The sequence below is a fragment of the Elephas maximus genome, chromosome 22, assembly GCF_024166365.1.
Source record: "Elephas maximus indicus isolate mEleMax1 chromosome 22, mEleMax1 primary haplotype, whole genome shotgun sequence".
NCBI lineage: Eukaryota > Metazoa > Chordata > Mammalia > Proboscidea > Elephantidae > Elephas > Elephas maximus.
The window spans coordinates 70,040,394-70,112,482 of NC_064840.1; the positions used below are offsets into that span (position 1 = coordinate 70,040,394).

Below are 72,089 nucleotides of genomic sequence, written 5' to 3' on the forward strand. Positions count from 1 at the left end.
ACTTAACAGAGTCTAATATAAAATCAGCCCTGGTGGCACCGTGGTTAAGAACTCAGCTGGTAATCAAAAAGTGGGCAGTTCAAATCTACCAGCTGCTCCTTGGAAACCCTACGGGGCAGTTCTACGCTGTCCTATAGGGTTGCTATGAGTAGGAATCGACTCAACGGCAACGAGTAATATAAAATAGCCCTGGTGGCACAGTGGTTAAGCACTCAGCTGCTAACCGAAATGTCAGTGATTCAAACCCACCAGCCACTCTGCGGAAGAAAGATGTGACAGTCTGCTTCTGTAAAGATTTATAGCTTTGGAAGCCCCAAGAGAAATTCTACTCTGTCCTACAGGGTTGCTGGGAGTTGGAATGGACAATGGCAGTGGGAATATAAAATCATTAATAGAAAAATATATCCAAGGAGTTTATCACTTACCAGGTGTGCTCTGGCAAAAACAATGGGAAGTCCAAAAGCTGAGACAACAATGCCTGTTGTAAGAAATATGGCAAGTTCCTTACAGGCATTACTCATAGCATCTGTGTCATCCACTAATCTTCTTGCTATGCAGTATGGGATAGGTGAAAGGATGTAAAAAAACAGAACGAAGAGGGGCCAGTATTGGCTAGAAACAGAAAAAGAAGTTATTGTAGTTTCTGCTATTCATGTCATTTTCCTATGTACAAAATATGCTTGTTTCTTTTTTTCTGGCTTTAACAAACAGAAGTTTATTTTCTCACGGTTCAGGAGGCTACAAGTCTGAATTCAGGGCATCGGCTCTAGGGGAAGGCTTTGTCCCTGTTGGCACTGGGGGAAGGGCCTTGTCTCGTCTCAGTTTCTGTTTCTTGGTTCCTTGGTGATCTTCACGTGCTGTGGCAGCCACCTTCTCCCATCTCTGCTTGTTTGTCCTAATCTGCTTTTTTTTTTTCCTTTTTTTTAAATTGTGCTTTAAGTGAAAGTTTACAGTTCAAGATAGTTTCTCATATAGAAATTTATATATACTTTGTTATGTGACCCCAGTTGCTCTCCTTATAATGTGACAGCACACTCCTCCTCTCCACCCTGGATTTCCTGTGCCCATTCAACCAGCTCCTGTCCCCCTCTGCCTTCTCATCTTGCCTCCGGATAGGAGCTGCCCATTTAGTCTCATGTATCTACTTTTTTTTTTTTTTTAATCTACTTGAGCTAAGAAGCACTCTCTTCAGGAGTATCATTTTATGTCCAGTCTATTCTTTGTCTGAAAAGGTGGCTTCAGGAATGGTTTCAGTTTTGAGCTAAGAGACAGTCTGGGGACCATGTCTTCCAGGGTCCCTCCAGTCTCAGACCATTAAGTCTGGTCTTTTTACTAGAATTTGAGTTCTGCACCCCGCTTTTCTCCTGCACCATCAGGGACTGTCTGTTGTGTTCCCTGTCAGGGTGGTCACTGGTGGTAGCCGGGCACCATCTGGTTCTTCTCGTCTCAGGGTGATGCAGTCTCTGGTTTACGTGGCCCTTTCTGTCTCTTGGGCTAACCAAAATATGCTTATTTTAAAACAAGACTGAAAGGACTATTGCAAGGTACAAAACATGATACAGTTTATAAACAAGCTATAACCTGAACACTGAAAAAGAAAATAAACGTTTTAAGTTATACCAAAAAGAAACCAAACCCAGTGCCGTCGAGTCGATTCCAACTCATAGCAACACAGTAGAATGGCCCCACAGAGTTTCCAAGGAGCGCCTAGAGGATTCAAACTGCCAGCCGCTAGGTTAGCAGCCACAGCACTTAACCACTATGCCACCTGAGTTTCCATTTTGAATTATAGTATCCTTAAAATCAATTAAAACATAATATAAATTTTCTTATAACATTAAAATGCTCTATAAGTTAGAACAGTAGGAATCAAGGCCCAAAACTGAAAATATTTTTTCATTTTAGGATATAAATAAAGAGGCATGTGGCGAATGGGAACATTAATATAGTAATTCTTAAAATTTAAGATTCATGCCCTTGACTTATAATGCTAATAAATAAATACCCTGTCTTAGCTGAACCGTCCCCCACACTTTCCTTAAGTCAGTAGCAATTCCCCAAATACTGAAAATATAGAAAACTAATTGAAAGTTATTTTGGAGATTTTCATTCAGAATACAGAACTTATCATAATAAAAATAGAGGGCTTTGGTCTGTAGCCTAGTTACCTGTGTTGTGCCAGTGTCATCTCCTGGTTCTGATAATACACTACAGTTACGTAAGATGTTACCACTGGGGGTAGCTGGGTGAAGGGTACAGGGGACTTCTATGTACTATTTTTGCAACCTCTTAGAGTTGAAATTATTTCAAAATAAAAAGGTAAAAGGAAATGAATGGCCTTTAAACCTGCTGTGAAATAAAATATACATCACAGTAGAGATTTGCTTATACTTAATGGCTTATGATAAGCAAATATCTATGCTTTTTCTAAATATTATAAAATTTAAAAAGTTCCAAATTCAATACATGCTCAATGAAAAAAAAAAGTCAAATACAAAAGCAAAAAAAGTGAAAACTAACAGTTCCCCACACGTTCCCTGCTTTCAGGAGGGACGAGAGTCCCTGGCGAAGGACATCATGCTTGCTAAAGTAGGGGGTCAGTGAAAGACAGGAAGACCCTCAACGAGACGCACCGCCACAGTGGGCTCAGAGATAGCAAAGACTGTGAGAATGGCGCAGGACCAGGCAGTGTTTCGTTCTGTTGTACACTGGGTCACTATGAGTTGGCACAAACTCCCCACACCTGACAACAACATGCCTATGGTTATGGTCCCATTTGGGAGTCAGCTGTCTACTTTGTTAGTGAGGCAGAATTAAAACCAAAAAAACCGACTGCACTGCAGCTGAGTCGATTCTGACTCATAATGACCCTGTAGGACAGAGTACAACTGCCCTGGAGGGTTTCCAAGGAGCAGCTGGTGGATCTGAACTGCTAACTTTTTGGTTAGCAGCCGATCTCTTAACCATTGGGCCACCAGGGCCCCATTAGAATTAGGCCATGTTAATAAGGATCGGGTTGTTTTTTATGTTAGTGAGGTGGGATTAGGCTGCATGTGTCTTGAGAGTCACCACCCTTCACCATCCTACAAGATATAAAAGCAGAGAGAAGTGAGCAGAGAGGGAGCTCCTAATGTGAAGCAAGAGTCGGGAGTGGAACACATTCTTTGGACCCAGGGTCCCTGCCCTGAGAACCTCCTAGACCCAGGGCAAGACTGATGCCAAGACACATGGAGATCTCCAACGGACGCCGGGCCCACAGACGCTGAAAAGAGACAAGGACATTCCCCGAGACTTGACACAGAGAGAAAGCCTTCCGCTAGAGCTGGTGCCCTGAATTCAGACTTCCAGCCTCCTAAACTGTGAGAACATTTCTGCTTGTTAAGGCCATCCGCCTGTGGTATTTGTGTTACAGCAGCACTAGGTAACTGAGACACATGTCGATACTAACAGGGCTTCCTCCTCCGTTTACAGACCGCCCAGTATGTCCACAGACGGATGTATCATAATTTAACCATGATTTTAATGGACACTTAGGATGCTTTCAGGTTTTTTGGTGGGGGAGGGGATATTATACACAAGGCTGCCATTAACACACTCTCTCCCCACAAACATATCTTTGCAAACATCTGCAAGCGTATTTTTACAAGAAATAATATATAAATTGAGCACCACAAGGACAATGGCCTTGAAAATATTTGCATCTATTTTTATACTCCGACCTACAATGCCTGTTCGCCTGTATTTTTTTACTCTGCCAACGGATCTCATTAATTTTGAGTGAGGTCAATAAATTGCAAACAAGCAATTTCTTATTGGCAATTTATAGTTCTTTTTTCATATTTGTTCATTTTATCTTTTTATTATTCATTCTTGAAAGTTATTTCTATTCTGTGGGGTTGACATTAACTTTATCCAAAGAATCTGGTCTTTTTTTTGCTCAGGTGCTAAGAGATAATCTCTTTAAAAAAAAAAAAAAAACTTGGAATTACACGTCTTTGATAAAGACTCCAGACCACACGTAACTAACAGGTTCAGTGAGGTGATGAGGTGACTCTGGGATGGGGGCTGGCCAGGCCTGAAAGACTCAACACCTTGTGATCACCTCGCGATACTCAACAACCTCAGGGGAGAAGGGCTGGAATTTGTGTTACATAATGGGATCCCTAATAAAACCTCTGGACGTGGAAGCTCCATGGGCTTCCTGGTTGGTGCAGGTCATCCGTGCATGCTGGAGAGCAGCGTGTCCCTCTCTGAGACATGGAAGCTCCATGTTGGAAACCCTCCAGGCCTTCCCCTATGTGGTCTCTTCATTTGTATCCTCTTTTGCTGTAGTAATGCTGTAATCGTAAGTACTACAATTTCTGTAAGTTGTTCCAGTGAATTATCGAACCCAGAAGAGTGGTGGGAGCCAACAGGTCAGAGATGAGGGTGGCTGGGAACCTCAGAGCTTATAGCTGGTATCCTGAAGGGGGTGGGGGGAGAGGAAACTCCTGAATTTGTTGCCTGCGTGTCAGAAGTGAGGGATCCTGGGGAGTCCCTGAGCCTATGGCTGGAATCTTAAAGGAGTAGTTGGAGTACCCTGAATTTGTAGCCAGCAGGTCTGAAGCAAGGGGAACTGTCGGGACTCCCAAGCTTGCAGCTGGTATATGAAGTATTAGGCTGACTTGGCTTCTGAAGGATGGTGTCTTTTTAACTTGTAAGGTCTGACCTAGCTCCAGGTGGCTGTGGTCAGAGGAGGAAGTGCTACACGGGCACATGGTGTTAGGACTGAACAGAGAAGTGAAAGAGTATTGGTTTTTTTTATTTTCCGTTGATTTGAGATTTCCACACAACACATATCCTAGGCAAAGTAACTGTTTATGTGATTTTTTTCTCTTAGTCAACTGATGTCTTATGGCTCTACTTATTTCATCTTCGGCTGAAAAGTTTCTAATTTTCATGTGCTTAAATTTATCAATAAAACCAGTTGCTGCTGAGTCGAGTCTGACTCATGGCAACCCTATGTGTGTCAGAGTAGAACTGTGCTCTATAGGGTTTTCAGTGGCTGATTTTTCGGAAGTAGATTGCCAGGCCTTTCTTCTGCAGGGTCTCTGGGTGGACTCGAGGCTCCAACATCTTGGTTAGGAGCTGAGCTTGTTAATCATTTGCCCCACCCAGGGACTTCCAGTTCCTCAAAACTGAGCAGAAGGGAGGGACTAAAGTGTTGCCACTACAGAACTAGCAGTAGTCCAGGAGCAGGTGAGAGTTCAAAGGTCTTTTCTGCACCATACCAAAACCAAACCCAGTGCCACTGAGTCGATTCCGACTCATAGCAACCCTATAGGACAGAGCAGAACTGCCCCACAGAGTTTCCAAGGAGCACCTGGCGGATTCGAACTGCCGACCCTTGGTTAGCAGCCGCAGCTCTTAACCACTTTGCCACCAGTGTTTCCTTCTGCACCATGGCGTCCTAAAATCTTTACAAACAAATTTTACATGACGAACTTTTAAAAGGGTGTATGTATGGCAAATGAACATTTTTCTGCAATAGTTCACAGTAGTAAAAAAATTTTTCAAAGCTTTAGAAGTAAAAAAATTTTCACCCTTAAACACCCAAAAAGACAACTATTTTACCTACTTGTATATTGGAAGGGCACATCCAAGCATCAAAAACATCAGCCCGACTGCTCCTCCAAAGGACAAACTAATCAGAGCTGCAAAGCCAACAAGAAAGTCAAATGGAAATATCAATTAGTTAAATCAGGTTGTAGTTAGCATACTAACAGCTTCAACATTACCTGTAATCCCAGAAGCAAAACAAAAAGCAATCCAAGTGTAGCAAAAGTGAGTTGTCTTCCAAAGCGTAAGTTATCTAGTTTTAGGGTAAGTCTTCTGTGGTGTCATCCAGGCACAATAAAGTGATATTTACTTTTAAAGCCCTGACCTAGCATACCACCACATTCCCCAATTACTGCCTCCCTTTCTAAGGCAGTATCACAACCCGTAAGATCAAGGCCCCTCTGGGCATCAGGCCTGTATTTACCGCACACATCGTTACCTTTTTGAAAAGCAGGTTCTCAGCTTTATTGGCATTTAGAGGCCTCACCAATGGGAAAACCTCTCCTCATTAGCCCTTGCTTCTGGCACATACACTCCAACGTGCACAAAATCGATAAGAAAAAAGTATCCAAGGATATTGGTAGCTAATAATTTTAAATCAACGAATTTGTTATAAATCTTAAAATAGTTTACAAAACTATAGCTGGATATTCTCCCTGAATCTTCTATGCATTAGAAAATTTGCAGGATTATGGGTACAATCCTTCCATGGTATCACTATTTTAAGGCATTATCATAAGCAACAAATGTGAAATACGGTTTCTAAAGGCGAAATACACAGTTTCTAAAGTTTTATAGATATATATACTTATAAAAAGCATTATATTTTATAAAGTGATTTCACATACATTAGTGAGTAGACACTACTTTCTAGAATAAGCATAGTTAATCAATCTCTAGAATTAAGCAAAGAAATACATGATCACTTATTCTGAGTCCTACATAACCTGTGCATTGCTGCAGCTCCAGTGACTGACAGAGTAATTTCTGGCTGTCTTAGAGTTACTAAGACAAAATCCAACACCTACAAACCAAAATTAACAGTAAGGGGGTTGAACGCTGCCAAATACCACTGACATATTTCTTAGATTTAAAACGGTTATAGTCAAGGACACCCACTGATGTCATAGCTTGGTAGATTGGGATTTCAGATCACTGATGTAGGTCATGTCAAACTTGAGCATATTTACTTAGTCCTTAATGTCATTATGGGGCCCTGGGGGCACAGTGGTTAAGCGTTTGGCTGCTTACCAAAAGTTCGGTAGTTCGAATCCACCAGCTGCTCCTTGGAAACCCTATGGGGCAGCTCTACTCTGTTTTATAAGATTGCTATGAGTCAGAACCAACTTGATGGCAGTGGGTTTGGTTTTTTTGTATTTTAATGCCATTGTATTTTCAAAGATAAAAGAAAGAAAGACAGTAGGAGGCACTTTAAGTTTACAAAGGGAATGCAATGTAAACTGTGAGGAAAACGCTGAATTTACCATTTGTTCTGCTCAGTTCGAGAGAGGTCTTCAGGATCAGGCCTCTGCCTACCTCTCTTGACACGTATTATCCTTGTTCTCTGCACTGTAGTTACACTGGTTTTCTTTCCTGGAAGCCAGCAGGGTCCCTCACCCACATGGCCTGTACATATCTTATTCCTTTTACCTCACACACTTTTTCATTCATTCAAGAAATAGTTACTGTGAGCCAAATACGAAACAGCCTCCGGGGATCTGGCGGGAAAGGAGACATGGCCCTTTCACGATCATGAAGTTCGTATTCTTGTCCCACTCCTCTTTCCTCCAGGTTAACTCCTCCTTTCCCTTCAGCTCTCAGCTCAGTCATCTCTTCCTCGGTGAGGTGTTTCCAAACCTCCTGACTAGACCAATGCCTCCTACGTGTATTTACTCATTCATTCAGCAACTGTCTGCTGAGCACCTAATGTGTGCCCATGTGCTACTCTGGATACTGGAGACAGAGCAACGAAAAATGATCGATGCTCTTGCTGTCATAGAGCTTGCATGCTAGTGGGAGAATAAAATGATTTAAAAAAAAAAAAAAGGCAAGCAAGTAAATGTCAGGTGTTATGAAAAAAGTCAGGCAGGGTAAGGGATGGGGTGCTCCTTCAGACAGCGTGGCCTGGGAAGGTGCTGGGAAGGTGTCTCTGTGGAGGTGACCTGTGGAGGAGGAGGGGGCGGTGGGGAAGAGGAGTAAATCATGGGGCTACCTGGGGACGAGTGTTGCAAGCAGAGGGGCATGCTGGGGCAGAGGTCCTCTGGGCTTGGTTATCACAGCTGTAATTTTACGTTGATTTGCAATTGCCTTTCCTTCCGAACTGTATGTGCCGCGAGAGCAGAGAGCAAGTTTTTCTGTTGTTGTTAATGCTTGTGTCCCAGGTCTTTACACTCAATAACACATGGTTGTGGAACGAATGAAAGAAAACCGGGGGAAAAAGAGCGAGAGCGATGTAGCAGAGTGGAAACGGCGCAGAACTTAGAGGCTCTGGATCCTAGTCCCTACTGGGCTGCTGTGTGCCGCCGAGTTGATTCTGACTCACAGCGACCCTATGTAACAGAGTAGAGCTGCCCCATGGGGTTACCAAGGCGGTAATCTTTATGGGAGTAGACTGCCACCTCTTTCACCCATGGAGCAGCTTGTGGGTGCCAGCTGCCAACCTTTCAATTAGCAGCTGAGCACTTAACCACTGCGCCACTACTAGCCAATAATAATTTGAGTCACAGTTCTTTCTTCTACAAAATTAAAGAATTGAACTACATCTAAAATGAAAATAATTCTCTGAACACTAAAGGTACTTGTTAAAAAACATGCTGAAGAAGTGAAAAACCATCCCCACTTTTTGAAGCGTAGTTGTCAAGCTGCTAAATTCACCACTACAAACACAATACAGTAACACCTCACTTACTCAGATGCCTTTTTCTGAAGATATAGCTTAGAATCCCGGAAAAAACAAAGGTTACTAAAGGGGCAAAAGAGATGTCACAAAGGCCACACACTATAACTTTATAAACAGACCTTTAGGCTCTATTCAGAAATTATTAGTTTTTGTAAGCAAAGTTTTTGTGAACTATCGTGTGTGAATTCAAACACCATAAAAAATTATTTGAAGAATCATCTATGCTTATTTGTATTTTTTAATAGGTAAATTTATGCACGTACCCAGAACAAAATGAAATGAAAAGCAAGTTCGCCTTCCCCTCAGTGATCACTGTTACCTGTTTCTTGTGACACAAAATTGTTTCCTAGATTGAAATAAGGTGCCCTGGTGGCACAACACCCTGGTGGCACAACAGTTAAGCACTCAGCTGCTAACTGAAAGGTTGGCAGTTCAAACCCACCCAATGGCTCCTCGGGAGAATACCAGGTAGACTACAAAAGATTAAAACCAAAAACCTACTGCTGTCGGGTCGATTCTGACTCACAGCGACCCTATATGAGATGAGGATGACAAAAGATTACAACCTAGAAAACCCTATGGGACAGTTCTACTCTGTCATAGAGGGTCACTATGAGTCAAAAATGGACTCAAGGGCAGCTAACGACAGTAACAACAGATTGGAACAAATGAGAAATAGGAGGAAGAGCTGCATACAAGCAAGAATAACCCTCTGACAGGAGGGAGGGGATGGAAAATTCTTGAACGTCAGGCAGAAAATTCGCAAAAAGCCTAGCAGTTTGCAATAATCTCAACAAGATGCAAATAGCTTTAGATAGGAATAAAAAAGCCTGGTAATATTTCATTGAGTTTTAACATGGGTCTATGACAGAGACAATCATTTAAAAAAGAAAGTGTAAATTCTTTTGAGTACACTCTTAAAAAGTTAAAGATGGTCTCTTAAAAAAAAAATCAAGAACTAAAAAGAGGTATCAGGTATCAAGACAATTTTACGTGGCAGTGAACCTCTCAGTAATACTGGGTAAGATAAAAGACAAGGAGATTAAATAAATTGCTCCAAAGTGTTCTCAACACTTGCAGTACTGCCCTGACAGGGAACACAACAGAGGACCCCTGAAGGAGCAGGAGAATAGTGGGATGCAGACCTCAAATTTTTGTAAAAAGACCAGACTTAATGGTCTGACTGAGACTGGACAGACCCCAGCGGTCACAGCCCCTGGACTCTCTGTTAGCCCAATACTGGAACCATTCCCAAAGCCAACTCTTCAGACAGGGATTGGACTGGACTATAAGACAGAAAAAGATATTGGAAAGAAGTGAGCTTCTTGGCTCAAGGAGACACTTGAGACTATGCAGGCAGCTCTTGTCTGGAGGTGAGATGAGAAGGCAGAGGGGGACAGGAGCTGGCTGAGTGGACACAGGGAATACAGGATGGAGAGGAGGAGTGTGCTGTCTCATTGAGAGGAGAGCAGCTAGGAGTACACAGCATTGTGTGTGTAAGTTTTTGTATGAGATACTAACTTAATAAGTTGTAGACTTTCACTTAAAGTACAATAAATTAAAAAAATAAATTAAAAAAAAACCGCAGTGTTTCTTAGGTCTTATGAAATTACCAACTAAGCTGATTTAAATATAAATTTCATCATTTGTATATAAATCGTCCTAAATGACACATCGACATGGCAAAAATTTCTACAGTAACCGAGTGATGCAACATTTGGAAGACAAAGCTTAAGATGAGTCTGGTTTCTCCTCCCAGAACCTCCAGGCTAGGGATGAACAGCACAATTATCTCTAGAAACAGGTGCTGGTTCGGTGATTACAAACGGAAACCACAGCAGATGAGTCAAGCAACAGAAAGTATAAATTAGAGCAGGAGAAAGGACCAGTTCTCTAACCTGGGAATAAACAGAAAAGCCCGATATATTACAAAATAATAGGGAAATGGCTCAAAAATAAAAAAATCTTTAAAAAGTTAGTCTCCAATTATAGCAACTCCTTCCTAATGTAAAGATGACAGGCCAACAGGGAGGGAGAAAATATTGGATTCCCGATAAGCAATCCTAACAACAGAAAATCCCATTTAAACCGAAAGTGTTAAGTACAACTCTGAGATACTTTCACCCGATTAATGTGTTTTAAGTTGGCAGTCCTACTCTGTCCTACAGGGTCACTATGAGTTGGAAATGATTCCACCGCAAGCAAAGGGTTTACGTTTGGAGAAAGAAATTACAAAGCTATTTTGCAGAGAGATGCCCACATTAGATGATACTGAAGAAATCGGAAAGAACAGGGAACAGGCAACATCCTAAAAACAACAGCGCTGACCCATAACTGCCTTTCACATAAGAATTTTAAAAGGCCTACGTAAAATATGACTCTGGAAAAGCAGCTCAAAAAAAAGTTGTCTTTAAGGGAAATGATATACACAGAAATGCTGTTATCAAAGCTGATTTCCAGCTTGCCTGGCCCTTCTACAAAGTAGCAGCTCAGGAAATCGACGTAATTTGTTGTTAACAAGCCCTGTAAATTGAAAACACTGTTAATGGTGTTTGCTCCTAGCACACAGACAACGAAATTTCCATACAGTGGGAAAGAATGCAACATGCCTTAGTTCTAAAGGGAAGATAGGAATAAAAAAGCCTGGTAAGATGTCTTCAAATTTTAACACGACTTTATCTACAGAAAACGAAACAAAACTTTGAAATCTTAAAAGGCTCAACGCACAACTGTGGACAGGAAAGCGAACCAGGAGCGCTCTGGGGCCACTTAGAGTCTACCCGATAGTGGTACCAACATGGCAAATCAAAAGGCACCGGTTTTAGGAACCCGCAAAGCTGGGAGAGCGTCCGCCTTGGGGGCAGATCTCCAAGGTTTCCGAAAGACCCAACCCTTGGAGCTCTGGGAGGGCGTTCGTGCGCCCTCAGGTCTATGGCACTCGCGCCTTTAAGTGGGACATGATACTGCTTTTCCGTAACTGGCACCTCCTGCGGCCTCAGCCCCTTCAGAGCCACCTCTCTCTCGGGTGCAAACTCCTGCAAGACGCGTCTGACGGTCCGAGTCCCAAGGCGACTCCGCACTGAGCGCGAGCCGCTTCACTGTCCGTGTGGGGGGCGACGGGTGGGCGACAGGCCACGGGAATCGGCAGAGGGAGGGCGCTGACGCAGGGAAGCCGCGGTCCCCGCCGCCTCCGGGGGCGCCGCGCCCACCTCTGCCCCGAGCTGCGCGGCCGAGCCGAGGGGCGGCCGGGGGTCGCCGGCGCAGGGACCCCGCGGCGCGTGCCCCGGCCGGGGAGCGGCGTGCCGGGCCGCGCGGACCCTCGCTCGCCCTCCGCCTCGGCGGACACCCAGCCCTCCTCCGCCCAGCGCCCAGGGCCCACCTTTGATGCCGGCCATGGCGGTGACGTTGCTCCTGGCTCCAGGACCCGAGGCGGCGGCGGCGGCGGCGGCGGCCGGGAAACCGGAGACGCCAGGCGGCGGCAGGAGACAACACCCGGAAGTGCGCGAGGCGGTACTTCCGCCCGGTGGCCGGGGCTCGCGCGGCGGAGGGGGCGCGGCGGGCTCAGAGGCGGCTGGGCTGGACCTTCTCGTCCTTTCCAGCGCGGCGCTTCGTGGGGTCGCGGCCTAGGGAGACTTTCCGCCCCTGCCCGGTTGGGCGGTACTTGCAGGCTCCGGTTCCATTTCCCTCTCAGAGTCGGGCAGAACCTCCATTCTGAAGCCACGGTCCCTGACCACGCAGTTCTCTGAGAAGAAGGGGACGCGGCTCGCCGCTGTCCCCTGAACACAAGAGTGATGTCTTTTTAGGATAAATTTACGTTCTTAAAAGCAGACCCATTTTCTCTCCTCCCCGGCCTTGTAATAAACGAGAAGGAAGACTAGATCTATAATCTGCACTTGGCTCTTTGGGTTTTCCACACAGGACTAGGGTTCTGGTGTGGACCCATCTCCAGAGATAGGAGAAGCAGGACCCAGGAAAGGGTGTCGCAGGTCTGGGTTTAATACAGATCCAATCTTCTGGGAGTCTGAGAGTTGATGGCTTCTTGGTAGTAACGGAGCTAGAAAAAAAAAAAAAAAAAAAGGCAGAAACACAGATCCATTTAGTCATCGTGCTGTTAGGTGCCATGGAGTTGGTTCCGACTCAGTGACCCTGCACAACAAAAGGAAACATTGCCCCGTCCTGCCCCATCCTCACAATTGTTGTTATGCTTGAGCCCATTGTTGCAGCCACTGTGTCAATCCATCTCATTAAGGGTCTTCCCCTTTTTGCTGACCCTCCAATTTACGAAGCATGATGTCCTTCTCCAGGGACTGGTCCCTCCTTATAACATGTCCAAAGTACCAGAAACGAAGTCTCGCCATCCTCGCTTCTAAGGAGCTTTCCGGCTGTACTTCTTCCAAGATAGGTTTTTCTGGCAGTCCATGGTATATTCAGTCTTCTTTGCCAACACCATAATTCAAAGGCATCAATTCTTTGGTCATCGTCCAGCTTTAGCATGCATATAAGGCGATTGAAAATACCATGGCTTAGGTCAGGCACACCTTAGTCTTCCAAGTCACATCTTTGTTATTTAACACTTTAAGGAGGTCTTTTGCAGCAGATTTGCCCAACACAATATGTCATTTGATTTCTTCACTGCTGCTTCCATCGGTGTTGATTGTGGGTCCAAGTAAAATGAAATCCTTGAAAATTTCAATCTTTTCTCCGTTTATCATGATATTGCTTATTGGTTCAATGGTGAGGATTTTTGTTTTATGTTGGGGTGTAACCCTTGGTGGAGGCTGTAAGCTTTGACCTTCATCAGTAAGTGCTTTAAGTCCTCTTCACTTTCAGCAAACAAGGTTGTGTCATCTGCATATCGCAGGTTGTTTACGAGTCTTTCTCCAATCCTGATGCTGATTCTTCTTCATATAGTCTAGCTGCTCAGATTATTTGAACAAGTATGGTGAAAGGCACACCTTTCCTGATTTTAAACGATGTGGTATCCCCTTGTTCTGTTTTAATGACTGCCTCTTGGTCTACACCTCTTAGTCGTTCTGAGATAGACTAGAACAATAGGAAAAATCTGTGGAAACAGCTTGGACAAAACCATATTTGTATGAAAGGCCACATCCTGGAAGAAATCTTCGGCATGTAGATACAGTCTCACCACAGAGCCCATAATCTGCAGAAACAATCTAGAAATTGCTTCACCTGCTTAGCCTAGCTTAACCACAACTTTGTCAAGACAACAGGTGCCGAGCATGCATGCAAAAGGTAGCCACGTCCACCAGATGAGCTTCTCTCAGAAGTGACTGTGATAGCCAACCCACTGGTGGGATTTGAACCAGCAGAGTTGGGGAACTGCGTAGGCACCACATCCCATAATGAGTGATGCTAACAGTCCCAGGGCCTTTTGCCTGGGACTCCATCTTGGCCGAGGGCTGTGTGCGCACCTCATTTCCACGGCCACACCAATTCCCTGAAAAACTCCCCCTTTTTCTCAGAAACTGCATGAGTAAAGAAAGGCTGTTTAACATAACCTGGTACGTAAAAGTAGTAACCTTCCTGACTCAAGCGAGTCAGTCTTTTGGAAAGGCTTAGTCCCCTGGCTGATTCCAGTTGCTTGACTCAAGCAAAATAAAGCTTGCTGAAGATAAAGTTTGTCTTTCACATGTATTCTTACTTGGGAAAAGACAAGGACCTTTTGTGTCAGATTGGCTATTGGTAACAATTCTACAGATATTTATTTGAACACTTACTATGTGCTAGGAACAGTGTTGGAGCCCTGGTGGTGCAGTGGTTAAGAGCTCAGCTGCTAACCAAAAGGCCGGTAGTTCAAATCCACCAGTTGCTTCTTGGAAACCCTATGGGGCAGCTCTACTCTGTCCTTCAGGGTCACTATGAGTCGGAATCAACTCAATGGTAATGGATTTGTTTTGGGTTTTTTTTTTTCCCCCTCTCCCTCCAGGAACAAGGTCAGGTTCTCAGGTGAGCAAAACCAAGTGTGGTTTCTGCCCCGAAGGAGTTTACAGTCTAGTGAGGGAGATAGACACAAAAACATGTAAAAGTACAATAGTGATAACTGCTGGGAAAGACAGGTATCAGATCTCTGATTTAGATCAGCCAGGGAAGATTTCCTTGAGGAAGGGAAGGCAGAGGTTAACAGGTGTGAAAGTAGAAGACAGAAGTGAAAAGCTGTCACAGGAAGGAATCAGTGTGTAGCTGGAGGCAGGAAAGAAGGCCCGTGGTTTTGCTTGGGGTTGGGGTGGGGCAGTATGGTTGTACAGCGGGGTCCTGTATAAGGAATTTTGTTTTTTTCTCTGAGAAATGAGAATTTTTTGAAGGGTTTTAAAAGGAGGCAGATGGGGGTGGGTGACATAGATCTAGAGTTTTAAATCTTTTCAGTCAGAACTAAAATAAACTGGCATATAAAGATCTTGCTAAGTGAATAGTTAGAAGAGATATCTCTAACAATTTAAAATGAGAGCTACTGGGAAGCTTAAGGTGTTGTCCACCTTATTCCCTCCACTACACTCATGGTTGAATTACAGTTTTAAAGAGGTCACATCTTGAGGTTTGTTGTTCTTGTTAGGTGTTGCAGAGTTGATTGTGACTCATGGTGACCCCATTTGACAGAGCAGAACTGCCCCATAGGGTTTTCTGGGCTGTAATTGTCATGGTGGAGCTGGTGGTGCAGTGGTTAAGAGCTTAGCTGCTAACCAAAAGGCCACCAGTTCGAATCTACCAGCCGCTCCTTGGAAACCCTATGGGGCAGTTCTACTCTGTCCTGTAGGGTCACTATGAGTCAGGATCAACTTGACCATAATTATTTTTTTGTTTTTTGGTAATCTTTATGACAGGCTTAATGACATGTAAGGCCCTGGTAGCACAGTGGTTAAGAGCTCAGGCTGCTAACCAAAAGGTTGGCAGTTCAAATCCTTGGAAATCCTATGGGGCTGTTCTACTCTGTCCTATAGTATCGCTATGAGTCAGAATCAACTTGACAGCAATGAGTTTGGTTTTTTTTTGGTTTAATGGCATATGCATGATCCTGCCTGCCCCAAATACTAAGTCTATGGGCATCTGGTGGAATAGAATTCTTCCCTATTCAAATTAGTGCAAAAAGTTCTGCCATCCTTTTCTTTTATCATGAAAAAATAAGCTTGCATTTAAAGATTGAAGTAACAAAAACATGAGGCACACTTGCTTATGTGCCAGAGACACGTGTGTTTCTTCTGTGAACGACCAGCTCCCTTCCCTCAATTACTGAAGCAGGTATGCATCTTCCTTCTCAACCCCCTTGAAAGGAACAGGTAGAATTCTGGGAGAAGTGAATGATTCCATTCCAAATGGTCACCACTGACACATTTTTTCTTGTTTTGTTCCATGGAATTCCTTCTTTGAGAGCAGGAATGGGTGAGGGGACAGATAGCTGATCAGTGGTGGTGGTATTGTGGGTGACAGGTTCTTACCTACTAGGCTCGTGGCTTGGCTCCTGGGGGGTCAGGTCACATGAGGAAGATTCTTGAGGGATGGCTTTTACATGCCCTGGTGGTTAAGTGACATTCCCCTAATTTCCTCTTTTTGATACAAACGTGTTGGGCATCACGGACATTAATCCTTGATGATGTTAAATGGGCAACGTGGGTTGTTCATCTAATCTGCTATGTTTTCCTGTGCTTCCATGGTCACGGAATCCTAAGCGACTCTACTCCTTGTACTTTCCCATGAGGGCTCCTTTTGATTATAACCACACGTGTACCAAAACCAAATGCATTGCCATCAAGTCAGTTCCAACATGTGGAGACCCTATAGGACAGAGGAGAACAGTCCCATAGGGTTTCCAAGGCTGTAATCTTTGTGGAAGCAGACTGCCACATCTTTTCCTGAGGAGCAGCTGGTGGGTTCAAACCATTGACCTTTTGGTTAGCAGCTGAAAGCTTACCCACTGCACCACCAGGATTCCCCTGCAAGTATAGAGGTTAGGATTTATAACCCACATTTTAGGCGACAGTTCAATCCATAACAGGCACCATAAATGACTTCCGTGCAAAGGAAGGAAACCCTGGTGGCGTAGTGGTTAAGTGCTACTGCTGCTATCTAAAAGGTTGGCAGTTCAAATCTGCCATGCGCTCCTTGGAAACTCTACGGGGCAGTTCTACTCTGTCCTATAGGGTCGCTACGAGTTTTTTTGAAAATGGGTTATGCAAATTAAAGCTTGAAAATAATTGCCTGAAAAAAGGAAGACTGTCAGGAGTTTTCTTGATGAGTTTTCCAAGTGAATCCTTCATATGAAGCAATCCTAAATCCTTTAAATGTTCCCTATTTTTTTTTTTTTTAAGTTTTCTTACTTAATAGGTTGTGATAGTTAAGGTTATGTGTCAACTTGGCTAAGCCATGATTAACAGTGGTTTGGCAGATATTAGGTAATCACCCTCCATTTTGTGACCTGATGTAAGCAATCAGTTGAAAAGAGTGTTTCCTTGGGGGTGTGGCCTGCATTCAATATATATACATATTCTGGCAAAGTTCACCCTATCTGGAACCTGCATCCAACTCGTCATCCTCTGACCTCCAGTTCTTGGGTCATGGACCGGCAGCCTGCCATCTGACCTGTGGATTTGGGACTTGCCAGGCTCTGCAACTGCGTGAGCAATTTCCTTGAATAAATAAACCTCTTTATATATTTATAAACATAAATGCATAAATATGTATATATAAAACAAAAAACAAACAGTACATATGTATATATGTTTGTATCTGTGTAGATCTATCTGTCTATGTAGATATATATACACGCTTAACTGGTTTTGCTCCTCCAGACAACCCAGCCTAAGATATTTGGTACCAAGAGTGGTTCCAGAGGAACAAAATCGTTAAGGATGAGTTTTCTGAATTGGTTCTCAAGTCTGGGTGGTCTCAAAGGTGCTGATGACTCTGCCTCTAGAGTATAGGGGGCACTGCTAACCCACGGCAGGAGGTGGCAATAGAAATATGCAAAATATCACCACCAATGAATCAAATATTTGTGAGAAACAAGGCTCTGGGTGATTGCATATTTGGTATTTTTCTACAGTTTTGTCAGAATGAGAAGTATGGAGAGGCTGGTTGATTGGTCCTACTTTAGCTAGACAAAGTGGTGTAAGAAAGAGATGAGCTTAGGGCTTCAGAGTCACAGCTCAAGCGTTGCATAGAAGACCTAAATGTTGCCACTTGTGCCCTGAAAGAAAGCCTTATTTCCTCTAATAATAGAGTTGATACTGCCAAAAACCAAACCCGGAGTCTTATTTTAAGAGTGGCTGAGTTACAACACCAACTGAATTCCCAACCTTGATTGATGTTTGAAGTTAAAGCGAGGGCATTCATTGGGAAGAAATGGGATCCTGAAACTTGGGATAGGGACATATGAGCAGATAATCAGGAAGCTATGGACATTGAGCCCATAAATTCCCTTGAATTGCTACTGCCCACAAAGCCAGCCCTCTTACTCCCAACTGAAGAGATCCATCCATCTTCGTCCCCTAAGCCACCCTCCCCAGTAAAACCGTTAACCCTTCCACACCCGTCTGACGAGATTACCCCTTGCAAACCACAGGAGTCAGGAGAAGCCTGAGCCTGGCATCCCACCCATGGATTTGGGACCTGCCATCCTCCACAACTGCTTGATCTGTTTCCTCGAAATAAATCTCTCTCTCTATACACACTTCACTGTTTTGCTCTTTTAGAGACCCCAGCCTGAGACATAGGTAACCAATCTTACCTCTTCCAGTTTCAATATTTTTCATAGAGGTGGTTTCCTATCCTCCAAAGTTAATTCTCAAAAATGAAAATACTGAGCAACTGCTACGTGCCTGGTGTTTTAAACATTTATCTGATTTAATCCTTTTCACGATTTTGTAAACTGGGAATTACTCTTACAGATCAAGCCAGAGAAAGCTCAAAGAAGTTTTTGAAAAAATCAATTTGTCATTCTGCATTCAGCTTTGGAGAGTGGCGTCTGGGGTCTTAAATGCTAGCAAGCGACCATCTAAGGTGCATGGATTGGTCTCAACCCACCTAGAGCAAAGGAGAATAAAGAACACCAAAGACACAAGGTAATTATGAGCCCAAGAGACAGAAAGGGCCACATAAATCAGAGACTACATCAGCCTGAGACCAGAACTAGATGGTGCCTGGCTACAACCGATGACTGCCCTGACAGGGAACACAACAGAGAATCCCTGAAGGAGCAGGAGAGCAGTAGGATGCAGACCCCAAATTCTCGTAAAAAGAACAGACTTAATGGTTTGACTGAGACTAGAAGGATCCCAGAGGTTATGGTCCCCAGACCTTCTGTTAGCCCAAGACAGGAACCATTCCCAACGCCAATTCTTCAGACAGGGCTTGGCCTGGACTATAAGGTAGCAAATGATACTGGTGAGGAGTGAGCTTCTTGGATCAAGTAGACACATGAGACTATGTGGGCAGCTCCTGTCTGGAGAAGAGATGAGAGGGCAGAGGGGGTCAGAAGCTGGCTGAATGGACATGGGAATACAGGATGGAGGGAAGGAGTGTGCTGTCTTGTTAGGTGGAGAGCAACCAGGAGTATATGGCAAAGTGTATGTAAATTTTTGTATGAGACTGACTTTTTTTTTTTTGTAAACCTTCACTTAAAGCACAATAAAAATTTTAAGAAATGGAAAAAATCATTTTATTATGAAAAAATTTAAACATGAAAAAAGTAGTCAGGAGAGTGTACTATCAGCTACCTTCAATAATTAACAATACATGGTCATTAATGTTTTATCCAGATCCCCAATCACTTACCATATTATTTTGAAGCAATTCCAGACATAATATAATTTCATCTTTAATATTTCAGTATGTGTTTCTAAAAGGATTCTTAAAAAACAACATAACTATAGTAACTTCATCACACCTAAAAATTACTAATTCTTTAATATCATTAGACATCCAGTCAGTATTCAAATTTTCAACTGTCTCATAAATGTCATTTACGTTATAGCTTGTATGAATTGGGATCCAAATTAAGTTCGCACATTGCTATTGGTATGTCTCAGACATTTTAAGAAACTGCCTTTTATCATCTCGATCTCAGCTAAAATGCTAGCTTCTCAGAGAACCTTTCTTTTTTTACTTTTCCATTTCGTTATTTGTATTTACATTTAAAAAATGGAAATATTTTGTATCAAGCCTGTGTCATGTAAATTTATTCATAATTTCCCACATAATTCTTGCTTGTATACTTTTTAATGGCTGTGTAATATTTCACCAAAGGGATATAGTAGAATTATTTTAACCGTACATATATTTTTGTCATTCAGTTTGTCTCAATTTTTCATAATTATCGTGTGCTGCAGTGAACAGCTCATGCATCTCTGTGTCATCCATAGCAATTCTGATAAATTTGTAGACGGAGAAGTAGTGGGTTGAAAGACGAAGTTGTTGTTTTAGACTTTTTGTGCAACTGGTTCAACGCTTGCACTAGAAACTTTATCTATCTTCTTTCTGTCGGCAGGCATTATTATCTTTGCATTTTGAAACAACATACAAAATGTAATAAAGATTCAAACATAATCGGAGAATCTTAACCATCCTTTTCATTATAGCACTCCCCATCTCTTTCCTTCTTCCAGACGCTTTTTATCTCAAACTGTCATACTGCTTTTCAGCTCTCTTTCCCACCAGAATGCAAGAGAGTACTTCTTATGTTTTGTTCACTGTTGTCTAGAATGGTACATGGTACATTGGGAGACCTCAAATAACAGAAATTCTCTTGTTAAGGTAATCGGCCACCTCTACATTGCACAATCCAAGGTCACTTATTGATTTGTCCTCTCATCAGCAATGGACACTGTTGACCATTCCCTGTTTCTCTTAACTACCATATCACTACTCTTTCTGTTTTCCTTGTATGTCACCAGAGATTATTTTTTGGACTCTTTCTAGGATCTTCTGCTCAACCTTCAAATGGTAGTGTTCACATAGTTTGATATGGGACCCCTTTTCTTCCATATCTAAATTCTCTTCCTAGGTTATTGTATCTATTTCCACAGCATTAAATCCCATCTACATGTTGATAACATAATTACCAAATTTACCTCAGCTTTGGATTTCAGACTTGTGTATCCACATGCCTCTTTGACATACCTACCTGGATTCCTAACAGACACCACAAATTTAACATGCCCAGAAGAGAATTGTCTACTTTTTTATCCCAATTTTGCTGTCCCATTTCAAGTCCCCACTACTCTGCCTCTTCTTGTTCCCCTCTTCCCCTAACTTACTTTGCTTCAGTTATACAGGCCTTCTTTCTGCCTTTCCCACCCCTGAATTTTGTTTTATTCACTGTTGTATCTCCAATGCTTATAACAGTACCTGGCACAGAGTAGGTGCTCAATGTGCAAAAGCCAGGGCTTCTGCGCACACCATTTCCTAGGTGGTGTTTCTCATCACTCAGGTCTCAAGACTCAAATTCACCTCCTCAGTGAGGTCCTCTCTGAAGTTGTCTCTCAGCATCTACCGTATTAGTGTTTTATTTTCATCAAGACACTTAAATGTTGTCTTAGCCAACTTCAGGGTAAGCTCCATGAATACAGGGACGTTGTTGGTATCCTCCATGCCTAGAACAATGCCTGAGATGTCTTAGGCATTCAACATATACTTACTGAATGAACGAATGAAAGAAACCCAAGCCTGACAGACTCATAACTCTTTAGAGTTGTTTTCTCTGACTATTTCTTAATCTAGGCATTATTTCTCCTCCTGACATTCAAGGAACTACCTAAAGATTCTAAGCTCCTGAGACTAGACAATGTATTTCTATGCCAAGTTTCCCCTGAATCTTCTTTTTATTTAGCAAACAGTAATAGAACACCAATCATATGTCAGGCGCTATGCTAGGCGCTGGAGACATAAAGTTCAATAAAGCACAGGTTGAATAACCTCGGGAAGGTTATTGGGATTTTGGAAATACATAACTCGACTACACTTGGATTTCGCCTTGCGATTTATTTTCTTCTCAGATCGCAGCAACCTCCTGGAGTCGCAGCTCAGAGACAACACGCTCCAAGCCTGCGCTCGAACCCTTGGTCCCACCCTCGGCCCCGCCCACAGCCACTGTACCCGCCCTCGACCCCGCCCATACGCTTGCGCCCCGCCCCTCGGTTCCGCCCACGGTGGCGGCGCCCCGCCCCCTGCCCTGCCCGGAGCCGCGGCGCTCAGCCAGCGCGCATGCACGCTGAGCCCTAGGGGCGGGGCCGGCGGCGGCCACTCACGGCCGTCTGCGTGTCTCAGAGTCAGTGACTGGTGACTGGCGCACGGACCTCCGCAGCGGGGGCGGCTCTGCGGACAGAGCTGCCCTTCGTCGCAGCCCGCGATCCCGGCGTCCCTGCGCAGCGGCGTCAAAGCTTCCGGCCTGCGAGCGCCAGGCCGCGGCGCGCCATTTCCACCGAGCGCCATGGCAGCGGCCGGACTGCGCCCTCTCTTCCGCCTCCTTTCGGTTCTGTTCATCTCGGGCCCTGCCCTGGGCTGGAACGACGCTGGTGAGTGCCGTTGGGGTGCGGTGGCACCTGGCTCGCCCCTTCCCGCCGCTGTCAGCCGGCGCCGAGGCCCCACGGGCGCCCCTTTCCGATCGTCGCCCTGAGCCTGACCGCATCCCTCACTTCCATCCTCCTGGCTCTTCACCTGTGCCCCTTGGCCCCCCGGCCCCTTGGCCCCCCGGCCCCTTGGCCCCTTGGCCCCCCGGCCCCTCGGCCCCCCGGCCCCCTGGCCCCCCAGCCCCTTGGCCCCTTGGCCCCCCGGCCCCTTGGCCCCCCGGCCCCCCGGCCCCGTGGCCCCGTGGCCCCCCGGCCCCTTGGCCCCTTGGCCCCCCGGCCCCTCGGCCCCCCGGCCCCCTGGCCCCCCAGCCCCTTGGCCCCTTGGCCCCCCGGCCCCTTGGCCCCCCGGCCCCCCGGCCCCGTGGCCCCGTGGCCCCCTGGCCCCTTGGCGCGTCCGTGATGGCCTCTGGGAGCAGCGGGGAAGGTTGGAGAGTGGGCGGGCCGGGACCACCCAGTTCTAAACGCCTCCTGCCTCTCCTCCCGGGCCTGGCGAAATCCGTCCATCTTCTCCTCCGGGCTCCAGCCCTCATCCCGCAGTCGGGCTGAAAAGCTCGACGCTCACCTGCGCGGCTGGCATTGTTGTGACTGTCTGATGTCATCGTCGCTGCCTGTTGTCATGGCTGCCGGTTGCTATGGCAGCCGCCCTGCCACCGGCAGTCTCCGGCACTTTCTGCATCACGCTTAGTGGACAGGGCAACAGTTCTTGTAGGCGGGTTTGCAGAAGCTTAGACTCTGCTTATTTTTCGGGAGCAGAACTTATGCTTCTCATTTTGGCCATTCCTGCGAAGTATGGGTGTACCTTTCCTTACACCAGGCTTTCCCATTGTTTTTCACTGTACACGGGAATTTAAAAAAATTTTTCATCTTATTTATTTCGGTGATGGTACAGAAGTGATTTCTAGGGAAGGAGTACTTTTATATCAATGTTATTAAAATGTGGTCTAAAGAATTTTTATGGAATCACTGTTCTGTGTAATTAATATATGTATGTATACGCATGCACAGAGATTTTTACTTTTTCATTTAATAGATGATGCATACTTTTAAAAGAGAAACTATATAAAAAAGACTTTTCAACACTTAAACCGACGTATTTTGTTTGGGGCGTAAAAATGTTGGCGTATGGAAAGTATGCCGGAATTGCATCTATGAACTGATGGTTGGAAATGCCTACATTTTTACACTGAGACAATAGGTTTATTTCTGTAGTTTTCTATTTTATTTCTAAAGCTGAAGTGAGAGGCAAGATGCTGCTTGCAAGCACTTGACTTCGAATAACCCATTTGGTGTGGATGTTTTATTACCAGTAAGTGAAAAGCCAAGTTGAATTTAAATGCCCATACATTTTCTTCTTTCCTTCCTTCCTCCTGCCCTTCCTTCTGCCCTTCTCTCTCTCTGTCACTTTCCAGCTTTCCTAACTTACGGAGATCTTGATCAGATGAATGCAATTTAGGGATCTGGTGAGGATTTCTTGAAGAAAATTGCAGAATTATTTTCTGCTTCTCAGTAACTTGCTGTATTTTAAAATAATGAATCCTCTGCTTCCTTTTATGTATATCCTCCATTTATGTGTATAAATTAAGTAATGTAAGTTCAGGAATAAGCAGTTTGGAACTATCCAAACCACCACTCTGAACAGTGTGATCATCAAAGGATTAAATTTTTTACTGACCATCAGGCTGCTGTCTTGGTAATACACTAATGGCACTGAAGCTGCCCTTGTTTTAAAGTACGAACATTTAACTTAGTTTCTCATTAAAAAAAAATTCTGCTAAAGCAGACTTGTTTCCCCTCTTAAAGAAACAAATCTGGTCGGGGTGCGGGAGGTGGTTTCTTCAACTCAATAGGAAAGACTGCTTTACATATGTTATATGTATTCCTGGGAATTTTATGTAAATGAAAGACTTTGATCAGAATTATAGTTTGAAAACTGGAATGAAACATTAAATAGTTGAACCCTCCTCAGTCAATTCTTTAAAAAAAATAAAAGGAAGTTTACAGATGAGGAGTCAGGAGAACTGTATAAAAAGAAACTGCTTTCTGGTGGCACTTGCCTACCTGCTGTGAAACCTTTGTTCTTGAACAAAATGAGGCATCAAAATATTTTGCAGAGTAAACTCGATCAATTTTTATAAATTTGGCTTCACTTTAAATTCACTTTGAGGGACTGTTTTATGAGGGTGTTTTCTTGGAATGCCTTTTATCAAGTCCTTTAGTAAAGCAGGAGTCACTTGCTAATATTTCTTTGGTTTGACTTTGGATCCACTGATTTTGAATTTAGCTGACATGGAGCAGTAATTTGGGGGAGGGAGGAAGCACAGTTCAAAAGGCCTTACTTAAAAATTTTCAAAATTCTTTATTGAATATAGTTATATATTTAAGTCATTCTTCTAAGTGTTGGGAATATGGCAGTGAGCAAAACAGTGTCTTGCTTCCAAAGAGTTTATATATATTGAAGAGAAACAGACAGTAAACAAATAAACAGGTAAGTAGTGTGTCATATAGTGAAAAATAATACGAACAATGATAAATTAAAGCTGGGTAAGGACGCTAGAGTGTGCAGGCAAAATTGGGAACTTTTAAAAATACACACTGGTCCAAGAAGAAGTCTCTGTTGAGGCGACATTTGATCAGAAACCTGAAGGAAGAAGAGGAATAAATGACCTGATAAGACTTATATTTTCAAGGCTCATTCTGACTGCTGTGTGGAAGACAGCCTGTAGGGGGTAAGGGAGAAGGAGGTCAGTGAAGAGGTTGTAGGAGGTCAGTGAATGGTGGTGGCTTGGACCAGTGAGGAGCAGTGGGGTTGGTGAGAGTGGTTGAATTCACTTCTCACCTGCTTTTAAGGTGGAGCTGACATGATATTCGGATGGGTTAAACGTGGGGGTGAGAGTAAGAGAGAAGACAAAGATGATTCCAAGGTTTATAACCTGAGCAACTAGAAGGATGGAATTATCCTTTCCTGAGATGTGGAAGATTGTGAGGGAATCAGGTTTAGGGGATTTTGGCTTTGTTCATCTTAAGTTTGAGACCTGTGAGTGGATTTTGATTTGTGAGTCTGGAGTTCAGGGGACTCCATGTCTGTTGACTGATGAAATAGCGTGGGTGTGAGCACTTTGTTCTTGATCTTTAGGACCTCTAGGGAGGAAAGATGCCCCCGTAGGGTTATGGTAGTGTTACCTCAAGGGTATATAGCTCTTAGAACATTCTCCGTAATATTTATTATACTTTGAATTCATGCATTATGTGTCAAGTAAACGTTGGCGGTTCGAACCCACCCAGTGGTGCCATGGAAGAAAGGCTTGGTGACCTGCTTCCATAAAGATTACAGCCAAGAAAACCTAATGGAGCAGTTCTACTCTGTAAGAAATGGGGTCGCAATGAGTTAGAATCAACTTGATGGCAACACATTTGGCTTTTGGTTTTTTACTCTGCTAGGTAATTTTAGTAATTATATCTGATATAATTTACAACAAATCTCAAGGTTGATATCACCCTCATTTTGCAGATGAGGAAACTTCTACACAGATGAATCAAGTGGCTTAGCCATAGCCATATAGCAGGTTGGTGATGGGATTTGGTCCAGTGTTCTTTGCATTATCCCAACCCTTTTAAAATAAATTGAAGTTTTATTTATGTTATTTAGTTTGATAATACCTTCTGACTTTTTTTGAACTATGGCTGACCTCATGTGCAGCCATCAGCCGCCTGTCAGTGGAGACGTGTGTGTTGCTATGGTGCCGAACAGGTTTCAAAGCAGCTTCCAGACTAAGATTGGACTAGGAAGAAAGCCTGGTGATCTGCTTCTGAAAGTCAGCCAGTGAAAACCCTGTGGACCACAAGTGTCGGATTTACAACTGGATCATGGGGATGGCGCAGGACCCGGCAGTATTTCCATCTGTTGGGCGTGAGGTTGCTATGGGTTGGGTGGCCAACTCAATGGCCCCTGACAGCAACAGCAACAGCAACAATTCATCAAACATTTTCATTGTTTTAGTTTTTTATGTATAGAGGCAATTTGAGCTTAATCTAGCGTACTGTATTTCAATATAGTTTTAGGTGGGTTTTCTGCTAGCTGCATGGTCAGTAGTGCCAGCGCCATTTGTTAAAGAAGGCATACATTTTCTGCTAAATTAAAAAGCCCGCTTTATGTTATATTGAATTCCTACATGTATTTGGATTTATTTCTAGACTTGCGTCTCACTGTTCTTATCTATTTCTTTTCCAATTTCTTGCTGTTTTGATTATAATAATTTTATAGAAAGCTCTACTGTCTGGCAAAGCAACGTATTCTTTTTTAAAAAATTTTTTGGCTCTTTATGGACATTAATTTTTCCTTAGGGCCTTTCAAATAATTTCCTTCCAATTCTATAAAAAAAAACCCAACTGCCTTCCAAGTTGGAAGTGCATTACATTTATTTAGGTCTTATTATATATATTTTTTCTTATTTAGGTCCTGTGTTGGCCTTGTTAAGTTTATTTCTAGGTATTTTACGTATATATGTATGTATTTTATCACCAATTTGATTGATAGGTTTTCCATTTTCATTTCTAACTGGATATTTCAAACCTAAACCTGTTGCCGTCAAATCGATTCTGACTCATAGCAACCCTATAGGACAAAGTAGAACTGCCCCCATAGGGTTTCCAGGGACTGGCTGGTGGATTTGAACTGGTGACCTTTTGGCTAGAAGCTGAGCTCTTAACCACTGCGCCACCAGGGCTCCAACTGGATATTACAGGTATTAAGAAAAGCTACTGAGGAACTGTTAACTCTTTCACTGCTTGTACCAAGTGTGACAGACACTATTAGGTGACTACCCAAAGCCATTCCCTTGTCCACCTCCATGTAAATGCTAGAAAAGCCAAATACTCCTTTAAATAGAATCATTTGATGTTATCATTTTCATGTGACCTAGTTCTAGTCCATCCCCTGGAGGGCTCTGGACAAGTTATTTTAAATTTTAATGGAAATTTATCACTCTTTTTCCTTGCTTTATTTTCTTTTGTCTCTTTTTTAAAAAATGTTGAAATGTTTTAAATTACAGATATCATGACAGGCCACCACTAAATTTTTCAGTATTCATCTCTTTAAAAAATTGAACTTTACCTCACATGGTAAAATAACGTTACACCTAACAAAGTTATTCCTAATTTTTTAGTAGTATCTAATTTTGCATTCTATTTTCAGATATCCGCTTGTGCTTAAGACATCCTTTATGGCTAGTTTGTTCAAACGAGGACCCAAGCCAGGACCATATGTTGCATCTGGTTGTCTTTTAAGTCTTTTTAAATCAGAACACTCACCTTTCTCATGCCGCTGATTGGCTAAACAGAATGGGCCAGCTGTCCTTTAGACTGCCATACCTTCTGGATTCTAATTGTTTCCTCATGGTACCGTTTTAGCTTGTTTTTCTCTCCTCTGTATTTCTAGTAAACTGGATATTAGATCCAAAGGATTGATTAGAGTCTATTAAATCCTACTAAATACTTTTGGAGGGTGCATCATAGGGGATAGTGTACCATCATAGGGGATAGTGTACCATCATAGGGGATAGTGTACCATCATAGGGGATAGTGTACCATCATAGGGGATAGTGTACCATCATAGGGGATAGAGTACCATCATAGGGGATAGTGTACCATCATAGGGGATAGTGTACCATCATAGGGGATAGTGTACCATCATAGGGGATAGTGTACCATCATAGGGGATAGAGTACCATCATAGGGGATAGAGTACCATCATAGGGGATAGTGTACCATCATAGGGGATAGTGTACCATCATAGGGGATAGTGTACCATCATAGGGGATAGTGTACCATCATAGGGGATAGTGTACCATCATAGGGGATAGTGTACCATCATAGGGGATAGTGTACCATCATAGGGGATAGTGTACCATCATAGGGGATAGTGTACCATCATAGGGGATAGTGTACCATCATAGGGGATAGTGTACCATCATAGGGGATAGTGTACCATCATAGGGGATAGAGTACCATCATAGGGGATAGAGTACCATCATAGGGGATAGTGTACCATCATAGGGGATAGTGTACCATCATAGGGGATAGTGTACCATCATAGGGGATAGTGTACCATCATAGGGGATAGTGTACCATCATAGGGGATAGTGTACCATCATAGGGGATAGTGTACCATCATAGGGGATAGTGTACCATCATAGGGGATAGTGTACCATCATAGGGGATAGTGTACCATCATAGGGGATAGTGTACCATCATAGGGGATAGTGTACCATCATAGGGGATAGTGTACCATCATAGGGGATAGAGTACCATCATAGGGGATAGTGTACCATCATAGGGGATAGTGTACCATCATAGGGGATAGTGTACCATCATAGGGGATAGTGTCCCATCATAGGGGATAGTGTACCATCAGCTTGTCCCACCGTTCGTGACTGACCACTAGATTAAAGCAGCCTTGTCTCCTTTGTAAAGTTACACGGTTTCCACTCGTGACTAGAAAGCATTCTGTGTAACATGACTTTATTTACACCGTACGAATATCCACTCACCTAGTGGTTTTAACACTGATTATTCCTTGTCTGAATCAGTTGTAAAATGATGATTTTTCTAATTCTGCAATTTCTTCTCTATTAGCTGGCATTTTCCAGTAAAGTAGAAATTTCCCTTATCAACTGAAGCTATTTCGGGTTACAGTTCCTATTGAAAAGTCAGAGAATAGCATTTAATTTTTAATCTTTTATTACCAATTTTCAAAGTAAGAAAGTAATTAGTAGCCACCGCAAGTGGTGACAAATGAACTTTGGGCGTTCTCTCTGAGCGCCTGCGTGGAGTCTTACAGTGCTGTAGATTCACCGTGATTTGATCAACTGCAGCGATCACCTTCCTAGTCAGTCTTTCGCCTTGGTGTCCTAAGAAGACCTTCTACATCCCAGGATCATAAACATTTTCTCTTGTGCTTTCTTCTAATATTTTTAATTTGTTGTATGTTTCATGTTAAGTTTTTAATAGTCAGGGATTAATATTCGTGAATAGTGTGAGGTAGGGATTTAACTCCCCCATCCATGGATAAGGAGCCCTGGTGGTGCAGTGGTTAAGGCGCTCGACTGCTAAATGAAAGGTCAGTGGTTTGAAACCACCAGCGGCTCCGTGGAAGAAAGATGTGGCAGTCCACTTCCTGGAGATTTACAGCCTTGGAAACCCTGTGGGGTCGCTATGAGGCGGAATTGACTCGTCGGCAGTGGGTTTGGTTTTTTGTTTGTGCATGGATAGCCTGTTGTTTCAATACTATGTTTTAACTATTATTTGTTCTTTTTTCTCTGATTTGAGACGTCACCTTAGTCATACACTAAATTTTCATATAACCGTCAATCTGTTTCTGGATACTTAATTCTATTTCATTGATCAGTTTTTCTAATTCTGTGCCAATACTATACTATTTACATTAATATAGATTTAATTATATGTTTTAATATCTGTCACCCCATTTTTTCTTTGTTGTTGGTGTTTCCTTCAAAAATAATCTTAACAGAAGGGACTGGACAATGGGTAGGAGAGAGATGATGATGAAGAGTGAGCTACTTGTATCAGGTGGACACTTGAGACTGTGTTGGCATCTCCTGTCTGGAGGGGAGATAGGAGGGTAGAGAGGGTTAGAAACTGGCAAAATTGTCACGAAAGGAGAGACTGGAAGGGCTGGCTCATTAGGGGGAGAGTAAGTGGGAGTATGGAGTAAGGCGTATATAAGCTTGTATGTGACAGGCTGACTTGATTTGTAAACGTTCACTTAAAGCTCAATAAAAATTATTATAAAAAAATAATAATCTTAACAACTTTTCTACATATATAGTTACTTTTAAGTTTTAGAGTCAGCTTATCAGAATTTCAAGAAGTGTCCTGTTGGAATTATGACTGGGATTTCATTGATTAATTTGGAGAGAATTGACAATATGCTATGTGGTATTTCCATCCATGTGTATCGTAAATTTGCCGTTTATTCATTTTACATTTTATATCTTTAAGTTTTGCAGTTTTCTACATAAAGGTTTTGTGCTTTGCTTATCTATTTTATAAAGCACCATCTTTTGGCTTTACTTGTTTTTCTACTATTTAAAATTTGAGATTTTAATCTTTATTCTCTCATTTTATTTTGATTTATAATTTTCTTATTTCCTGGTTTATTTATGTCCAACTTAAAAACATTAAAAATGCCTAGGCTATAAATAATGCCCCTGTGCTCATAGATTTTGATTAAAAAAAAAAACCTTTTTCTATCAGAACCTGATGTTTGCAGCAATGTTTTTCTTGGACTGATTTGCCTTAAAAGTTTAAAACTTGAATAGCATTAGTTGAAATTTGAATTCTCCATTTTCTACAAGGCCTGCCTCTTCCTGTGTTTTCTTTCAGCTGCTTTTTTACCCAGTGACCTGTCGTATCTTAGATGTTTGACTGGCTCTTGAAGGCATTTGAGTTTGCAAGCCCAGTTTTAAATTTGTTTTGATAAAGTTTATGTTTCTTATTTTCCAATTAACTTAGTTTCAGCCCTTTTATTATTATCTTATTTTATCTTATTATTTCTAGTTTTATTGCATTTTGTTGAGAGAATAGTATAAATCTCAGCTTGGTGGAATGTACTAAGTTCTTTTTTGGGAGACAAGTGCAAATAAGATCTGTATCTGCTGAAATGAAGGAATGTTAATGATGTGTGGTTAAGTAAAAAGCAATTTGAAGAGTAATATGTACTTTATACTCTATTTTTATAAAATAAACTAACGAAACTCCAAACAACCGAGCACAGGTATCTGTTTGAGTGAGCAAGAAAAAGGATGAGGCAAGATACTTACCAGGCTATTAATTTTGGTTCTCATAGAAATGTGAAATTGTAGGGAGATTGAGTTTCACTTTTTGAAAGGAAAAGTTATTAGTTTTAGTTAAAAAAAATTGTGAAATATATATATGTATACACGAATACATAAAACATACGTGTATAGTTTAAGGAAGAATAATAAAGTGGACACCTGTAGTCCCCCCATCTGGTCAAGGGAAAGAACGTCAGAAGCATTCTACATGTTCTTTAAGCACATCTCCTTTCCCAGAGATAACTACTATCCTGATTTTTGAAACAATAATTTCCTTACTTTGTAGTTAGTTTCTTTGTGGTAAAGCTATAGAAATTTTGAAAAACTGACTAGTTGTTTTCCTGTCAGCATAAAGAAAGCACTAGCTTCTGGTTTCCTGGAATAGTAGAAGAGCTTTTCTGGGAAAATTATGGGGGAAAGTCACGGGAAGCATAGGGCTGCCCACAATCAGGGTGTCCGTTAAGGCTCTAGTGGGCTGGGTACTGGTCCACTGATAGAAATATGTTCATATTATATCTTTTACTAAGCTCACCATGGTGTGTTTTGAGCACTCAGGAATAGGCTAAAGCTGAATGCTTCTGTGGGGTGAAATGAGAGTCCTCAGCTGGCCCAGGTAGCAGGACGTGGAGAGAAGAGGAAGAGCTTCATCAGCTCAAGGTCAATATAAGCCCAGAACAGATAAAAACCAAGGCCAGGTTCATCTGGGCATTCTGTCTTCAGGTTTAAGTAGCAGCAGGGGTCTTAATGCTGGCGCCCTCCATGTGTTAAACTCTTCCGGTGAGGACTTGTGCTCTGATTGGTGCATGACCATCACCCTGGTACCTCCGTTCATCATTCTCCCTGGGATTCCCTTTATCCCTCTCTGTATATACCATTACTTTTTCTTTGCTCCTCTGATTTCCATGTTTTCCTTTTTCTTTTGGTGCTGTGTATCTTCCAGTATTTTATCGAGAGTGAGTACTGTAAGGTAATACTTTGAAACCTTTCAGATGCCTAAAAATGTAGTTCTTCTACCCTCCTGCTTGAGTGACAACCTAGAATTCTATACCCAGCCAAACATTTCCCCTGGAGTTTTTGAAGACATATCTCCATTTTCTTTTTGTTTCTATGCTGTTGAGATATCTGAAGCTTTTCTGATTCTTTGTATTTTGTATGTAACCTGTTTTTCTCCCTTTCTTCTGGCAGTTTGTAGACTCTTCTTTGTCCCCAATGTTCTAAAATTTTACAGTAATGTGCCTTTGTTTGGGTCTCTTTTCACGTCTACGCCTTCACTGGGTCATTTCAGTGTAACAACTCACATCCTTCAGTTGTGGGAACTTATCCTTGAACCATATCACTGAGTTTTTCCCATCTGACTTCTCTGTTCTTTCTTTCAGGAACCTCTGTAGGATATTGGACTTCCTGAACTGAGCCTTTAATTTTCATTTTCCCTCCTACTTTGCATATCTTTTGCTTTACTTTTCTTTAGAAGATTTTGTCTTTAACTTTTAACAATTCTATTGAATTTTTCATTTCAGCTCAACCTGTTTTTAATTTCCAAGAGCTCTTTTTGTTCTCTGAGTGTTCTTTTTGAAAAGGACTGTTTTATGGATACAATATTTTCTCTTAACTCTCTGAGGATATCATAGACCCTCCCTCCCCCCATGTTCTTTTCTCCTTGCACAGCCTCTCTTTCCTCCAAATTGCCTTTTTTTTTTTTTTTTTTGGTTTTTGTTACCATTTTGTCCTAGTTGCTATATTCAGTGTTAGGGGCTTTCCTCATATTTTTATAGTCTTTGGCTCTCTCCTCATGATTAAGGGTGGGGAACCAAAAAGCTGATGGGAAGTTATCAGTTTATGGTTGTTTTTTTTTTGAACTTTACTATGGGGTGACCTGGAAACCCTGGTGGTGTAGTGGTTAAAAGCTACGACTGCTAACGAAAAGGTCAGCAGTTTGAATCCACCAGGCGCTCCTTGGAAACTCTATGGGGCAGTTCTATTCTGTCCTATAGGGTCGCTAGGAGTTGGAATCGTCTGGACGGCAACAGGTTTGGTTTTGTTGGTGTGGGGTGACCTGGGTGGTCCTTTGGGGAAACTCCTGAAGTCACTACATTTAGGTGTTCTTGATTAGTTTGGAAACCCTGCTGGCGTAGTGGTTAAGTGCCACGGCTGCAAACCAAAGGGTTGGCAGTTCGAATCCACCAGGCGCTCCTTGGAAACTTTCTGGGGCAGTTTTACTCTGTCCTATAGGGTTGCTGTGAGTCAGAATCAACTCGATGGCAGTGGGTTTGGTTTTTTTTGAGTTGATTAATTTACATGTGGAGGAAACCCTGGTGGTATAGTGGTTAAGTGCTACGGCTGCTAACCTAGAAGTCGGCAGTTCAAATCCACCAGGCACTCCTTGGAAACTCTATGGGGCAGTTCTCCTCTGTCCTATAGGGTCGTTATAAGTCGTAATCGACTCCATGGCAACAGGTTTTAATTTACATGTAGAATAGACCGGTATCCTGCTTGGAAGGCAAGAGAATGATTGCTAGCATTTTGTGAGCCATGACGAGGAAGAGGTCTATACTTTGAGCATTTAGAGTATATACAGGGACGGGTTCCCTGTTTTGTTATGATTTTATATTCACGTCCTTTACTTTGCCAGATAGGCCCTGTCTTGGTTATCTAGTGCTGCTATAACAGAAATACCACAAGTGGGTAGCTTTAACAAACAAATTTATTCTCACAGTCTAGTAGGCTAGAAGTCTGAATTCAGGATGCAGGCTCCAGGGGATGACCTTCTCTCTCTGTTGGCCCTGGGGGAAGGTCCTTGTCATCAATCTTTCCCTGGTCTAGGAGCTTCTCAGTGCAGGGTCCCCGGGTCCAAAGGATGCACTATTCTCCTGGCTCTTGTTTCTTGGTGGTATGAGGTCCCCATGTCTCTCTTCTTGCTTCTCTCTTTTGTATCTCAAAAGAGATTGGTTTAAAACACAACATAATCTTGAAGATTGAGTCTTTCCTCATTAACATAAGTGCCATTAATCCCACCTTATTAACATCATAGAGGTAGGATTTACAGCACATAAGGAAAGTCACATCAGATGACAAAATGATGGACAGTCACACAATACTGGACATCATGGATTAGCCAGGTTGATACACATTTTTTGGGGACACAGTTCAATCCATGAAAGACCCCAGGGCAGAGCAGTTCCTTTTTACCCTGTCTAGAGAATAAATCTCCAGACATTTTCCTGGGTGGAGAAGGAACAGTTGAGCAACATGGAGCTGGGGAAAGGACCTGGAAATCTAGCTTTTACCCTACAGTGGTTGTTTTAGGCATCTCCAATTCCAGAGCTGCCATTTTCTATTCCTTTTAGGGATTCTATTATTTTTTGGGTATTATGTACATTGGAGCCCCGGTGGCACAGTGGTTAAATGCTCAGCTGCTAACAGAAAGGTTGGTGGTTTGAACCCACCAGCTCTGCAGGAGAAAGATGTGGCGGCCTGCTTCTGTAAAGACTTACAGCCTTGGAAACCTTATGGAGCAGTTCTACTCTGTTCCATAGGGCCGTTTTGAGTTGGAATTGACTCGATGGCAACGGATCTTTGTTTTTTTTAGTTGCTTATCACTGGTCCATCTACTCTCCTTCCTGAATTTTGTTGCCATTTCCTCTTCTGTTTTTCCTGATCTTGTTTGTTCACATGGTCAGAACAATCCATTTATTGTAGTTTTAGTGGTATTTAGGGAGGAAATAACCAGAAGAATCCTGGTATTACTGTTATCATTATAAAAAGCCTTTTAATAGGCATTCATGAAAATGTTGCAGGAAATGGAAACCATTTAGGCTATTTTAAATAGAAACGGCTTGAATATATGGATTTGGGTGCTAGCAAAATGGTAGAAAGTGATGCCTGCTATATCTGCTGCAGTGAAAAAGGAATTGATCACATCAGGTCTCTTGATAACCCATGAAGCTACTTACAGGGCACTGGAGTAGTGCCAGGAAAACCCCATTTCTCCATGATGGTGCTTGCTGGTCGGAGGACCGGGTACCGTCTAAAGTCTAAACTCTGTTCCTCAGACTTTGCACAAGTTTTCTGATTGGCAGCACTGAAATCGCTTTTGGGAGCTGTAGCTGCAAGAGGTTTGGGGATTCCTTCAACTTTGCAGGAAGGCACACCAGCTCGAGGGTGAAATGGAGGTTGAGTTGAGCCAGTCCACGGTATCTTCCACCTGTAATCTAAGCACGATAAATAGATATACTGTATTCATTTTCCAATAACACTTAAAGGAATTCATTTATGTACATGAAATAAGTCATAAATTTCATTGTTTTGGCTTCCTATTTTTAGACTTTGTCAGTGAATTGTAATTTGTGAAATATTTTAAATATTTTTTAATTTTTAAAATTATGAGATATTTTAAAATTTAAATATGCAGCAATACACAGTGAACACCGGTGCACTCACTACTCAGTTTTATTAACTCTTTCCATTTTGCCCTATTTGTTACAAATCTTTTTTCTCAAAAATAATAACACATTAGAAGTAGAACTAAAGTCTCTTCTTTCCCTCTCTCCCTAGAGATACCCCTCTGAATTTGGTGTATAATGATTTCCATGTGTATTTTCATACTAATATTGTATAAATTTATTAAAAAAAATAAACATTAGTAATGTTTTGCCTGTTTTCAGATTTTATATAAACTGTCATACCAAACATATCCTCCAACTTGCATTTGGCTTAAAATGTTTTTGCCTGTTTATCTAGTTGGATGCATGAGTTGCAGTTCACTCATCTTAACTGCTGTAGAAAATCCCATTGTGTGAATAGACCAGAATTTATTAATTCATTCTCCTGTTAATGACATTTAAGTCATTTCGTGTTTTTCACTAGTATAAACAGTGCTTCACAAATATGCTTACATATTTTTTCCTATTTTAATTAACCATTAATGTTGTTATGCAATAATATGTTTCAAGTTAATGAACTTTTTGTTTTTCTAATTTAACAAAAATTGCATAGAACTTGTGATATAGGGGCAGTTCGGGAGGCATCTGGTCTGAAATGAAGGGAGGCCTTAAAAGTGTGACCGTTTGAATTTTGTGCACAAGGTCTGAATGTTGTTGGGATGACTTTGAGAAACTGTCTCATCCTCTCTTTCTTAAAATAATAAAAAAAACAAAAACCCAAACCCATTGGCTGTCAAGCCTATTGGGACTAATAGCGACCCTATAGAAGTGGTTGGTGGATTCAAACTGCTGACCTTTTGGTTAGCAGCCGGACTCAACCACTACGCCACCAGGGTTTAGGCATCTTCAAAAAGTGAGAAACATACTTACTTTTGAAAGTATTTCCTATGACAAGAGTTTTGTTAGAGTGAATCTTTCTGTGCCTGACCAGGTACTTACTATCTGCTTATCTGTGTTGTTGCTCTTTCAGACAGAATACTGTTGCGGGACGTCAAAGCCCTTACCCTCCATTATAACCGCTATACCACCTCCCGCAGACTGGATCCAGTCCCACAGTTGAAATGTATTGGAGGCACAGCTGGGTGTAATTCTTACACCCCCAAAGTCATACAGTGTCAGAACAAAGGCTGGGACGGTTATGATGTCCAGGTAATGTTTGTTACGTTGATGACAGTCTAAATGGGATTTCTATTGAATAAAGTATCTTTTGGGATATTATTCATTGTCTTGGGGAAGCACATACATAAAATCTCAGGTTAACTTAAAGTGTATCATTCTAATTCTGTCAGTCACTTAACCTCTGGAGGAAACATTCTCCAAAAGCAAAGAACTGAAATAAAGCCTGGAAACATTCATTGTCATTTTTGCACCATGACTTTCTTCTAAGACATTAGTAGATTTTCAAGACTTTGTATCTACTTGGCTGGAAGTAGTGGAGTTCTTCTGTTGTCATTTCCTGGTCATTTCTCAAAGAATACCAGCCCACTCTTAAGGGCCATAGATGGTAAATAGTAAGGGCACATGTGGCCCCACCATGCTTCAAATACGTGATTTTAAAGCCGTTTTACTGCTTAGGATGGTTACTTTGAATGAAAGCATTTTAATGTGTTTTATTTATTGTATTGGTGACCCTGGCATTTTGTATATAAGGCATAGCATCTCCTTGAAGTTGCAAAACTTAACATATTTTAGAAGTGGAATAAATTTTATCAGATGAATTCAGATTAAATATATTTCTACTTTGCTTGCTTTCAAAAAGGATTTAAGATGACTGATTGCTAGGCAAAAAACTTGTACTGAAGGCTTCCCTTTTCAGCAGAATGACTTTCTTGCTTGATGTAACCTCTATCCATGGTTTATGTGGTTCAGAGACAGGCTTTGTGTTTATCGTGTAGTACTTGTTTCACAGCATCCCTCCACCAGCATTGCTAATTAAATAATAGAATCTTTACATTAAAGCAGAAGTCCCACTCCTGTTTTACATTAACATTATAAGTCTTGATGGAAAAAAAAGAGTGGTGAAGTCATTCATTAAATATATATTAAATTCGTTATACACAAAAATGAATAAGATGGAGTCACAGCCCTCAGGGAACTCTCTTCGTAGTAGAAGAGATAAGACAAACACTCGGATTACTTGGGAGAGTTTTGTAGATGCTAACAAAGTGTTATAAAGTCATGTCCAGTTGAGGGGATTAGAGAAGACTTAAAGCAACAAAAAGGAACAAACAAACAAACAAAAAAAAAGAAAAATTACACATTACCCAAGTTAAACACTTTCGTTATTTAAAGAACATCACTGAGAAAGTGAAAGACAACTCACAGAATGGGAGAAAGCTTTTGCAAATCAAATATCTGATAAGGGAGTTGTATCTTGAATATACAAGGAACTATAATTTTTTTAATTAAAACTCAGTAATAGAAAGACAGCCAGATTAAAAATGGGCAAAGCACCTGAATAGACATTTCTCCAAAGAAGATACCCAAAAGGCCAAATAAGTGCATGAAAAAATGCTCTACCTCATTAATTATCAGGGAGATGTAAATCAAAACCACAGTGAGACACCACTTCACATACAATAGGATGACTACAATAAAAAATGCAGATAATAACAAGTACCGGGGAGAATGTGGTCAGTTGGAGCCCTCACACACTGCTGTTGGGAATGTGAAACGGTACAGCCACTTAGGAAGACAACTGGGCAGTTCCTCCAGAAGATACGCAAGGGTTACCACATGACCCGGTAATTCTGTTCTAGGTAGATGCCCAAGAGAATTGAACACTTCGTCTACACAAACACTTGTACACAAATGTTCACAACAGCATTTTTCATACTAGCCGAAAAGTAGAAACAACCCAGATGTCCATGAAGTGATGAGTGGATAAGCAAAACGTGGTATATTCGTACAACAATATTGCTCAGTCATGAAAAGGAATGAAGTATTGATGTATGCTACTACATAGACGAATCTGGAAAATATTAAGCCCAGTGGAAGAAACCAGTCACAAAGGGCTACACATTGTGTGATTCCATTTATATGAAATGTCCAGAAAAGCAAATTCACAGAGGCAGAAAGTTGATTGGTGGTTTCCTGGAGTTGGGGGAAAATGGGGATTCTTTTGAGGGTGATGAAAATATTCCAGAATTGATAGTGATGTGCACAACTCTGTGAATATACTAAAAACCATTTTATTTCACTCTTTAAATGGGTAAATTGTATGGTATGTGAATTATATCCCAATAAAACTGCCTAAAAAATAAGTAAAATAGAGTATTTGAACTTTGAGAGAAAAAGAGATTTGGTATAAAAACTGCCAGAAAGGCAATAGCTTGTATCTCTTTAAATATTTTTAAAGAAGCATATTTTCTGTTCAACTCAAAATATTATTATAGACTTTGACTAAACTTGGGCTTATTTTATTTTATTTTTTTGATAAGGCGGAAGTTTTTGAGGCTAGCATGGATTCTTTTGCATTTTTCTGAATATCTTTTTAAAAAAAAAATGTAAGAGGATCAGATAGCATTGGACCCTGGAACGTTTAGTCAATGGTTTTATAACACTTGCGTAAAAAGCTTTTTTTTTAAGACGATTATATAATATCTCTCATACTCCATATAGCTATCAAAGCTTCATATAGAATGATGATTTTTTTTTGCCTCAACATCTTAAAAAATCTTTAAAAAAATTGTGTTTTCATTGTAAGTTTACACAGCAAATTAGATTCCCATTTAACAATTTCTATACAATTTGTTCAGTGACATTTGTTATATTTTACACAGTGTGTCAGCTTTCTCATTATTTCCATTCTGGATGTTCCGTTTCCAGTAATCTAGTTTCCCTGCCCCGTTGCTTTCTCATCTTTGCTTTGGAGAATCGTATTTTTACAAAAATAGCGTGCATCTTCTACGTTCATTTGCCAGCTATGCCGTCCCCCCACGAGGCATCTTCACAAGTGCTGCAATGCCAATTCTTTTCCACATGTTGCTGTAAAAAAATTAGCATAACTTACCTACAAAAATACCTCGTGGGGGGTGGGGTGAGTGTGGCCCGCAGTCAAACGTAGGAGGTGCGCATTATTTGCATAAAAATGTGGTCAGTGTTGTCCTTTTGGCCTCATAGATGATTTTTTAAAGGAGCGCAGTACTCATGGGTGAAATTGTTTATGAGCCAACCTGTTATTTAGCTAAAGGATATGCAATAGTTTTGGTTCAAGGTTTAAAGAGTATCTCAGGGCGATAGTCTCAGGGAGTCCCCCAGTCGTAACTAGTCCAGTAAGTCTGGTCTTTTTAAGAATTTGAGTTCTGTTTGACACTTTGCTCCCATCCTTTGAGGATCTGTCTGTTGTCCATCCGTTGTGTTCCTGATCAGAATCGTCAGTAGTGGTCGCCAGACACTGTCTAGTTCTTCATCAGAATGGTCAGTAGTGGTTGCTGGACACCGTCTAGTTCTTCATCAGAGTGGTCAGTAGTGGGTCGCTGGACACCATCTAGTTCTTCATCAGAATGGTCAGAAGTGGTCGCTGGACACCGTCTAGTTCTTCATCAGAGTGGTCAGTAGTGGTCGCTGGACACCATCTAGTTCTTCATCAGAATGGTCAGAAGTGGTCGCCGGACACCGTCTAGTTCTTCATCAGAGTGGTCAGTAGTGGTCGCTGGACACCATCTAGTTCTTCATCAGAATGGTCAGAAGTGGTTGCCGGACACCGTCTAGTTCTTCTGGTCTCAGGGTATATGAGGTCATGGTTGGTGTAGACTGTTAGCCCTGTGGACTAGTTTCTTCTCTGAGTCTTCGATTTCCTTTATTCTCTTTTATTCCAGATGTGTAGAGACTAATAGTTATAACTTAGATGGCCGCTCACAAACCTTTAAGAAAAATCTGTTTTTAAAGAAAGCATCTTGAACACAGTGGCAAAAAGACGGCATTTAAAAATTTTACTTACAATTTTATAGATTATGAAATACTTAATATATACAAAAGAATATAACGTGTATATGTGATAAAGAATAGTCATAAAACACTCATGTACTTACTACTCAGCTTAAGAAGTAGAACATTAATGTCACCAGTAATTTTGAAGCCCCTACTTTGAGTTCCTCTAGCACAGAACTATTCATTGTCCTGAATTCTATTAATCATTCCCTTGCTTTATCTTGCAATTTTATGACATGTATGTAGCCCACATAGTATATGTTAAATGAAAAAAAAAAAAAACCTTTTGCTACGAATAACCTACTTACTTCTATTTTTCCTCACAGTGGGAATGTAAGACCGACTTAGATATTGCATACGAATTTGGAAAAACGATGGTGAGCTGTGAAGGCTATGAATCCCCTGAAGACCCGTATGTACTAAGAGGGTCCTGTGGCTTGGAGTATGAGTTAGATTACACAGAAGATGGCCTGAAGAAATTGAGAGAGTCTGGAAAAAAACACGGCTTTAACTCTTTCTCTAATTATTATAATAAGTTGTACTCCTCCGATTCCCGTGGCGTCAGTGGGTTGATGACCATCGTGGTGCTCCTCACTATTGCCTTTGCAGTTTATAAGCTGTTTCTCAGTGATGGTCAAGATTCTCCTCCACCGTATTCTGAGTATCCGCCATATTCCCACCGAGACCAGAGATTCACCAACTCAGCAGGGTCCCCGCCCCCAGGCTTTAAGCCTGAGTTCACAGGTATGCCTCTTTCATCAGTGGTAGTAAGCTGTGCGGGAGTGAACACTGTGTTGGTTTCTGAAACAGGAAATGGCTGAATTGGGAAGCCAAAGCAGATCTGTCTTCTCATTTTATTTTTTGTTTTCAACTTTTACCGCTCTGTTCTGCTTCTCTACGAAGGTACATTGTGATTAGTATTTTAAGGGTGCGTGATAAATTATAAATCATCTTAATTAGAAAATCATGATCAGATTTGGTGATAAGCAGTTATTACCGTGGCTCCTTTCTTGTGCTGTACATAAAAGTTAATTCATTCAATCAATGAAGATCTTAATATAAAAGGTAAAACAATCAACTTAAGCATAGGAGACTATTCGTCATGACCTTGGGATAGGCAAAGATGTTTATAAACAGGACACAAAAAGTACTAACCATACAAGAAAAGATGAACAAAAATTAAGCTTTATTTAAGTTAAGAATGTCTCTTTAGCAGAAAAAAAAAAAAGTCAAAACAGGCCAGTAACTGTCACTTTGGCTCTGACTCATGGCGATCCCGTGTGTGTCAGAGTAGGACTGTGTTCTATGGGTTTTTCATTGGCTGAAATTTTGGAAGTAGATTGCCAGGACTTTCTTCTGAGGCGCCTTTAGCAGCTGAGTGTGTTAAGTGTTTGCACCACCCAGGGGCTCCCTATTCAGCAAAAGGCACTGTTAAAAGTGAAAAGGCAAGCTATAGACTGAGAGAAAATATTTGCAAAAAATTTTCCAGCAAAGGAATTGTATCTAGAATATATAGAACTCCCACAAAGCTTAGAAAAGATAGACAACTGATTTAAAAATGAGCAAAAGTCTTGAACGGGCACTTTATGATAAAGGAAGATATCTATAGGACCAATAAAAATATGAGCAACATTAGTCTTTAGGACAGTGCAGATTAAAACCTCAGTGAGATCATTCTGTAACCACTGTAATGACTAATATTAAAAAGACAGAATACCAAGTATTGGCAAAGGTGTGGAGTGACTGGAACTGTCATCCATTGCTGATGGTAGCGTGAAATGGTAAAACACTTCAGAAAACTGTCAATATCTCCTAAAACTAAATGTATGCCTACCCTATGACTCAGCAATTCCAACCCTTGATGTATACCTAAGATAAATGAATACATACATATACCAAGAGACATGCATAAGAATGTTCATTACAGCTTTATTCATAACAACCCAAAACTAGAAATGGAGTGTCCATAAACATTAGAATGGATCAAATTTTGAATTTTTTCACACAATGGAACACATGCGTAAAAAAGGGCCAGCTGCTGATATACATAATGATAGGGTTGACTCTCAGACGTAATGATATGCTGGACACCAAAGAGTGCATACTTCACGATTCTGTTTATATAAAGTTCAAGAAAGGTAAAGCTAAAGTATGGAGAGAGAAGTGAGAGTCGCGCTTACCCCTAATGCGGGTGGGGATGGACTGGGAGTCGTCAGGAGGGAGCCTCCTGAGGTGCTAAAAAAAAAAAAAAGAACTGTTTTATTCATGTGGGTAGTGGTTACATGGATGTAGACACATGTACAGAGTTATTGTGCAGTGAATGTAAAGTTAGTGCAGTTTCCTATATGTACATTATATACCAATTTAAAAAAAAAATTCACCTTGAGCAGAAGGTACTTTTCTGGCCCCTTTAAGACCTAAATCCCCCAGTCGATAGAAACAAATGTCTGGCTGCCTGCACGTAATCCCTCTGTTAGAGGCTCAGGCACAGCTATCACCTGGAGTTTTTAAAGATACAACACAGAAGGGGAGTCAGCGTGAAAGGGAGGGTCATTTCCTGGCAGCTGACCTTGTGTAGGGCAGATGTTACCTTACAGGAAGGCCCCCCAATCCCGAGATATATCCTTCCTTCTCCATGTCTTTGGGAAATGTACTCCTTAGTTATCAACCAACATTTTACCAGTGTACTTTTTTGAATTAAACTTGTTCATAAACTGAGGCCTGCTGATTACTGATATACAGTACAGATTAAACAACTGAAATGTCTTTGCTTGTGTAGACTCTGGTATGTTTGAATGAGGATACATAATGAATTGTTTTTATTTTAAGGACCGCAGAGTACTGGCCATGGTGGGACTTCCGGTTTTGGCAACGCTTTCACAGGACAGCAAGGATTCGGAAATTCAGGGCCAGGATTCTGGACTGGACTGGGAACTGGAGGGATGTTAGGGTATTTGTTTGGCAGCAATAGGTAGGCTTTTCACTCATCTCACTTGTTTATTCAACTTTAGCGTCTTCTTTGTTTTGCTTAAGGAAAATAAACTATGGTGCTGTTAACCCTACTGAATCAAATCTCTGGGGCTGATTTCTGTGGCTCGCACAGCACCTTAGATTAGACTGTGTTAGACTAAAACCAGATTCTGTTAGTAAAGGGAAATTGAGACAGTGCACTGAGGCAATAATGAGTTTTTAAAACTTGCCCAGAATATTTCCTTAATTTTCTCTCCTTTCCTTTGGAATATAGATCTTTTAATGTTAGGGTAAACGCTAGATCCATTTGGAAGATAGAATTCTTTATTCACATCACTGTAAACGCATACTTACTCTTATGTTGAGTAATTGGCATTGTTTACTCTTCTACCTCAGTAAAAATGCAGGCATATTTTATCTTATGTTTCTTTTTTAAAAGGCATACTGTATGCTTTAGTCAGTGCTATATATATAGATATTATTTTCTTTCATTGTGTTTCTTCCTTCCTCTGTCATTCTCATAGACAGTGTGAGCTAGGAACTCAGATCCAGGAACTGTCTACTCGAAGTCTGAGAAAATGAGAAGGCAGGAAGGCACATAATATTTGGGCCACAGTCTGTTTTGGCCTGAGAATAAGAAGTAAGGCTGGATAGAGCTTGAGGCCAGAGTTTGGAATGTTTTGAGTATTAATGCTAGGTTAGGTTTAGACTTTATTTGAGTGCAAATTCAGAAAGAAAGAGCGTCTACTCCTGTCACAGTCTTGTCCCCTAGCAATGACCATACTAGTGACAGAAATAGAAAACAGTCTATTTATATTAACTGTGATACATACCAGGACATTCAGAAAAAACAATAAAGATGTTTTTTTCCTGATGGTTTAGGAACAGAACGGTGTTTAAAAATTGTAGCCACAAGAAAAACGCATACTTTTTTTTTAATGTCTTTCTAGAGCAGCAACGCCCTTCTCAGACTCGTGGCAGTACCCCTCTTACCCTCCATCATACTCCAGCGCATGGAATAGCCGTTCTTACTCACCGCTTCGTGGAGGCCCAGGGGGCTATTCAGCATATTCAGGCTCAGATACAAGAACCAGGACAGCATCAGGTAAGAGCAGAAGACACGGGGGTTCCTATTATGTAGCAGTCAAGTACAGAAATATTTTGGAAACTCAGGAAGAAGATTTCACATTTAGCAATCATGGTGTTATTTGGGAGTCATGGTAGCACAGTGGTTAAAAGCTCAGCTGCTAAGCAAAAAGTGGGCAGTTTGAATCCACCAGCTACTCTGTTGAAACCCTATGGGGCAATACTATTCTGTTCTATAGGGTCCCTTAGAGTTTTAGAGTTGGAATCCACTCGATGACATTGGGTTTGGTTTTGGTTTGGTGTTACTTGGTATACCTACAAAAAATATCAATAATGTAATTAACCGAGGGTGAAATATAATTTAGATTCATTCTTTCCTGCCACTTCTAAATATTTTTTAAAAAAATCCAATAGGGATTTGGTTTAATTTCAGCTCTACTACTAATCAAGCTTTTAATTTAAAGCTTCCTGGACCTTGGTTTCCACATATTTTTAATTCTGTGATCTCTAAGCTCTGAAATGGAATTTTCTACTGAGAAGTTTGAAGTTTTTAAATGCAGTAAAATTCAATAAAAATGTACTGAGCCATACTTTAAATAATTGCCAAAAATGTGATTGTAACGTACACTGCAGTTGCTAAGAGAGTATTTTGTAAAAAACAAAGGTATGATCTAAAAAACAACCTCGTAACTATTTGGAGTTAAACACTCTGCTAATCTGTGGAGTGGTGCGTGATGGGGCTGTAGTACAGTGCTATGGACTGGGGCTGTCTTTTCCAGGGGGGCAAGTTATAGAACAATGATGAATTTTTGAAATTGATAGAAAAAATATAACTGTTTAAAAATGTAAGAGTGGGATTAGTAGTGCTAGTTTGAATATAAATAGATACAATCTCTTTGAAAAGATGTTTGACGTCATGTACTATAATTGAATATAATCGTATTCAATATCCAGCAGTTTCATTTTTAGGTAAATATAGCAACAGAAACACAGATACTTGTACACTGGAAGACAAGAATGTTTATAGCTTCCCTAGTCATAATGGCCTCAAAGGGAAGCAGCCCACGTATACATCAGCAGTTGAATGGATGAATGAATTGAGTATAGTCATACTCTGGGATACTGTACAACAATGAGAATGAATGAAGTATTGTATGCAGTAAAAAAACCAAAATACCAAACCCACTGACTTACAGCGACCCTATAGGACAGAGTAGAACTGCTGCATAGAGTTTCCAAGGAACGCCTGGCGGATTCGAACTGCCGACCTTTTGGTTAGCAGCCGTAGCACTTAACCACTACACCACCAGGGTTTCTGTACGCGATAATGTGGATGGATATTCAAATATAAAGAATGAACCTAGGCACAAAAGAACATATACGATATGATTATAATGTTTATATTTTATAAATACATGTGTCTAAAAACAAGCAAAAGTAACCTCTATGGTATTAGATGTTAAGATGAGTTATTATTATCTGCCGTTGAGTCGATTCCAACTCATAACAACCCTATGTGACAGAGTAGAACCACCCCAAATCAGTATGAGAGCAGATTGCCATGTCTTTTCTCCCTTGGAGCAGTTGGTTGGTTCTAACCTCCAACCTTTTGGTAAACAGGTGAGCTCTTAACCACTGTGCCACCAGAGTTCCTTAGATGTTAAAATAGTGGTTATTTTTGGGAAGAAAATAAAGGTAGTGATTGGGAGAATAAAAAATATATGTAATTAGGTAGGGACATACTGTGACAAAAGAAAACTCATATATATATATATTTTTTAATTGTGCTTTAAGTAAAAGTTTACAAACCAAGTTAGTCTCTCATACAAAAACTTATATACACCTTGCTGTATACTCCTAGTGGCTCTTTCCCTAATGAGACAGCACACTCCTTCCCTCCAGTCTCTATTTTTGTGTCCATTCGGCCAGCTTCTGACCCCCTCTGCCCTCTCCTCTCCCCTCCAGACAGGAGCTGCCTACATAGTCTCATGTGTCTATTTGATCCAAGAAGCTCATTCTTCACCAGTATCATTTTCTATCCCAGAGTCCAGTCCAATCCCTGTCTGAAGAGTTGGCTTTGGGTATGGTTCCTGTCTTGGGCTAACAGAAGGTCTGGGGATCATGACCTCCAGGATCCTTCTAGTCTCAGTCAGACCGTTAAGTCTGGTCTTTTTATAAGAATTTGGGGTCTGCAGCCCACTGTTCTCCTGCTCCCTCAGGGGTTGTCTCTTGTGTTCCCTAACAGGGTAGTCATTGGTTGTAGCCGGGCCCCATCTAGTTCTTCTAGTCTCAGGTTGATGTAGTCTCTGGAGAAAACTTGTTCTTAATGGAAACAGTATTTGTTAAAAAACTAAAACTAAAATAAAAATTATAAATATCAGCTGGAGATGTATGGGAGTCGTGGTGGGACAGTGGTTTAACATTTGGCTGCTAACCAAAAGGTCCACCAGCTGCTCCTTGGAAACCCTATGGGGCAATTCTATACTGTCCTATAGGATCGCTGTGAGTTGGTGTTAACTTGACGGCAATGGGTTTGGTTTTTCGGTTTAGAGATGTATGGGACTTATATGAAGAAAATCATAAAACATTGCCAAATAATCGGAAAAAAATGGAGAGACTTTATAAAGGGGAAAACTTGCCATCTTGTAATCTGTTAGCTGAGGGGAGAATCCTTTATCTGGGAGGTTTAAGGAACATTTTCTACTGAAAGCCCATAGCCCTCCCCAGCGTTACTTCTAACCACTGCTGGAGTTGTCAGAGGCTGAGAGGTAGCCGGTCATGGCTTAGGCTCCATCGGCCTCAGCTTTTTTGGCTCAGTCTTTGAGTATTGCCTGTAGCACACTGTCTCCTCTGTAGAATCCATCTTTGGTTTTCTGACTACAAGTTGAGTAGCAGTATGTAAAATATATTAATGTATAAGGTTTGAAGTTGAGTATACCAAGCGTGTGTGAGTTTAGTAGACTTGGTGAGGATTGGGAAGGCTTGTATTACGTCCTTCACACCCCTGTTCCACCTGGCCAGCTCATTCTCTCCTCCTCACATATTCTCTGCATTTGCTAACAATAAACATGCATTACTTTTGTAATTTTATAAGCAATTTTTATGCATTCAAAAAAAAATAATATACATTCTACTCTTCTCATTCTAGGATATGGTGGTACCAGAAGACGATAAGAGGGGAGAAATTTGACGTCAGACATTGGATGCAAACTTTCTGATGTTTCATCACTTTCTCTTTCTCAAAAAAAAAAAAAAAAGTGCTACCTGCTAACAGCTGGGGAAGGGGAGGGAATATGCAAAAGTTGTGTCATATTTTGTCCTGTGTAGCATTTTGTATTCTATGATTTGAGGCCAAGAGTTGATACATAACAGAATGTTTATGTAGAGAATTGTGTATGTTAGTATAACCCCTGGGTGTATATTGCAGTTTTTGAAAGCAATGATGACTGTGGAATGCTGAAAATATATTGTTTCATTTCTAAAACTTGTGATGTCGTGAGAATCCACCAGCATTCAGAATGAAGGTTTTGTACCAGTAGACACTAAGTGGAGAGCATTTCAATCTTGAGCAGGTTTTAGCTGATGAGTCAGTACCTCAAGGGAACAGTAATACTCTCTTGATGTTGTATTTTTTGGTGTTGGCTGTTCTTCAGACATTTACACAAACCGTGGTCTACTGATTATACCAATCTGTGGGTTCTGATCACTCTGAGCTCAGGAGCTGGGAATCCTTCAGTAGTGGTGTAGCTTTGGTAAGTGAGAATTACCTTTAGAAGAAGAGGTAGAAAATAAGCATCTAGAAGGTTGTGGCGAATGATTGTGTGCTGACAGAATGCCCGCAGCCTCCATATTTCTTAACTTCCCGAGAAGTAAAGTTCAAGTGCTTCCGCACAAGTCTTTTAGTAGCAAAAGCATGTAGTTTTTGTGGAATTTCAAATATCGTTGTAGCCATCTGTTTGACGCTTACATTAAAATGACTGAATAAAAAACAAACAAGAATTCTGGGGCTTCAGTCTCATTCTTTCGACCAGCCCTGACACAAATTGGTGTTATTATTATTATTATTTTTAATCTTTTTCCTCAAAGGACAAGGGCTCATGTAAGAGGTTCTGTCTCCCTTACGTAAGAATTTCCCAGGCTGGTTATGACTTAGGGGACCATCATTTGGTAAATGTTTTCAAAAAGGAATTGAGGAATGGTATGGAAGCCTTTGCTAAAAAAATTGCTTTAAAAAAAAAAAATTACCCAAGTCTCTTGGACCATCAACACAGATTGCACAGTTAGTCAAGCTCTGTAACCTGAGAGCCTCATTTTTGTGTTTTAGGGACCAATTTAAAAGCAAACAATGTGATTTAGGGGGTAGTTGCAAGGGCATTGTGGCTAGAGCTATTGTTTCTTCATCTCAGTAAAACTTGGTTGAAATTTTAATTTATGTTGTGGAGGAAACAGTTTTTCTTTAGGTATGTTAGACTCAGTTTTTAGCCCATTTCTTCTTAGAAGAAGGAAATTAAATAAACTAGAGAGTCCAGTTTATTGCCGTTTTCCCGTTTGTTTATTGTTTGGGGTTTTAGTGTATTTTTTGCTATAAAAGTTGACAATCTTACATCAAGTATGTTTTACTTAGCATAATAAAACATTTTGTCAATTTAAAGATGTATAAATTGGGCTGTGAGACATTGGTAGGTCAATGTTGGAATTCTTGCCTATCCTATGGAACTCTCGGGTTGATTCCCAGCCAGTGTACATCACGTACGGCCACCACCTGTCTGTCGTTGGTGGCTTATGTGTTGCTATGATGCCGAACATGTTTAGCAAAGCTTCGAGACTAAGATGGTCCTGGAAGAAAAGCCTGGTGATCTACTTCCCAAAGTAGAATGAAAACCCCATGGATCACAATGCAGCGTTGTTGGATCTGCAGCAGACAATGGGGATTGTGCAAGACTAGGCAGCGTCTCCATTTGTGCATGGGGTCGCCATGAATCAGGCTGACTCAAAGGAAGCTAACAGCAATAGGTAATGATATGCGTTTTAAATTCCATGTTCTTAAAACACTATGGGAGCCCTGGTGGTTAAATGGTTAAGAGCTCAGCCTGATGACCAAAAAGTCAGCAGTTTGAATAGACCAAGCGCCTCCTTGGAAACCCTATGGGACAGTTCTACCCTGTCCTATAGGATTGCCGTGAGTTGGAATTGACAGCACACAACCACAAAACATTATACTCAGATTTTTCTTTGTGAACACATTATTGCATGCCATCGAGGTCTTAGGAAAATAATAAGCGAATATAAAGAGAGTTGACTTAATTGGTTTTTGGACTACTCTGGAGAGGCCTGTGGTTGTTGGGTGAGGTTCCGACTCCTAGCGACCCCGCGTACAGCAGAACGAAACACTGCCAGGTCCTGCAGCGTCCTCACAATCGTTGCTATGTTTGAGCCCGTTGTTGCAGCTGCTGTGTCAATCCGTCCCTTGAGGATCTTCCTCTATTTCACTGACCCTCTTACTGTACCAAGCATGATGTTCTTCTCCAGGGAGTGGTCCCTCCTGATCACATGTCCCAAAGTATGTGAGACAAAGTCTCAGAATTCTTGCTTCTAAGGAGCATCTGGCTGTATTCTTCCAAGACAGATTCGTTTGTCCTTCTGGCAGTGCATGGTGTATTCAGTACTCGTCGCCAACACTATAATTCTAAGGCGTTATTTTTTCTTCCGTCTTCCTTATTCATTGTCCAGCTTTCACAAGCATATGAGGCGATTGAAAACACCATAGCTTGCATCAGGCACGCCTTAGTCCTCAAAGTGACATCTTTGCTTCTTAACACTTTAAAGAGGTCTTTTGCAACAGATTTGCTCAATGTAATACATCATTTGATATTTTGACTGCTGCTTCCATGGGCATTGATTGTGGATCCAAGTAAAATAAAATCCTTGACAACTTCAGTATTTTACCTGTTTATCATGATGTTGCTTATTGGTCCAGTTGTAAGGATTTTTGTTTTCTTTATGCTGAGGCGTAATGCATACTGAAGGCTGTAGTGTTTGATCTTTATCAGTGTTTCAAGTCCTCTTCACTTACAGCAAGCAAGGCTGTGTCCTCTGACTATCACAAATTGTTAATGAGTCTTCCTCCAATCCTGATGCTCTGTTCTCCTTATAGTCCAGCTTCTTGGATTATTTGCTCAGCATTCAGATCGCATAAGTATGGTAAAAGGATATAACCCTGATGCACACCTTTCTTGACTTTAAACCACACAGTATTCCCTTGTTGTGTTTGAACGATTACCTCTTGGAACAACTGCCTCTTGGTCTATGTACAGGTTCCTCATAAACACAATTAAGTGTTCTGGAATTACCATTCTTTGCGGTGTTAACCCATAATTTGTTATGGTCCACACAGTTGAATGCCTTTGCATAGTCAATAAAACACAGGTAAACATCTTTCTGGTATTCTCTGCTTTCAGCCAAGATCCATCTGACGTCAGCAATGATATCCCTCGTTCCGTATCCTCTTCCGAATCTGGCTTTAATTTCTGGCAGTGCTCTGTAGATGTACTGCTGCAACTGTTTTTGAATCATCTTCAGAACAATTTTGCTTGAGTGGGATATTAATAATATTGTTTTCTACTTTCTGCATTCTGTTGGATCACCTTTCTTTGGAATGGGCATGTGTATGGCTCTCTTCCAGTCTTTGGCCAGGTAGCTGTCTTCCACATTTCTTGGCACAGACAATTGAGTGCTTCTAGCATTGCATTTGTTTGTTGAAACATCTCAACTGGTATTCCGTTAATTCTGGAAGCCTTGTTTTTTGCTAGTGCCTTCAGTGCAGCTTGGACTTCTTCCTTCAGCACTATCTTAGGGGTGTTCTTTGAGACTCTCAGAGGCTGCCTGGAGGGAGGGGAGAGAAGGAGGCTGAATGAATAGGGCTCAAGCTCCTCCTCCCACCCCCACTGAAGTGTTTGTCTTTTATCTGTTATATATTTTCATTTCCTTGCCATTTCTGGAAAAGATTCTGAAATTTCCTTCTCATCACCTCCCCAAACCTAAGACAAAGGACAGTGCAACTAGGTTCTCTTAGGGGATTGTTGGCCCAAGATGGTGATTGCTGTCAAGGAAGAGTGGGGTACCTCAGTGGGCGCTTAGCGTGCCTGACTGGGAGGCATGAAGAGGAGAGAGGAGAGTTGAAAGGAGCTGAAGACAAGCTTTGCAATTTTACGGACAGGATTCAGCAGAACTTTGAATTTTAGAATGAGGTTTCCGGTATTTTAACCAGTTAACGTTTTCAAGCGGTCCTCTCTCGGGAGCTCCTTGATCTCTGTCATCCTGCCCCCTCTCCACCGAGACTGGCTTCGGTCTACCTATTCTTCCATAACACATTGTGTACACTTTTTCCTTTGCATTTGGTACATGGCCTTGTACAGTGAAACCTGTGAGAGCCGGAACTTGATGGGACTGCCTTGTTTTTCCAGGTCTTGCAAGTTTTCCGCCTTTGACAGCATGCAGTCACACCACTTTTCAATCGCTTGTTTTAGTGGAAAATATTTGAGTTTTCCTTCTCTGACAGGTTTTTGCCCTTCACTGCTTCTGCCTTTTGCAGGTTTTGCTATAATTTATCTTTTTAAGTGTAGTTCTTCAATACTGCCTGAGCTCTGTGGGGGAAACAAACAGCCCTTCCTCCTGCCCCTGGCAGCTAGGGCATGGTCATGTGACTAAGTTCTGTCCATCAGTTGCTTCCTTCAGGTCTTTGGATTGAGTGGCACAAAGACCTCTGGACAATTAGACGTTATTTTCAGCACTGATGGAATAGTCACAGGTGTAGCAAAGGCATTGGCAAGAGTCTGGTGATGGTTCCTGGGGAGACATTCTGCGAGGACAGTGAGGCTACAAACTGCTCTATAATATAAAAGTGACCAGGCAGGCAAACCCCACCGTTAGCACTAACTGCGTACGAAGGATCAGCATGAACCCAGTTCCCAACTGGAAGTGGGTCCAGGTCTCACCCTCCCACATTTCCACTTCCTGGTTGTCAGCCACTTCTGTGGAAATCCCTCTCCCTGACCCTAACTACCAGAGTTCATACCTCATCTCTGGCTATCCTGAGCCAGGTCAAAACATCCCTGGCTGCCTGAGGCCAAGTCACTGGGGAGCAGCTGTAAGCTCAGGAGTCTGCTCAACTCCCTGCCCTTCAGACCAGCTGGTGTCTCTCTCTCTCGTCCCCTGGGACTAAGTCACAAGTTAGAAGGACTTTATCCTTCATCGACTGCCCAGCAGCCTTTCCCTATCACCCAGCCACCCAGAGGTGGGTCTACACAAATCGATTCTGTACTGCCAGCCCGTGCTGGCTCATTGCCTCTGTGTGTTCATTAATTCTCAAACGGCTCATGAAATTGATGGAGACTATTACCTATACCTACAGTTACCCGTTTATCATAACCAGAAAGGACACAAGCATAGGGACACATCAGGCGAGGTCTGGGAGAGTTCCCAACACAGCGCCTCCAGCTCGGCACTCTCTCTTCTGTGCATTGATGTTCTCGCTGATCCAGGAAGCCCCAAAAGGAGTGCTTCAAGGTCCTGGGTCCCCTAGTCATCAGGACCTCAGTGGATATTCATGACCTGGGTTTTAATGCATAGCTATGATCGCCTCAATTGATGAATATGTACGACTGCATTAGGCTCCCCTCACTTTCTGAAGTTAGTTTGCCAGGTTGTGGGGGTCTGTTGGTGTAGCCCTTACTTGCCTGGCTATTTTGGAAAACAAAGGCATCTTGATTGTTCCGAGTTATTTTCAGAAACCAGAGTCAAAAGGCCAAACCAAGTTCTCTGTTTCCTGGTGGAAGCAATCCTTCCCTGAGCACCTGAACTTCCAAATTCATTCTATCAGCCCTACTTGGTGTGCTTTCTCAGAATTGGTCAATGGCCCCCTTTTGGCCCATATCTCACCTACATCAAGTCCCCCCTCCACTCTGACATGAATGAAACACGCCCTGAAAGGCATGGGCTATGACTCCTATGTGGCTGCCAAGGAACCAGATGTTGCAATTCAGAAGCTCAGGGAATTAGCTCCGTGGACCAACAGAAAATGGGAAATGGGAGGGAGCTGAGCAAATAAATTCTCCCTCCTTTCAGGAACTACTGCGAAGTGTGTCTTTGCAGCTCTTCTGGAGAAGTCCTGTGTGCATCGTGAACACGCCTGCCAAGTGGCCTGCTGTGTCTCTTGTGCGTTGTGAAGCAGTAGCTGGTGAGGTGATACGTTGAATGGCGTTGCATCATGTCTTTCATTGTCTCACTTGGCTTTTTCCCCTCACCCTTGTGTCTCTGGACTTACTGTTCTCAAAGTGCCAGCGTTTTGATCTTTGCCTTGGGCTCTGCTTTCTAGAACATTTATGCCAGGACAATTTTTTGTGGAAGTTGTTCAGGTGGAATTTCAGAACTGGAATATACATATGAGGGTAAGTCAAAAAGTATTGCTACAAAATCATAGAAACCTTTATTAAACAAAAAAGATCAAAACGTGGAACTGTTGCTTCTCGACACATCCTCTGTCTAGGTCTATACACTCCTGAAGGCTGTGTTTCCACCTCAGTAACCCTTCCCTGAAGACTTCTGCACTCTGCGACTTACGCCACGTGAAAACGGCAGTTTGGGCATCCTCGAGGGACTCAAACTGTGTTCCTTTTAAATGTCCTTTGAGTTTTGGGAACAAAAAGAAGTCTGAAGTGGCAACATCAGGGCTGTAGGGTGGATGGGGTAAGGTTTCCCAATGAAATTCTCGGAGGACAGCCCTCGCTACCCTGGAAAAATGAGTAGGTGTGTTGTGATGAAAAAAATTTGTTGGCACAACTGTCTCTCCAATGCAGTTTTCAATTTTCTTAAAACTTCTTCATAATAAGTCCCAATGGTCATCTTGTGTCCTTCAAGAAAATCTATCAAGATTACCCCTTGGGAATCCTCACCCAAAAAACAGTTGCCGTAACCTTCTGAGAAGTCTTCCCTCTCTTGGTTCATCTTTGAGGCCTTCCTGACCTTCCTTGAAATGCTTGATCCATCTAGAAAATCAGATTGTTTTATGTGGGGCAATATTTCCATAAACTTGTTGCAAAGCTTCAATGATTTGGGAAGATGTCCGCATGAGTTTTGTTAAAATTTTGACATTAGCCTTGACCTCAAAATTGTTTTTTTCCATGGCATAAGGAGCATCCTTTTTTTTGAAGGGGCCCTAACGAGACTAAGACAAGTGTATTACTGAGAGAACTTGTCTGCAGTCATCCACTGAGACGTGTTTAAACACATTTTGTTTGGAATAAACCCGTGTGTGTGTAATATATGTATACCAGATTCCGTATAGACTTGGGGAAAATCTCATCCTGGCTTAGGTTGGCTGTGTCTGGGACTTGAATTGCCCCAGATCTCACACCAGGGCACAATGAGTATGCTTCAGAAAGAATGGCTGAGGATGTGAGTCTAAAGCAGGGAGCTATAACCTGGGAAATCTAGAAACATGGCACCGTTGTGGCCGGTACAGCAATCTGGACTGAAAGGAACAGTAGAAAAGAATACAACTCACTGAGCCAGACCAGTCTTCAGAATGTGACAACCACAGAAAATTAGGTCCTGCTGGTGGGTGGATCGGCGCCCTCCTGGTGCAGCGGTTAAGAGTTGCAGCGGCTAACCAAAAGGTTGGCAGTTCAAATCCACCAGCCGCTCCTTGGAAACCCTATGGGGCAATTCTAATCTGTCCTATAGGGTTGCTATGAATCAGAATTGACTCAATGGCAAGGAATTTGGTTTTAGTTTTGGCGGGTGGATCAGATTCTCTGGAGCACTCTTCAGAAGGAGTTTAAGAAATATGTTCAGCCACTCTGGAAAAAGTCCCTGGGATTCTTGAATAAATGAGGGGAAGAAGAGAGGTCCCCCAAGATGTACTATACCACCAGCTAATCTAAAATGTTGAGGTTCTGACCTAGTCTAGTTAGTAAAAAATAAGAGATGCAGATGTATTTGTACCTCGAGCTGACGATGTAAACCGCACTGGCTATACCAGTGCAGAGTTCAGCGGATAGATCTCCGCCGTGGTCTGGGTGTGCGTTTAATTACTGCAGCCTTTTGGACAGCTACATCTCACTATTGCTTCACGTTGAGGTTATGAAGGTGATTTAAAAAACTACCTCACAGGAACGACACTCAGGCGGTTGGCCACTATCCTGCTTTGTGCAATAGACTACGAAAACAAAACAGAACCAAATTTAGGAATTCCCGGTTATACTAATTAAATGCCATTACCTTACTTTTAGCCTATCGTTTATGGAAAACAAGAAAATATTTTTGTTGTTGTTAATATCATTTCTAATACTCCTAATTCTTATACCCACGATGATCATAGTACCTTAGCCAAGTGGGTTTCAGGACTCTTGCTTTCTTGAAAATGATATGAAGAGAAATGCCAGATTTGATTTTTCCTGACATAGAATTGCTCATGGCATACCCCAGTAAAAAGTTGCTAAAAGCAACCTGCCGTGGCAGAAAGAGAGCCCAAAATTTGTGTATTTCTCAGCAGCATCGGTTGTCATTTTTGTGATTTTTTAAGTTCATTTTCTCTTTTGCCACTAGACGGCGATAACGCTCCACTATACAAAGTAGGAAACCATCTTGGGCAATTAAGTCTTTTTTTTTTTTTTTTTTAATATTTAACAGGTTAAAATGCTGTTGTAGACCTAGTAGATAGATTATTTATCTCCTCTTAGATGTTACCAGAATCAAAGGGAATTTCCGTTAGAGTTGGCATTTTATACAAGATGTCTCTGACATACCATCGGAACCAAGGCGGTCTCTCGTGACTCACATTTTCAGCCATGTAGGACTTACCCCTGCTGTATATATCAAAATATATCTAGAATCTGATGACTTCTCATCTTGTTCACTCTTGCCATTAGGTTCAAGCCACCATCACCTGTCCCTCAGTGATGTTTGCTCTGACTACTTGTATCGGGATAGGCTAGGCTAGTCAGCAGTAAAAAACACCCCCAAATCCCACTAGTTTAATGAAGGTGTAGTTGACGGTAAGTGTCTAACACAGGTTGGCAGGGGCTTCTGCTCATTGCAGGCACTCGGGAATTCTGGCTGATCGAAGCTTCCCTCTGGCATGTTCTTTTGCAATCGCTGCATCCGTGGGACAGGCATGTAGGAATCATGCATTGTCTTAAAGCTTCTCTCCGGAAACAACAAAAAAACCAAACCCACTGCTGTCGAGTCGATTCCGACTCAGTGACCCTATAAGACAGAGTAGAACTGCCCTCACAGAGTTTCCAAAGAGCGCCTGGTGGATTTGAACTGCTGACCTCTTGGTTAGCAGCTGTAGCACTTAACCACTGGGCCACCAGGGTTTCCAGAAGGAACACATAGCATTTATTCCCACGTTTCATTGGCCACAGGAAGTCACGTGACTACACCTAACCTTAATCAACATGGTAAAAACAAAAACAGGAACAAACCAAAGCCATTGTTGTAGAGTTGATTCCGACTCATACTGACCGCCCCCCCCGCCCTCTGTAGGACAGAGTAGAACTGCCCCATAGGGTTTCCAAGGGGCGGCTGGTAGGTTCGAACTGCCGGCCTTTTGGTTAGTAGCCTGAGCACTTAACCCCTGGGCCATCAAGTGGTACAAAATACCATGGACCTGGACATGAAAAATCAGATCTATTTGGTGAACAACACTTATGAAACCAGACCACTGTATTTAAAATTTCCACCCTGTCACTTCTACCCCAGCATTTTGGGTCTTTGTAGCTTTGTTGCATCTTTCCCAGTAGCATTTATTATCTTCTAACTTATGTAATTTACTTATTTGTTATTATTTTTCTACCCCCCCACTAGAATATAAGCTCCCCAAGGCAGGGATTTTTGTTGATATTGGTTCATACTATATACCCACACTGCTCAGAACAGTGCCTGACTCACAGTAGGGATTCGATAAACGGGTATTGAATGAATGAATAACCAATTGATCATGGTCATTTCCTTCTTATGCAATAGCCCACCCGATGTGCTTTGGCTAAAGGAGTACAAGGACGTGTATAAGATAAATTACTTTCTGTGGTTATTCAAAACAACAATATACAGGAAAATCTTTGCAAGTAGTATGTCCTACTGGAAGAATGAAGTCTTCTTTTGACACTGGGAAGCATCTAAAGCATCTTGTCAATAAACAGATTGACAATACTCTTTACTGTATTATCCTCACTGTTGGATTCATAAGTATAATGGTAAATGTTATGAATTGTGTCCCCCCAAAAGGTATGTTGAAGTCCCACCCGTGGTACTTGGGAATGTGACCATTTTGAGAAATGGGATCTTTGACAATATTATCAGTTAACTTAACATGAGGTCACACAGGTATATGGTGGATCCTAATTCAATAAAAGTTGTGTCCTTATAAAAGAGAAGAGACAAAGAGGGAGGACACCATGTGAAGATAGAGCAGAGATTGGAATTGTAACCAAACACGTGTTCTTATCCCATCCTATTAGCCCATGGAAATAAGAGGGACACCACAGCACCAGTTGCAAGGGAAACAGAACGTGGCAATTTATTGTTTGCACAAACAAGGAGCAATGTGGGACCTGGCAGCCAAAAGACCACTTGCTCCCCATGTGAGGGGGCTGGGGAGCTTTTTATTTTCAGTGGTGTGGGGGTTGGGTTTAGTGCCAGGAACTCTCCGCCCTTAGCCCTTCCATGTCTACATATGAGGTCCCCATGCTGAATCACGTGGGTAATGCTCAGGTCAAAGGACGGATTGAGGACACAGCTCTTCAGGTCCTGCGTATGCGCCAAAGTCCTGGTTTGCGCATGCGCGGGATTCTGGCGCCAAATTCAAACTGTGGTTTGGGGCCGCTGGGTGGGCGGGCCAAAGCGCAGTTAGAAGCCCCGGCTTGGTGGGCTGCGAGGGCAGGGGGGACGCCAGCGGAGCGGGGGACGTCTTGGCGGACGCTTCACAATGACAAGGGACAAAGGGATCACCAAGGTCACTAGGAACTAGGAGGGAGGCATAGAAGAGACCCTCCCTCAGAGTCTCAGAAGGAATCCACAGGCTTATACCCTGATTTTGGACCTCCAGCCTCCTGAATGGTGAGACGATAAATTTCTGTTCTTATAAGCCACCCAGTTTGAAGAACTTTGTTATGCTAGCCCTAGGAAACTAATATAAAAAATTGTAGTTGTTGTAGTCCAGTTATTTTCAATTTGTAGTGACGCTTTTTTTTTTTTTTAGTGACACCAGGTGACAGAGTAGAACTAACTGTCCCATAGGGTTTTCTAGGCTGTCATTTTTACTGGAGCGGATGGCCAGGTCTTTCCAGTGGAGCCTCTGGGTGGGTTTGAACCGCGAACCTTTCAGTTCAGATTTAAACCCTTAACTGTTGCACCACCAGGCGTCCTTAAACTCACTTTAAATATATGCATTCTTATCATTAGTTCACTATTGCTTAACTCGATATTTGTAAAGCGATTCACAATTATTTGTTAGTTAATGGACTTCATGGAAATGAAAGGATTTACTGTTACTTTCTGTAGGGAAAATGCCAGCATGGGCGAGACACAGAAAGATGACTTCTCAGATGGTTCCCACCTTGAAGGGTCTATGATTCTGGTACATTGCCATTCCAATACTACCTCCCAGAAATGAGAATGTGAAACTTCAAAAAGAAATTGTTTTGGCTCCTCCTGGGCATAGGAGGGAAGAATAGTCAAGAAATGAAGAGGTGTGATGCTTGCCTTGGCTTCAAAGAAGCCTTGGAAATCTCTTTTTCCTGGAGTGAAAGAATTTGGTGTCTGTGTGTGTGTGTGTCTGTGTGTGTGTATTTTCCAATTAAGACCAGGGTCCATCAGAAAAAGGGTTAGGATCTTCAATGGCCTGATTTCCTTAAATTCATAAACTCTTTCCTTCATTAACTACTTATTTTCAACTAGTGACAGCGGGATGTTCGGAGCATCGGAAATACCTACCCAATGATTACAATCTGTTTTTGCTCTTTTATTTTTGGTTTTTATTCATTTATTCAACATTAATTTATTTTTTACATTTGCGCTTTAGGTGAAAGTTTACAGGGCAAATTAGTTTCTCATTCAAAAATTTATACACAAATTTTCTTGTGACTTTTTTTGCAATCTCCAGCGTGATTCAGCACTCTCCCCCTTTCCCTTTCCACTCTGGGTTTCCCGCATCCATTCGTCCCAGCATTTTGTCCCTTCCTGTCTTCTGTCTGTGCTTTTGGGCAGGAGTTGCCCATGTGGTCTCATATACTTGATTGAACTAAGAAGCATGTTCTTCATGTGTGTTATTATTTGTTTTATAGGCCTGTCTAATCTTTGGATGAAAGGTGGACTTCGGGAGTGGCTTCCGTTCTCAGTTAGCAGCGTGTCTAGTAGCCACAGTCTGGAGGGTTCCACCAGTCTCTGTCAGACCAGTAAGTCTGGTCTTTTTTGTGAATTTGAATTTTATTTCACAATGATTAAAATTTTGAGTTCCAACAGGACAAGATATTTAAAAATAGAACACCTCAGAGTCCCTGGGTGGTGCAACAGGTGAACGTGCTCAGCTGCTAACCGAAAGTTTGGCGAGTACATTCAGAGTTGCCTTGAAAGAAAGTCCTGGTGATCTACTTCTGAAAAATTAGCCAATCGAAAACCCATGGAGCACAGTTCTGCTTTGACATATTTGGGGTTAAAAAGACCCTCTTTTTGACCTTCTTTTGCCTTCACTCTTTACCTTAAAAACAAAATGACGAGCATTGTGAAAAGTATAAATTTTGCTAAAAGTAGCTTTTAGTAAACATCATGTAAATTCCCTATTTTATACTAGTTTTGAGGAGCCCTTGTGGCACAGTGGTTAAAGTGCTCAGCTGTGAACCAAGAGGTTGGCAGTTCAAACCCACCAGCCACTTGGCAGGAGAGAGTTGTGGCAGTCTGTTTCCGTAAAGATTCATAGCCTTAGAAACCCTCTGGGGGAGTTGCACTCTGTCCTATAGGGTCACTATGAGTTGGGATCACCTTACAGCAGTGGTCTTGGGCAATGGGACCACACTAGCTTGGGCTCCTCTGCTAATCCCCTATCTACGTTTACCCAGCCCACCATGTTCCTTACACATACATACACAGCCTCTGGGAAGATCTAGCTATGTACCTTCTTGCCTCTCTCTACCACCTTCCAAAAAAAAAAAATAAACCCAAAGCTGCCAAGTTGATTCCAACTCACAGTCAGACTCCATAGGACAGAGTAGAACTGCCCCATAGGGTTTCCAAGGAGCTGCTGGTGGATTCCAACTGCTGACCTTTTGGTTCGTGGCCCAACGCTTAACCACTGTGCCACCAGAGCTCCTAAAAAAAAAAAAAAAAACAACTACCTTCCAAATCCAAAAACTCCTTGCCATCGAGTCGATTCTGACCCATAGTGACCCTATAGGACAGAGTAGAACTGCCCCATAGGGTTTACAAGGAGCACCTAGTAGATTTGAACTGCTGACCTTTTGGTTAGCAGCCATAGCTCTTAACCACTACACCACCAGGGTTTCCTACTAACCTCCATTCCTGTTTAATTCTCCTCCCATCTTCCTGGCTAGGGCCACTCTTTCTAGTTCTTCTTTCATACTATTGTAGGGCAGGCGCTGGGGAAATTTAGATGACTGGGTTTGCTATTATACCACAAGAGGTAGTGAAAGAAAGCGAGGAGCCAGATGGGATAATAAACCCTCGGGGCCATCCAGTCGGCTCCCACCTCCACCACCGTTGTCAGGGCTGGCTCCAGCAATAGAAGCAGCATCCTTTTTCAATTCCTCAACCTTTTCTCAGAGGCCTTGAACTTGCCCTACTCCCTTGCCCCCTCCTGTGAGGTAAGGATTTGCTGTTAAAACTGCAGTTGTGAGAGGGGGTGAGAGAGGAAACAGTAGTTAACAACTCAAGGCATCACCTGTAACTCACAGACCACACCTCAGGCCAGGGGTAGGACTGGTCCTCTGGCCTAGTCTAGTCAGGAGGCCAGATGTTCAAAGTCAATGCCTTTCTATTTTCAAACCTTAGGTCAGGGGTATTGCTCTCTCCTGATATGAGGAAAACAGGTGGATTTAAGGCTACGGATCAGCAGATCAGGAGGCTGGGCCTAACCTGTAGCCAGTCTAGTTATTTTAAACATCCTGGGTTACTTTTTGGGGAGTACGTTTCAAATAAGAGCACTGGTGGTGCAACGGTTAAGCGCTCGACTGCCAACTCAGGGGTTCCACGGGAGAAAGACCAGGAGATCTGCTCCCGTAAAGATTACACCCTAGAAAACCCTATGGGGCAGTTCTCTGTCACATGGAGTCGAAACAGGCTCCGTGGTACCTGACAATAGCAACCACAGCGTGTCTCACCTGGGACTTTTATTTCTCAGGTATGTTGTGGAGTAAACAGGGTTGAGACTCCCTGAGCTACTTTCTACTTATTTGTGAATTTGAATTTTATTTCACAATGATTAAAATATCTACGCAGCTTACTTGGATACATTCTTATTCCCATTTCCTCACATTCCAGCCTCTAGAGGTGTTCTTGACCTGGTGACGTCACTTGTGACGTAACTGTGGAGGGTGGAGCCTCTGGACTGAAGCCTCTCCCTAATGTGTCAGGATCTACAGGGACCGAAGCAGGGAATTCAGACTCAGAGCTGACTTTTATGTCTTCTTGTGAATAATTATTAACTTTAAAGTTATTAAAAAGACTTGAAGTATGAGAAAAATACGACAATGGTATGTCAGATATCTTTGTATCCACTCCCTAAGTTTATTAAATCTTAAAACTTAGTCATGTCTGTTTCATATATATATATATATAAAATAAATCACTACAGATAGTTTCAAACCCTGTGTACCACTCTCTGATCTCATTAATCTCTTTTTTCCCCCAGAAGTAACCACTATCCTAATTTTGAAGTTTATCATTCTCATTAAAATTTTAGTCATATATGCACGCATGATCATGTACAGAATATTTCACGTGTTAAAACTTGGTGGCACAGTGGTTAAGTGCTCAGCTGCTACCTGAGCGGTTGGCGGTTCTAACCTATCAGCTACCTGCTTTAAGGGAGAAAACCCCTGGTGATTTGCTCCTGTAAATATTAAAAAAAAAAAACCCACAAAATCTTAGCGGTAGAGTCGATTCCGACTCATACCAACCCTACAGAGCAGAGTAGAACCACCCTGAAGGCTTTCCAAGGAGCAGCTGGTGGACTTGAACTGCCAACCTTTTGGTTAGCAGCCAAGCTCTTTAACCACCACACCACTAGGGCTCCCCTGTAAAGATTACCGCTAAGAAAACCCTGTGGGGCAGTTCTATTCTGTCCTATAGGACTGCTATGAGTAGGAACCAACTTGATAGCATGCAACAACACAAAACTTGGTATAAATTGTATAAATTTGTAATGCCATTTTTTTTTGAGAATTATTCCTATTAGTACATGTAGCTCAGTTCATTTCTTTCAGCTGCTGTGTAATATTCTTACAGGACTTTACCTCAGAAGCTAAGTGTGCCAATCTTGAGGAGATCATATGAAGTGCTACCGAATGTAGTAACTGTATCTTGACAGGCCATATATCTGGAGCCTCTCCCATACCCAATTTAATTGTCACTAATTTTCTAACTTAATTGTAGAAACTGAGTCAGAGAGGTTGCCTAATCATGTATCTGTAAAATAGGTGTGAATTCAAAAGGAGTCAGTTGGCATTTGAGAGACTCTGGGTGTGGGAGGGTTTACCTCACAGAGCTGCTTTTCTTGTCAGTGAATCACACAGTTAAATTACAAGGGAAAGTGACAGGAGTTTGGCTCAGTTCCAGCTCACAGAGTCAGGTGGTTATTCACCAGCCATACAGCAGTAGCCCCCTGTTTGGCAAGGGATGTTTCTGCTAATTATGTATGGCTCGCAGTGGGCCACACAGCAGGACCTTTATTTTCTCCACAGTTTGTCATCGACTGTCCAGTGTTAGCGAGAAGATCAGATCTACAAGTATGAAAATGCACTCTCAGTTCTTTCTCCTCATCACTCAGTGAGCCACCTTAGGAGCTCACTAATGAGGTGCCCCGGCCCACTGAAAGATCCATGCTTACTAACAAGCTGTCTGGTCCTGTCTTTAATGATCACTTCCAAACTGGGTTTGTTTTTTTAAATCTCAAATATTTCAATATCCTGAAATATATAACTTTTTAGGACTTTCTGGCAAAACTTCATCTACATTAGGCAAGGTTAAAATTAAGTAAATCAGAATAAAATTCAAGAAATGCTCAGGAAGTGGGGAATTCAGATGGGCAGAAATTCAACACCTGGGACTTTTCTGTCTGTCCCCAGAGATTGATTCACGATCTGTGTTTCTGTTATCAAAACCTATCCTTCTGATGTTCCTCCCTCTAACAATTTCAAAACAGGATTCATACTCTGAAGTATTACATTGGACCATATGAAACTGCCAATCTTTCATGGTTTTTGACTAACAAATATGGCAATTTCATACGGTTTAACCTAATTGACAGGAGGACCTCAGAGGTTTTTTTGAAGGGGATTGAAGATTTAAAAAAAAATTTTTTTTTTTTTATTATTCTTTAGACGAAGGTTTACAGAGCAAACTCGTTTCTCATTAAACAGCTAATACGCATATTGTTTTGTGATATTGGTTGCTAAACCCACGACATGTCACCACTCTCCCCTTCTTGACCTTGTGTTCCCTATTATCAGCTTCCCTGTCCTCTCCTGCCTTCTCGTCCTTCCCCCTGGGGTGGTGTGCCCATTTAGTCTCATTTTGTTTTATGAGCTTGTTTAATCTTTGGCTGAAGGGATGAACCTCAGGAGTGACTTCATTACCGAGCTATAAGGGTGTCCAGGGGTGGGAATGAGTTTTTCAAAGGATAAAAAGAAATGATAATCATAATTGGAATAGCTAACATTAATTGAGATCTTTGTATGTGCCAAACACCATGCTGATTTTATATTCACACTTCTCACCCTCAGAACACTTAAACTTCACATTTCACAGGTGAGAAAACTGAGGCTAAAAAGGTTAAACAAGCTGCTGAAGGTCACAGACTAGCAAAGACTAGATTCAAGCACATGCTTGTCTGACTGCACGGGTATTGACTACTGTGTTATACTTCCTGCAAAAGCTTCCATTAATAATATATGGATAGATAAAGGAAAGAAACTGCCTCTGATTAGAAATCTTTTTCTAGACGTTCACACTTCTACTTTTTCATTTAAATGCTGTAAAGGAAGAAATCACACAGGGACTAATGGTGAGTCTTTTATTTGCAACAGACTTCTTTTTCTTAAGTTCAGGATTTATAGCTTTTGATAAACTGAATTATACTATATTTAGTGGCAGAATTCTTACCTTCCATGTAGGAGACGCTGATTGGATTCTTGGCCAATGCAGCTCACGCACAGCCACCACCCATCTGTCAGCGGAGGGTCGTGTGTTGCTATGATGCTGAACAGGTTTCAGTGGAGCTTCCAGACTAAGACAGACTAGGAAGAAAGGCCTGGCAATCTACTTCCAAATAGCTGCCGATGAAAACTCTGTGGATCACAATGGTCTGATCTGCAACCGATCATGGGGATGGCTCAGGATTGGGCAGTATTTCATTCAGTTGTGCATGGGGTCATCATGAGTATGGGACCGACTCCACTGCAGTGAGAACAACAACAGAGCTTTCCATAAGGTTAAGAGGGTAAAAGGTAGAAGAGAGTGGGTATGTTTGTGTGCACACTTGCACCATGCCTTTCTGTAAGTGTATGGTGTGTATGTAAATTAGACTGTGATAAGGTGGTATAGACAAAGACCCTTGATAGATTAAACAGAACATTGAAGATTTTTAGTTTTATTAATATAGCTTTCTCACTAACAATACAGACAATGCCAAACAAAATACATCCTTCAATCTATATGTCTATCCTTACTCCAGTGCCACATTGTTCTGATTATTGTAGCTTTGTAGTACGTTTTGAAGTTGGGAAGTGTGAGTCCTCCAAAGTTGTTCTTCTTTTTCAAGATTGTTTTGGCTCGTTAGGGTCCCTTGCAATTCCATATGCATTTTAGGATGTCCTTGTTAATTTCTGTAAAAATGGCAGTTAGGATTCTTTTTCTGTGTCAGTTGAAATAATTATGCGGGTTTTCCTTCATGTATTGATATAGTGTATTACATTAGCTGATTGTTGTATGTTGAACCGACCTTGCATTGACCTACAATTCTATTAACATGTTTCTGGATATGGTTGGCTAGTATTTTTTTGAGGATTTTACATCTATATTCATAAGAGATTGGTGTGTAGTTTTCTTGTGATGTCTTTGTCTGGCTTTGATATCAAGAGCGATGCTGGCCTCAGAATAATTTAGAAGGTATTACCTCTTTTTCAATTTTTTGAAAGAATTTGAAAAGAATGGTTGTTAATTCTTTATAAATTTAGTAGAATTCTTGAGGAACATCTAGCTAAATTGGCATAACATAGTTTATAAAGAAAATGTTCTACATTCTACTTTGGTGAGTAGCATCTGGGATCTTAAAAGCTTGAGTGGCCATCTAAGATACTCCACTGGTCTCACCCCACTGGGAACAAGGGAGAATGAAGAAAACTAAAGACACAAAGGAAAGATTAGCCTAAATGATTAATGGACCACAACTACCACAGTCTCTGCCAGACTGAGTCCAGTACAACTAGATGGTACCCGGCTACCACCACTGACAAGGATCAAAATAGAGGGTCCTGGACAGAGCTGGAGAAAAATGCAGAACAAAATTCTAACTCACAAAAAAAGACCAGACTTACCTGCCTGACAGAGACTGGAGAAACCCCGGGAGTATGGACTCTGGATACCCTTTTAGCTCAGTAATGAAGTCACTCCTGAGGTTCACCCTTCAGCCAAAGATTAGACAGGCCCATAAAATAAAACGAGACTGAAGGGGAACACCAGCCCAGGGGCAAGGACTGGGTGGCAGGAGGGGACAGGAAAGCTGGTAATAGAGAACTCCAGGTCTAGAAGGGAGAGTGTTGACATGTCGTGGGATTGGTAACCAATGTCACAAAACAATATGCATACTAACTGTTCAATAAGAAGCTAGTTCTGTAAACCTTCATCTAAAGTACAAAAAAGAACAAGTGAAAAAAAAATTTGGTAGAAATCACCAATAGAGTTACCTGGTCCCGGATTTTTCTTTTTAAGGAGCTCTTTGCTCACTGATTCAATCTTTTTACTTCTTATAGGTCTATGCAGACTTTTAATTTCTTCTTGAATCAACTTGGTAATTTGTGTGTTTCTAGGAACTTGTCCATTTCAGCCAGGTTTTCTGATTTGTTGGCATACAAATATTCATTGTGTTCTCTTATAATCTTGTTTGTTTTTGGTAACACCAGCAGTAATGTTACCATTTTTATTGCCGATATTAGTAATTTGAGTCTTCTCTTTCTTTTACTCAGTCTATCTAAAGTTTTGTTAATTTCTTTTTTCCATTTAAAAATTGTGTAAAACAAAGTCAGAATTCCTAGGAGTCAAACATGGAAAAAATACACCAAACTGAAACCAAAACCCACTGCAGTGGAGTCAATTTCAGACTCATAGAGACCCTACAGGACAGAGTAGAACTGCCCCATAGAGTTCCCAAGGAGTGCCTGGCGGATTTGAACTGCCAACCTCTTGGTTAACAGCCGTAGCACTTAACCGCTATGCCACCAGGGTTTCCACCAAACTGAAAACACTACTAAATTGTGAAAGAAAGATGAATCTGCGGTAGAAGTCAAGCAATGTAATCCACCATCATTTTTAAGGGACTATTTATTCCTAGCTACCATCACGTCTCTAGTAAAATCTATTCTTAAAAAAAAAAGCCTCAAATTGTAAAAAATTAACAATCCATTCTCTAAAATCAGATGTAAAAGTATGACCACACAGAAGACACACACAAACTTTGGTCATGTTACTAAAAGCTGCCGACATCGTATCAGGAGTAATCATACAGAGGCCGTTGGTTGTAACCATAGTGTCCATATTGGTGGGGGTGATAAGGCTCTTGTCTCTTTTGGGGTCATTGTTACCCCAGGATCGCCCATGCCACTGGTTGGATCGATTGTCACTTCGCCAATCCCGCCTGTTAGGCCTCCCTCTAAACTGTTTTCTTGCTACCGGTTGCCATATTTCTCTCATTCCCACTAGCTCTGTTGGTCCATTCCTCGAAGATTGGCAGGGTCTCAGGAGGGCGTTTCAGGTATTCCTGGTATTCTTTGTCATCTTCTGTGAATCTACTGGCAAACATCTCTTCAAAATCAAAAACAGCTTCAGAAGCGTCATTCTGAAATCCCGCCAAGGGCTGTGTCTATCCAACTCGGACCGGACTCTGCCGGCGAGGAGCAGGGCGCAGAAGTCGTCTGGGACCCTCAACTGGGTCAGCGGAACCTGAGGTCACTTCAACTCGCCAAGGAAACGGAGCCACTTCCGGCAGAATCCAACCAATTCTGTTGATATTTTTAATGAACTGAGTAACTTTTGTTGATTCTACTGGTCTTTTTTTTTTTTTTTTTTAATTCTCTAATTTGTCTCTGCTTTAGTCTTTATTATTTCCTTCTTTCTGCTAATTTTGGGTTTAGACTGATCTTTTTTTAGTTCCTTAATGTGGAAAGTTAGGTTGTTTTTTTGAGATCTTTCTTTTTAAATGTAGGTGCTTATAGCTATAAATTTCCTTCTGAGCACTGCTTTCACTGCATCTCATAAGTTTCGTACGTTCAGTTTAAATTTTTACTCATCTCAAAGTATTTTCTAATTTCCCTTGTGAATTCTTTTTTCACCTATTGGTTGTTTAAGAGTGTGTTCTTTAATTTTCACTTTTGTGAATTTTTCAGATTTATTTCTGTTTCTAATTTCTAATTTCATTCCATTGTGATCAGAGAAGATGATTTGTTTGATTTCAAATTAAATGAGGTTTGTTTTGTGGCCTAATATCTGGTCTATCCTGGAAAATGTTCTATGTGTACTTGAGAATTATGTGTATTCTGCTGTTTATGGTGGATTTTTCTGTATTCTTTGTCGTGTGTGGCTATTGAATTCTCTGTTCCTTTAGCTGAGTGATCAGCTAGTGATTTCCTTAAATGCCTGAAACCAAACTAAACCAAAACAACAACATTCTCCCCCCAAACAAAACAAACAAACAGACAAACAAACAAACAACTCTTGGTCTTTGCAGATGAGTTCTGGGTGTATGTTGGGGCATGCCTTTAACCCTCAGCCAGGCAGTATACAACTCTGCTGTAGCCTTCACATCCTGCTTGTGCAAGCCTGAAGTTGAGCCATAGGCAAGAGCTTAGGGTCTTCTTGGGTCTTTTCTTAGCATGTGCCCAATCCTAGGCGTATGCATGACCTCTTAGATTTCCAGGACTATGTGAGAGCTTTTAAAGTCCTTATTGCCCAAAACATGCCATTTACCAGCATTTTCTTTCAAGCTTTTTGGTTAGTTTATTGTTGTGTCTCAACTCTTACCCCTTGCTCCAGGTGGCAGCGATAATACATTTGTCTTTAAATATTTTCAACAAACATTGCCCAGTTAGCTGCCAATGCCCTGGGAGAATTATGAGTTTGTCTGGTCCTTCTGTGGCAGGTCCTGTAGACTGGTGAAAATAAACAACCATAATTCTTTGAGGATAAGGTTTGTTTTATTTCCTCTGGTACTTGGTACCTGTACCAGGAATGTGGACTGTTGTCTTCAAGGCCCTGGGTCATGCAAATGGTTAAGCGTTTGATTACTAACTGAAAGTTTGGTGGTTCAAACCCACTGAGAGGCTCCTTAGAAGAAAGGCCTGGCTATTTGCTCCAAAAGGTCACAATCTTGAAAACACTATGGAGTACAGTTCTACTCTGCACATATGGGGTTTCTGTGAGTCATAATCAACTTGCTGGCAACTGGTTTGCTTTTTGTCTTCAAGACCACCCCTAAGCTGGAGAGTGTGGTATGGTACCAGAATAAGTTAAAATACCAAAAGGCTCTCTTACTGAGATTTCAGCTGTTATTTCTTATTACATCATCCTTTGGTTGCTGTAAGTTTTTGGCTAGATTCCAGAGTCCTGAAAAAGTTAATTCTGACATTCTTTGCCAGTACATTTTTTGCTCTTGTGGAGGCACAAACTTTTAGAGTTCCCTACTCCACAATTTTCACTGATGTCACTCAGTAATTGAATCCTATGCTATCTTGCCTCTCTAATGAAAGTAGATTAATACCAAATGCTTACTTCATTTGCAAAATTGGAGTGTGGTTTTGGATGATTTGGGAGATTCTGTTACTGAACTGTGGTGGTTTGGTGATTTCCTCATTTTACGTATTACAGTATAGGAAGGAACCTATGTTTCTTGAAAAGATTCACATATTTTTAATTTAAATAATTTATTTTATTTTTGTTGTTGAAAATATACACAGCAAAACACACAAACTCAGCAATTTCTACATGTACAATTCAGTGACATTGATTACATTCTTCAAGTTGTGCAACCATTTTCACTCTCCTTTACCAAATTCTTGCTCCCTCATTAACATAAACTCACGGTGTCCTAAGCTTCCTGTCTAGCCTTTCAAGTTGCTGTTGTCAGTATGATCCCATATTGATAGTTCTTTAAAAGAGCACAATGCTCAAGGCAGACATTCTTTACTCATTTAGCTGAGATTTTTTTATTGTTTTGTTTTAAGAAGACTTCAGGGAATATTTTTGGCTTAAGGTTTAAAGATTATCTCAGGGCAATAGTTTCAGGGGTTCATCTAGCCTCGGTGTCTCTAGAAAGTCTGGATTCCATGAGAATTTGAAATTCTGTTCTGCATGTCCCCCCTTTTTGAACAGGATTCTTCTATAGAATCTTTGACCGAAACGTTCAATAATGGTAGCTGAGCATTCTGGTCTCATGGCAGAGGAGGCAGTTGTTCATGGAGGCGATCAGCCACATATTCCTTTTCCTCCTATCCTTGACTCTCCTCCTTCCTCTGTTGCTCCAGGTGAGTAGAGACCAATTGTTGCATCTTGGATAACTGCTTACAAGATTTTAAGACACTAGGTGCTACACAACAAACTAGGAGGTAGAACAGAAGCACTAAAAATGATTTTAAGCCAATTAACTGGGATATCTCATGAAACCATGACCCTAAACATCCAAACCAAGGAACCAAATCCCACGAGGCTTTTGGTTGTATATAAGCAGCCTCAGCAGCTGCTTTTTTTGTTTGATAAAAATATATATCACACAATATTTACCAATTCAACTTTTAACAGGTGTACAACTTACTGACATCAATTACATTAACTAGCTGTGCAAGCATTTCCCTTAATCAATGTGAATTTTCCATCACCATAAACAGAAATTCGGTGTTCCATAAGCAGTAGCTCTCCCTTTCTCCCTCCCCCCTGCCCCTGGTAAGCACTAATAAACATTGGTCTCCATACATTTGCCTCTTCTTGTATTTTTATATAAGTGAGGAAGGTTGACACATTTTCAATGTTTCTCTCTCTTTCTAATGTTACTGAGACTACAACTCAGCCAATGATAAATATGTGTCATTAACATATCACGAATACTTCAGTTATCTTTAGATAGCATCCTTCCATAGCTGGGAAGAAATATATTTGCAATCTATAAAATTGGGGGTACGTCATCTGATAACTACGCCACTCATGATAATGTTTGTGAGCTTTGTTTTCAGAAGATGATGTTTTCTGATTTTGTTTAAAATTTCGTGGACGGATAGCTTTCTATCCAGGGCCTGAAAGTAATAAAAATCTTCTATTGTGATAATTAGGAAGAGAGTATATAAGATACTTTGGTTGAGTATTTTCTTTTTTTGTGGACAGTTCCTTTGATTTCAGAAACATTCACACTAATCATTACATTCCAGAGAATTTCACCCAAGGGGCACACAACTTTGGCTGAAAGGTGAGGCATGTCTCCAGAAGATGGTGCAATTAAAGATGAATGGTTTTTCACTGGTGCTCAGCTGGAAATTTTTCTCATGTCATAAAGGTCACAGACTGAAAACGCAACTTTTGTCCACCCAAAGAGTCAGACAGATCTCACCATGTTGAAGGACAGTGAGTGAGCTCATTTGGAGTTAATTTTGTGAGCCACTTGGCAAAAAAATTATTCATCAGGAAGAAATGGTCATATGTACCTGCTTACTTCAAAGACAGTAGGTCAAGGTGGCAGAGAAGAGAAGGAGGGATTTTTTAAAATTGTGGTAAAAAATATATAACCCAATATTTGCTAATTCAATATTTTTTAACATGTAAAATTCAGTGATATCAATTACATTAGTCATGAGTACAAGACTTACCCAGATCTGTTGCCAAATTTCCCATCACCATCTACATACTCAATGCTTCTTAAACAATGATGTCCCACTTCCACCTCCCCCTTCCCCTGGTAACTACTAATAAACTTTGGTTTCTATACATTTGCCTAGTCTAGATATTTCGAGAAGAAGGGATTCTGAGCACAACTGGAGATCTGTTCCTTGGATTGTCCCCACAGCCAGCCTCATAGTCTCATGGCAAAATTGTGTGGGGAGGGAGCTGCAATCAAAGAGCAAAAATGATCAGGCAAACGAACAGCAACAACAAAAAGTGGTTGTTCCCATCAGCGACTTTTGGCACGTTAAATAGCCACCTTGGATCTCATTTTTCTCATTTGTGAAATGAAGATGTGAAATTAAGGTCC

The 72,089-nt window shown here is 41.5% G+C and overlaps 2 protein-coding genes across 2 annotated transcripts in view; one reads left to right on the forward strand and one right to left on the reverse strand.

The window, feature by feature from the left end:
* Nucleotides 1–12,099, reverse strand: part of LEPROTL1 (leptin receptor overlapping transcript like 1) — a 15,244-nt gene extending 3,145 nt beyond the window's left edge. Inside the window, exons 1-3 of the mRNA XM_049866754.1 lie at nt 11,877–12,099; nt 5,618–5,693; nt 426–612 (exon numbers count right to left, since the gene is read on the reverse strand). Coding sequence (XP_049722711.1) covers nt 426–612; nt 5,618–5,693; nt 11,877–11,892 — 279 coding nt within the window. The 5' untranslated portion in view covers nt 11,893–12,099. The remainder of the gene's footprint in view (nt 1–425; nt 613–5,617; nt 5,694–11,876) is intronic.
* A 9,652-nt stretch (nt 12,100–21,751) lies between these two features.
* SARAF (store-operated calcium entry associated regulatory factor) lies at nt 21,752–48,354 on the forward strand. The gene is made up of 6 exons (XM_049866739.1): nt 21,752–22,020; nt 36,336–36,514; nt 40,624–41,041; nt 43,127–43,268; nt 44,218–44,372; nt 47,502–48,354. The coding sequence occupies exons 1-6, from the start codon at nt 21,936–21,938 to the stop codon at nt 47,525–47,527; spliced, it is 1,005 nt and encodes a 334-aa protein (XP_049722696.1). The 5' UTR covers nt 21,752–21,935; the 3' UTR covers nt 47,528–48,354.
* Nucleotides 48,355–72,089: the final 23,735 nt, after the last annotated feature.

Coding starts and splice junctions, on each gene's coding strand:
- SARAF (XM_049866739.1), top strand. CDS start 21,936: ATGGCAGCGGCCGGACTGCGCCCTCTCTTCCGCCTCCTTTCGGTTCTG. Junction 22,021..36,335: donor CCTGGGCTGGAACGACGCTG/GTGAGTGCCGTT, acceptor TTGCTCTTTCAG/ACAGAATACTGTTGCGGGAC. Junction 43,269..44,217: donor TATTTGTTTGGCAGCAATAG/GTAGGCTTTTCA, acceptor ATGTCTTTCTAG/AGCAGCAACGCCCTTCTCAG.